The 70303-nt window shown below is 48.8% G+C and overlaps 2 protein-coding genes, 3 non-coding genes and 1 pseudogene across 5 annotated transcripts in view; 5 read left to right on the forward strand and 1 right to left on the reverse strand.

The window, feature by feature from the left end:
- Selenow (selenoprotein W) overlaps positions 1-2300 on the forward strand; it is a 5501-nt gene extending 3201 nt beyond the window's left edge. Inside the window, exon 6 of the mRNA XM_004673150.2 lies at positions 1918-2300. The gene's annotated coding sequence lies outside the window, so the exon portion shown is untranslated. The remainder of the gene's footprint in view (positions 1-1917) is intronic.
- An 11893-nt stretch (positions 2301-14193) lies between these two features.
- LOC123454883 lies at positions 14194-14300 on the forward strand. Its single transcript, XR_006633539.1, has one exon. It is a non-coding gene; the product is annotated as a U6 spliceosomal RNA (small nuclear RNA).
- Positions 14301-25842: 11542 nt separating this feature from the next.
- Positions 25843-25914, forward strand: Trnae-uuc. The gene has a single exon. It is a non-coding gene; the product is annotated as a tRNA-Glu (tRNA).
- A 1047-nt stretch (positions 25915-26961) lies between these two features.
- On the forward strand, positions 26962-27033 carry Trnae-uuc. Its single transcript has one exon. It is a non-coding gene; the product is annotated as a tRNA-Glu (tRNA).
- A 15195-nt stretch (positions 27034-42228) lies between these two features.
- LOC123454945 lies at positions 42229-42346 on the reverse strand (annotated as a pseudogene).
- A 6156-nt stretch (positions 42347-48502) lies between these two features.
- Positions 48503-53039, forward strand: Crx (cone-rod homeobox). Its single transcript, XM_012952294.2, has 3 exons — positions 48503-48602; positions 50208-50359; positions 52401-53039. The coding sequence occupies exons 1-3, from the start codon at positions 48503-48505 to the stop codon at positions 53037-53039; spliced, it is 891 nt and encodes a 296-aa protein (XP_012807748.1).
- Positions 53040-70303: the final 17264 nt, after the last annotated feature.

Genomic DNA, 70303 nt, shown 5'->3' on the forward strand with positions numbered 1-70303 from the left:
TGCCTTGTTTTGAGACAGAATTCCTGAGCGCAGCACCTCCAGTGCATGACTACTTGCCATCAAACTTGAGCCTGTCCATACTGGCTGTAGGGACGATAGAGCCAAGGACACTCCAGCTAGAAATACCTTGGGGTCTGGAGAGATGGCTTAGTGGTTAAGGTGCTTGCCTGTGAGCCTAAGGACCCAGGTTTGATTCTCCCCATCCAGTGTTAGCCAGACCCACAAAGATGAGGCAAGCGCAAGGTCACACATGCCCACTAGGTGACACAAGCATCTGGAGTTCAGTTCCAGTAGCTGAGGTCCTGAGGCATTAATTCTCTGTATCTAAAAAATAATTAAAAAATTTAATAATAATAATAATAATAAAGAAATACTTTGGAACTCCCTCAAGTAAACAGTTTCTAGAAGCCTAGGCTGATTCTAGAAATGATCACCAGCCCCTGAGATACCCTAGAGCACATCTTCCCCAGTAAGGAAGGTCCAGTGTAAGCACCCCTGCCAGTGCCCAGCATACCCTAAATGTGGCTTTCCCTTCCTGGGCCAAGACTTGAGCTTGGCACACAGGAAGTGGTGACTTGCTGAGCTCAGAGCCAGGGATCAATTCCCGGTATGCTACTTTCAAGAGTACATAAGTGCTTCCCTATTCACATCATATTTTCTTTTTTTGTTTTTTGCTGTTGGGTTTTTTTTTTTTTTAATTTTAATTTTTTATTTCAAGGTAATGTCTTAACTCTAGTCCAGATTGACCTGAAATTCACTATGTAGTCCAGACTGGCTTCGAACTCACAGGGATCCTACTTGGCCTCGCGAGTGCTGAGATTAAAGGCATGCATCACCACCCTTGGCTGGTTTCTTTTTTCTTTTTTTTTTTTTTTTTTTTGAGAGAGAGAATAGAGAATGCGTACACTAGAACCTCTCAGCCGCTGCAAACAAACTCCAGATGTATGCGTAAAATTGTGCATCTGGCTTTGTATGGGTATGGGGGATCTAACCTGGGTCGTTAGGCTTTGCAAGCAAGTGCTGCTGAGTCATCTCTCCGGCCTACTTTTGGTTTTCAGTACTGGGGATTGAACTGTCTAGCCAAGTGCCCTACCTCTACCTCTACCTCTCCCACTGAGCTACATCTCCAGGCCATAGCTGTGTGGTGAGCTCCATGCCAGCCTGGCCTACAGAGCTACCCTGTTCACAACAGAAAAAGAGCTGGGTGTGGTGGCCTATGCCTCTAATCCCAGCATTTGGGAGGCAAAGGTAGAAGGTTTGCCATGAGTTGGGGCCACCCTGAGACTCCATAGTGAATTCCAGGTTAGATCTGGGCTGGAGCAAGACCCTACCTCGAAAAACAAAACAAAACAAAAAGCCTCCAAGGCTTTCGAGATAGCTCAGTTAACCTGGAATTCACTGTGCTAGGGTGGCCTCGAACAAAGATCCTGCTAATAATAGTAGTAGTAGTAATAAATAAGTAAAAACACACAGACCAAAAAGGAAAGCTTTTGTTTGAATTGTTTTCCAGAATCCCCCCTTTTCCCTTTTTTAAAAAAACATTTTATTTATTTATTTGAGGGAGAGAAGGGTGGGGGGAGAGAATGGGCATACCAGGGCCTCCAGCCACTGCAAACGAACTTCAGATGTATATATGTGCCCCTTGTATATCTGGCTTAGGTGGGTCCTGGAGAATTGAACTGGAACCCTTTGGCTTTGCAGACAAACGCCTTAACTGCTAAGCCGTCTCTGCAGCCGCCTTTTGTTTGTTTTGAAACAAGGTCTTATGTATTTAATATGAAGCTGCATCTGGCCTTGAACTGTGATCTCTCCCTGCCTCCATTTCTGGAGTGTCTGGTCTCATCCTCCCTTTAACATGCCCCCTCCGCCCTCTGCTGCTGCAAGCTGACGACCGCTCATCTGCTCTTCTCTCCTCAGTCCCCAGACCTTCCTTGGCCGGCCCCCGCTTGGCAGCCGCTTCATGACAGGAAAGATCGAAATGTCTACCAGACCCGTGGTCTTTCCTCGATGTTCCTGTGGCCACTGAGTGGGAGCAGAGATCGCGCCCATGGTCTTCGCCTCTGCATGGTGTGGGTGTCTATCCAGAATCCATCTTTGCATACCACCCCACCCTTCTGCCCCTCCTGCCCTCTGCCCCTCCCCACCTCTCCCTGAGTGCCCCATGTCTCTCTCATCTACCCTCCTGCCTCCGTTTTCCTTCTCCAGTGGAAACGGCAAGAGATCAGCACAGTGGAACCTTCACAGCAACATTAGAAGTGTTTGACAGTTAAATAAAGTTGGGCAGCATGAGTTTGACAGAATGAGCCTGTGGAGTTTTTTTTTTTATGGGGGGGGTTATTTTATTTAAAGTTACTTATTTACTGGGCTAGAGAAATAGCTTAGCAGTTAAGGCACTTGCTTGTAAAACCTATGGACCCGAGGTTCAATTCTCCAGGACCCATATAAGGCAGATGCACTAGGTGGCACATGTGTCTTGCAGTTTGTTTACAGTGGCTGGAGGCCTTGGCACACCCATTCTCTCTCTCTCTCCAGTGAATAAATAATAAAATATTGCAAGCAGAGAGAGAGAAAGAATGGGTGCACCAGGTCCTCTAGTCACCGCAAAGGAACTCCAGCTGCATATGGTCACTGAGTGCATCTGCCTTTATGTGGGTACTGGAGAACTGAATCTGGGTCCTTAGGCTTTGCAGTCAAGTGCCTTAACAACCGGACCATCTCTCCAGCCCTGTGGAGTTTGTTATGCTTGAGACACTTTTGTGTAGCCTAGGCTGGCCTGGAAGTCACTGTGTAGCTGAGGGTGACTTGCAGAGCTGGCCCTGGGATTATGGTGTGCCGTGCACCATCATGGCCAGGTCAGCATTACTGCGTGGTGCACACGCCTTTAATCCCAGCACTTGGGAGGCAGAGGTAGGAGAAGCACTGAGTTCGAGACCACCTTCAACTACAGGGTGGAGTTTAAGGTCAGCTTGGGCTAGAGTGAGACACTACCTCCAAAAAAATGTAAAACTCATCACTGTTTATAACTTTTTTTTGTAGTCTTGTGATAAGGTACGTGTGTGTAGTGTGCGTGTGTGTGCAAATGTGTGCACCTGTATATGCGTGTGGAGGCCAGAGGAGAATGTTTAGTATATATACTACAAGGAAACATGGGGTGGGTGGTGGGTGAGCAAGGAAGAGTGTCACTGGCCTGGGAGCTGCTGTTTTGGACAGACTGATCAGTGAGCCCCACCACAGGCTGCTGTTACCGGCAAGTGGGGCCACATGCAGTTGTCCCCCCCCCCAAGTACTGTCTCATTCTAGCCCAGGCTGATGTGGAATTCACTTTGTAGCTTCAGGCTGGCCTTGAACTCACAGTGATCCTCCTGCCTCTGCATTCTCAGTGTGCCAGCGTGCTCAGCTACTTACATCTTAAAATTTTTTTTTAATAATTTTTTTAAAATTATTTATTTATTTGAGAGCGACAGACACAGAGAGAAAGACAGATAGAGGGAGAGAGAGAGAATGGGCGCGCCAGGGCTTCCAGCCTCTGCAAACGAACTCCAGACATGTGCGCCCCCTTGTGCATCTGGCTAACGTGGGACCTGGGGAACCGAGCCTCGAACCGGGGTCCTTAGGCTTCACAGGCAAGCGCTTAACCGCTAAGCCATCTCTCCAGCCCTTAAAATCTTTTTTTTTTTTTTAATTAATTTATTAGAGAGAGGCAGGGAAAGAGAGAGAATGGGAGCTCCAGGGCCTCTAGGCACTGCAAATGAACTCCAGACACATGCACCACCTTGTGTATCTGGCTTACGTAGGTCCTGGGGAATTGAGCCTGGGTCCTTTGGCTTTGCAGGCAAGGGCCTTAACCGCAAAGCCATTTCTCCAGCCCATACGTTCAGCTTTTTTGTGGATGCTGGGAAATCGAACTGCCGGTCATTGTGCTTGTATGGAAAGGACTCTTAACTGCTGAGCCATTTCCCCAACCCTCTCTGGTATTTTACTGATGGGTATATGCTACCAGGATTATTTTGCTCATTGGTTGTTACTGGACTTTGTTTTGAACAAGTTTTTAGCTCTCGTGGCAAATGCCAAAGAGGTAAATTACTGGGTCTACAGTATCTTATAAACCATGGCAAAAGTCAAGAGAGGACCATTTTGGACAATGTAGTTCCTTCTGAATTAAGAAACTAACTTTTAATTGAGGAACTTAGTCTCTCTGCTCAGGAAGGGGGGAGGACTACTAGAAATTTATGGCGGAAATTTTATTTTTATGTTGGAAAGAACCTTGATCCCATTTATTCAGACCTTCAAGAAAAGCCAAGTGGAGCACGGTGTCACAGTAATTCCAGCACTCGGGAGGCCGAGGTAGGAGGAGTGCTGTGAGTTTGAGGCCAGCCTGACTTCATGGTGACTTCAGGTCAGTCTAGGCTAGAATGAGACCCTACCTCCAAAAGAGAAAAGAAACAGCTGAGCGTGGTGGTGCACGCCTTTGATCCCAGTTCTGAGGGCAGTGGGTGGGGGGGCAGAGATAGGAGGATCACTGAGAGTTTGATGCCACCCTAAGACTACATAGTGAATTCCAGATCAGCCTGAGCTAGAAGAATGAGACCCTACCTCAAAAAAAAGCCAATCATGGTGCACGGGTTGCAGTTCCAGTGGAGGCAGGAGACCAGTTCAAGGTCATCCTCTACAACATGAGACCCTCTCTCAAAACTAGTAGCCAGCTCTGGAGAGATGGCTCAGAGGTTAAAGGAGCTTGCTTGCAAAGCCTGATGGCCCTGGTTCAACTCCTCAATTTCCATGTAAAGCCAGATGCACAAAGTGGCACGTGTCGAATTCATGTTTACTGAGAGGCCCTGGCTCTCTCACTCTGTCTCATTAAATAACTATAAAACCTTTAAAAGGGCTGGAGAGATTGCTTAGTAGTTAAGGAAGGCGTTGCCTGCAAAGCCTAGGAATCCAGGTTTGGTTCCCCAGTACCTACATAAAGCAAGATGCACATGGTGGAGCATGCAGGTAGAGTTTGCAGTGGCTAGATGCCCTGGCTTGCCCATTCTCTCCCTCTCATAAATAATTAATGGAAATAAAATATTATAAAAATAAATACAATAAAAAGGGGCTGGAGAGATGACTCAGTGGTTACTGTGCTTGCCTGCAAAGTCTAAGGACTCCAGTTCAATTCCTCAGTACCCACATAAGCCAGATGTACAAGATGGTGCATGCATTTGGAGTTTGTTTACATTGGCTAAAGGCCTTGGCACACCAATTCTGTCTCAATAAGTAAAATAAAATTAAAACCAATTTCTTCTTTCTTTTTTTGTTTTTTCAAGGTAGCCCAGGCTGACCTGGAATTCACTTGGTAGTCTCGGGCCTTGAACTCATGGTCATTACCTCTGCCTCCCAGGTGCTGGGATTAAAGGTGTGCAAGGTGTGCACCACCATACCAGCAAAACAAATTTAAAAAGCCAGAATCAAAAAAAAAAAAAAAAAGTCAGTATCCCAGCACTTGGGTAGGTATAGGCAGGACGATCACCTTGAGTTTGAGGCCACCCTGAAACTACACAGTGAATTCCAGGTCACACCACACCACACCCATCACTCTTATTAGCATTAATTATGCATCAGTTTTACCAGCTGGGCCTGGTGGCACACACCTTTAATCCCAGCACTCAGGAGGCATGCACAACCTTGCGCTTCCCTCACCTTTGCGCATCTGGCTTATGTGGTGGATACTCACAGCAAAGCGTCTTAGCCACTATGCCATCTCCCCAACTCCAGTCTTGTTTTTTGAGGCAGGGTTTCACTCTAACCCAGGCTGACCTGGAATTCATATGTAGTCTCAGGGTGGCCTCGAACTCACGGCCATCCTCCTACCACTGCCTCCCGAGTGCTGTTATTAAATGCGTGCCCCACCACGCCTGCCTGCTGAGTCTCTTTGGCTTGTCTCTTGGCCCACCCCAGCGTCAGGATAGAGCGCTTGGGTCTTCAGTTTCACAGGAGATTCCTGTGTCCTCTCCCTCCCCAGTGCCCTGTCACTGGCCGGCACCCACCAAATCTCATTCTCCCCTGCTCTGCTGATGAGACCTGCCTGGACTCTTAAAAGGATTGAGTTTGCTAAGCTGTACCAGGACAGAATTTAAAATAATAAGCAGCAGCAGCTTTGGGGAGAGACCTCTAGCCATGAGGGGGCAGCAGAGAATGTAGAGATTGTCAGGGAGGTGTGGAAACAGAAGCCTTGACTGGTGCCTGGGAGGGTTAATTGGGCACTGCGCACGTATCTAAAAGTAACGTTTGATAAAGTATGAATTAAGATGTAGGTATTTCTGGCCGGGCGTGGTGGCGCACTCCTTTAATCCCATACTTGGGAGGCAGAGGTAGGAGGATCGCAGTGAGTTCGAGGCCACCCTGAGACTACATAGTGAATTCCAAGTGAGCCTGAACTAGACAGTGAGACCCTACCTCGAAAAACAAAACAAAACAAGACAAACAAACAAACAAACAAAAATTAAGCCAGGGCTGGAGATATGGCTAGCGGTTAAGGTGCTTGTTTGTGAAGCCTAAGGAGCCGGGTTTGATTCTCCAGGTCCCAGTAAGCCAGATGCACGAGGTAGCGCATACGTCTGGAGTTTGTTTTCAGCGGCTGAAGCCCCTGGCGCGCCTATTCTCTTTCTCTCAAATGAATAAAATAAATTAAAAAAAATATTTAAAACAAAAATAAAAAAAGGCAACAGCGGGCGCGTGGTGGAATGCACCTTTAATCCCAACACTGGGGAGACAGTAGTTGCTGTGAGTTCAAGGCCAGCCTGAGACTACATAGTGAATTCCAGGTCAGCGAACCTCGAAAAACAAAACAAAAGAATAATCAAGGCAAGAAGAAACTGGCCAAGGGCAGCACTGTGCAAATTAACAGCGATACGCCACCTTGTGGTGACACGTGGGAACTGCCTCCTAGGTCATCCTCAAACCGCCTATGTTCATGGGTGATGTTGGGGTGCTGGCGGCTCTCCATGGATCTCCAGGGATGGGTTGTGGTTGTGGAGATGCGGTGTGCAACGCCATTTTCCATTTTGTCTTGGTGACACTGCAGTCCTCAAGGAAGAGAGAGAATATTTCTTTGCAATGAGAGAGTGAATATGGGCACGCCAAGACCTCTTGCCACCACCAACTCCAGACCCAGGAACCGCTTTGTGCATCTGGCTTCACGCGGGTGCTGGGGAATCGAACCCAGGCTGTCAGGCTCGGCGGGCAAGTGCCTTTAACCGCTGAGCCATCTTTCCAGCCCAGGAAAATGTATTTAGACTCTTCAGATGCTCTCTTTTCAGAACCCTTTTGTTTTGTCGGTCACCTGTCTGGTGCCACCTCTTGCTGATGGTAGCACTTAAGACAAGCCCTCGTTTCTGGAGATTTGATGATAGGATAGGATACAGAAAGGAAATGGACACGTAGGACCCAGGCAGCGTCAGGCTTTGGTGGGGCAGATGGGACAGCTTGCTCAAGGCCATGTGCAAAATGAGGGACTTTTTCCTCAATATTTCTTGGTTTTCTGAGGCCTCCTCTTCCTGGTAGGCTCTTCTGGTCTTCCTCACTCTTCACCCCAGGAAGAATGATCAGATCAATCCCTCCGCGACCTCACCTCTCACTTGTGATTAACAAGTGACTTCTCACTCTCACTTGCCTGCAAAAGCCTAAGGACCCGGGTGTGATTGCCCAGTACCACATAAAGCCAGATGCACAAGGTGGTGCATGCGTCTGGAGTTCCTTGCGGTGCCTAGAGGCCCTAGAGCATCCATTGTCTCCCTCTCTCCCTTTCTTCCCCCCTCACTTCCCCACAGTGAAACACGTCGCGGATTAGAGCCTCATATAGCCCAGACACCTGGCCTCCAACAACATCGTCGCGGAGTAGAGCCTCATGGACTCTCAAGGTTGCCTCAAACTCAGGGACTGCCACCACGCCTGCCCATCACTTCTCTTTTTTTTTTTTTGTTCTTTTTTATTTATTTATTTGAGAGCGACAGACACAGAGAGAAAGACAGATAGAGGGAGAGAGAGAGAGAGAATGGGCGCGCCAGGGCTTCCAGCCACTGCAAACGAACTCCAGACGCGTGCGCCCCCTTGTGCATCTGGCTAACGTGGGACCTGGGGAACCGAGCCTCGAACCGGGGTCCTTAGGCTTCACAGGCGAGCGCTTAACCGCTAAGCCACCTCTCCAGCCCTCACTTCTCTTTTTATTAGCATATATTAATTATGCATGAGTTTTACCAGCCAGGCACGGTGGAGCATGCCTCCAATCCCAGCACTCAGGAGGCAGAGGAAGAAGTATTGAATCTAGCCTGGGACTACAGAATGTGCTCCAGGTCACCGGTGACATGCTACCTCGGAATCCTCCCTCCCAAATAAAATAGTACAATATCTATGTGAAGTCAGTGGTTCACACCACTGCTCCCACTTCCCACCCCCAGTTGCTCCGTGCTCGCTCCCTCTGCCTTGGATGGGTGACACAGATGTTCTGTTTGGGGCTGATCACTCAACAGTTCTCAGCACCATGTTGATTTTTTTTTTTCCCAGTAATTGCTGCCCTCTGCATTTTGACAAGCACATCATGTCCCTATATCCAAACAGCAGTAGCTTCTCCACTAGGGCCTGAGACCTTCAGCCAGTTTTTTTTTTTTTTTTAAAGCATCTGGCTAACGTGGGTCCTGGGGAATCGAGCCTCGAACCGGGGTCCTTGGGCTTCACAGGCAAGCGCTTAACTGCTAAGCCATCTCTCCAGCCCTCCCCCAAAGGATTTTATCCTCAGATGCAGATATGTAAGGGGAAGACCTGACTGGTCTATGGTTGCGGGTCTGACCCTAAGACTATCCAGCCTGGGTAGTGTGCGAGACTGTGGGAGCCGCAGGAGCGCCGTAGGCCCTGTGGATGAAAGGTGATCAGACTGGAGCCCCAGTTCTGCCAAGGTAGGCAGGGTGGCATCCTCTGATTCTCTCTGGGCTCTTGACTCTAACCTGCCTTAAAAAAAATTCCCTCTTGTCTCCTTCACCATCATTTCAAGATTATTTTTCAGGCAGTACTGGTCTACATCCTAAATTGTATCATTCCTTCCTTGTTTATTCTAACTCCTGTAGGCAAGAACCTTTGGTCTTCAGCTGTTTGTTTATTCTGAATTCCAAAGTTCATGGAAAAATGAAGGAAAACATGATTCGCTTTTGTCAGGGCAGGGTGTCACTGTAGCCCAGGCTGACCTGGAACTCACTCTGTAGCCACAGGCTGGTCTTGAACCCTTTCCGTGGCTGGGACTAAAAGCCTGCACCATTGCTGCATCACAGATTCCTCCTCATTGAAATGCTCTCCTGGAGAGAGGAAGGAAGCTGTGTGGCTCAGGAAGTCACGTCTTGGAGATCTGAAGCTTAAAGGTCACGCAGCCACGCCCTAAGGATATTAATTAGAAACTGACACATTCCTTCTCAGGAGCGGGGAGGAAGGAAATTTCGGAAACCCAGGAGGTCAACAAGTCTGGGAAAGGGCTGTAGGACCCACCCTGAGGCTGAATGAAGGGAAAACAACTGTTTGGGAATAAGACACACCTATTGAGCTGCCTGCAAGTTTCGTGAGGCACCATCTGGGGAGAAGATGCATGTTCACATGGCCAAGGCTTCCTGCGACGGCCACCATGCCTGCCTTGATTACTGACTGTAGTCTTTTCAGAATATTAGATTGGAGCCTCAGCACTTTGCTTGATGTAATCCTAGTTACTTGAAAGTCTGAGGCAGGGAGCTGAAACCTGCATTGATTAGGTAATTAAAGGGCAGTGGGGGTAACTTCAAGTGAGACACATCTCAAAATTAAAAGGTTAAAGGCTCTTGCTCACGTGGGATTCCCCAGTGCCCAGGAAAAGCTAGATCCACAAAGTGATTTAGTGGCAAGAGGGTCTGTAATTCTCTTTCAATTTTTTTTTTTTTGTTTGTTTTTGTTTTTTAGGCAGGGTCTCACTCTAACCCAGGCTGACCTGGAAGTCACTTTGTAGTCTCAGGGTGGCCTCGAACTCACGGCCATCCACCTATCTCCGCCTCACGAGTGCTGGGATTGAAGACGTGCCCCACCACGCCTGCCTGCTGAGTCTCTTTGGCTTGACTCTTGGCCCACCCCAGGGTCAGGTAGATAAGCACTTGGGTTTCAGTTTCACAGGAGATTCCTGTGTCCTCTTCCTCCCCAGTGCCCTGTCCAGGCACCCACCAGATCTCATTCTCTCCTGCTCTGCTGAGACCTGCCTGGCCTCTTAAAAGGACTGAGTTTGCTAAGCTGTACCAGGACAGAATTTAAAATAATAACAAGCAGCAGCAGCTTTGGGGAGAGAAGACCTCCATAGCCATGAGGGGGCAGCAGAGAACCTAGAGATTGTCAGGGAGGTGTGGAAACCGAAGCCTTGACTGGTGCCTGGGAAGGTTAACTGGACACTGCGCACGTACCTAAAAGATAACTTTTTTTTTTTCCTCAAAAAAAAAAAATTTTTTTTTTTTTGGTTTTTCGAGGTAGGTTCTCACTCTAGCCCAGGCTGACCTGGAATTCACTATGGAGTCTCAGGGTGGCCTCGAACTCACAGCAATCCTCCTACCTCTGCCTCCCGAGTGCTGGGATTAAAGGCGTGCGCCACCACGCCCAGCTCCCTCAAGTTTTATTAACATGTTCCATGATTATAAAAAAATTCCATGGTAATACCCTCCCCCACTTTCCCCTTTGAAATTCCATTCTCCATCATATCCCCTCCCCATCTCAATCAGTCTCTCTTTTATTTTGATGTCATGCTCTAAAAGATAACATTTGATAAAGTATGAATTAAGATGTAGGTATTTCAGGGGCTGGAGAGATGGCTTACTGGTTAAGTGCTTGCCTGTGAAGCCTAAGGACCCCGGTTCGAGGCTCAGTTCCCCAAGACCCAGGTTAACCAGATGCACAGGGGGGAACACACATCTGGAGTTCGTTTACAGTGGCTGGAAGCCCTGGCGTGCCCATTCTTTCTCTCTCTCTCTCTGTCTCTCGATCTCCCCTTGTCTCTGTTTTTCTCAAGTAAATAAATAATAACAAACAAAAAAATTTAAAAAGAAAAGATGTAGGTATTTCCAGGCGTGGTGGTGCACGCCTTTAATCCCAGCACTTGGGAGGCAGATGTAGGAGGATCGTTGTGAGTTCAAGGCCGCCTTGAGACTACCTAGTGAATTCCAGATTAGTCTGGGCTAGAACAAGACCCTTCCTCAAAAAAAAAATAAAAATAAAAAAATAAAAAGTGTATCTACAGGTTGAACGTGGTGGTGCATGTGTTTGATCCCAGCACTGGGGAAGCTGAGGTAGGTAGATCACTGTGAAGAAAAAAAAAATGCATGTGCCAGCCAGTGTTTGGGAAAACGTTCAACCTGCGCTTGCACCCACTGTACCACCCCCGTGCCCACCTTTCTGAGGACCCTTCAGAGTGAGGAAGCTCGGTAACAGTTAAGAAGAGAGCCAGAGATCACATACTGCTCATGGCTGCTTATTAAGGAGCCCAGACTGTGTGAAGGTCACTGCCAAGGCCTTGGGGAAAGTTCTGTTCCTATCTGTGGCTGTCTCTCTGGACCACTTAAACTCTTCTGACCTGAGATCCTGCACACTCTGCCCTAGCCAGTTTCTAAGAGGATCGCGCCAGGTGGCAAGAGTCGGACTAGGAGAGGGCCTGCTACCCAGCCACCCCGACAAGGCGCTACCAGGGCAGGAGAGAAGAGGAGCATGGGATAAAATGGCCTAATAGCCGGGCGTGGTGGCGCACGCCTTTAATCCCACACTCAGGAGGCAGAGGTGGGAGGATCGCCGTGAGTTCAGGGACAGCCTGAGACTATATAGGTCAGCCTGGACTAGAGCAAGAGCCTACCTTGAAAAGACAAAACCAACCAACCAAACAAAATGCTCCTGTGGCACTCAAGGGCCTTTCTCCCTGTCCCTCAAGTCTGTGTGTCTACTTGGAAAGGTTGTCCGTTCTGTCCTGACAGTCTCTGCCCCTCCCATCACAGCCTGTCACGTGCCTCTCCAAAATCCCCACTAATTCTCCCTGTTTTGCTGAGGCCAGTGGGGCCTAAGAGGATTGGAGCATTTGCTAAATTAGACCACAACAGGCTCAGAAAGCCAGCTGTGAGGCGAGCCAGGAAGGATGGCAGGCAAGGGAAAATCAGGGTAGAGGACCATGTGGGGACACTAGACTCCAGAACACCCAACGCCAAGTGAGCGAGGCAGATCAGCCCTTGGGAGGCTACGGTGGGCGGAGTGGCATAGGTTCTAGCCTAGGTTGACCTACGTACACCCATCTCAAGGATGTGAAACAGGGCTGGGGAGACGGCTCGGCAGTTAAAGGTGCTTGCTTGCAGAGCCTGATGGACCAGGTTAAAGTCCCCAGCACTCACGTAAGAGTAAGGGCATGTGGCACAAGCATGTTTGCAGAGGCAAGAGACCCTGGCACAGCATTTCATGCACACATGCACAAACACGTTTGAAAAAAAAAAAAAAACCCAGTTAAAGGCACTTGCTTGGGAAGGCTGTTGGCCCAGATTCAATCTCCCAGCTCTCCCAGCTATCATTTTCAGGTGCATTTTCAGGTGCAAGAGGCCCTAGCATGTCCACAAACACATCTGAAATAAAAATTTGGAATATCAGAGCTGGGCGTGGTGGCACATGTCTTTAATCCCAGCACTTGGGAGGTAGAGGTAAGAGGATGGATGTGAGTTCAAGGCCACCCTGGGACTACAGGTAAATTCCAGGTCAGCCTGAGCTAGAGTGAGACTCTGCCTTGAAAAACAAAACAAAACAAACAAACAAAAAAAGCGTAAAAATTTGAATTATCGGGCCTGGAGACATGGCTTAGCATTAAGGCGCTTGCTTGCCTGCAAAGACAAAGGACCCAGGTTTGATTCTCCAGTACCAATGTAAACCAGATGCACATGGTGGTGCATGCGTCTGCAGTTTGTTTCCAGTGGCTAGAAGCCCTGGTCCACCCATTCCTCTCCCAAATACAATATTTTAAAAATACTAAAATATCAGCCGGGCGTGGTGGCACACGCCTTTAATCCCAGCACTCGGGAGGCAGAGGTAGGAGAATTGCCATGAGTTCAAGGCCACCCTGAGATGACAGAGTTAATTCCAGGTCAGCCTGGACCAGAGTGAGACCCTACCTCGAAAAGCCAAAAAAAAAAAAAATAAATAAATAAATTAAAATATCACTGGGAGTGGTTGTGAGTGACTTTAATCCTTGTACCAGAAAGGCAGAGGTAGGAAGATCCTGAGTTTGAGGCTACCTTGAGACTACAGTGAATTCCAGGTTAGCCTGGGCTAGAATGAGACCCTACCTCGAAAGACACAAAACAAAAAAAAAAAAAGAAAGAAAAAAGAAAATTAAAGCTGGGCATGGTGGCACAAGCCTTTAATCCCAGCACTTGGGAGGCAGAGGTAGGAGGATCACCATGAATTTGAGGCCAGCCTGAGACTACATAGTGAAATCCAGGTCCGCCTGAGCTATGAAACCCTGCTTTAAAAAACCAAAACAAGTTAAACCGGGCGTGGTGGTGCACGCCTTTAATCCCAGCACTCGGGAGGCAGAGGTAGGAGGATTGCCTGAGTTCAAGGCCACCCTGAGACTCCATAGTGAATTCCAGGTCAGCCTGGGCTAGAGTGAGACCTTACTTCGAAAAACCAAAAAACAAACAAACAAACAAAACAAGGGCTGGAGAGATGGCTTAGCGGTTAAGTGCTTGCCTGTGAAGCCTAAGGACCCCGGTTCAAGGCTCAGTTCCCCAGGTCCCACGTTAGCCAGATGCACAAGGGGGCGCACGCATCTGGAGTTCGTTTGCAGTGGCTGGAGGCCCTGGCGCACCCATCCTCTCTCTCTCTCTCCCTGCCTCTTTCTCACTCTCTGTCACTCTCAAATAAATAAATAAAAATGAACCAAAAAAAAAAAAAAACCAAATAAATAAATAAAATAACCTTGGTGCTGTGAAGGACCTTTTTTCTTCTTTTCACGATTTTTATTAACATTTTCCATGATTATAGAAAATATCCCATGGTAATACCCTCCCTCCCCAAAGGACCATTTTAAAGTTAGCACTTTAAAATGGAAACAGGAGAATCAGAATTCAGTTATCTTCAGCTGCATAGGGACCTCCTTGATCTTGGGAAAGAAACTTTTTTCAAGAAATACTTTTGGTGCTTGCTTTGGTAGCACATATTCTAAAATTGGAAGGACACAGAGAAGATTAGCATGGCCCCTGCGCAAGGATGACACACAAATTCATGAAGCGAACATTTTTTCAGTTTTTCGAGGTAGGGTCTCACTCTAGCTCAGGCTGACCTGGAATTCACTATGTAGTCTCAGGGTGGCCTTGAACTCTCAGCAATCCACCTACCTCTGCTTCCTGAGTGCTGGGATTAAAGGCGTGTGCCACCCTGCCCGGCTTTTTTTTTTTTTTTTTTAGGTAGGGTTTTGTTCTAGCCTAGGCTGACCTGGAATTCACTCTGTAGTCTCAGAGTGGGCTCAAATTCTTGGCAATCCTCGTGCCTCTACCTTGCAAGTGCTGAGATTTAAGGCATGCACCACTGCGCCTGGCTCTGTATTAAAAGAAAAAAGGGTGGGGGCTGGATAGATGGTTTAGTGGTTAAATCACTTGCCTGCTGTCAAGGTGCTTGTCTGCGAAGCCTAAGGACTCGTGTTCAACTCTCTAGGTCCCACATAAGCCTGACACGCAAGGTTGCACATGTGCACAGGGTGGTACCCACTCTGGAGTTGAGCTGCAGTGGCTGGAGGCCCTGATACGCCAATATATATATATATTTTGCATTTTGAACAACCCAAATTTTATTTTAAAAATCAGTGACAGCTTCTGGAAGCTTCTTTCAGGAACCCTTAGCTAAGCCACACAAACACAATCAGGCCTATACAAGTACAGAACATCTAAACACATGCTTCAGAAGGGAAGTGAAGCTGCTGATACGCCAATATTAATTCTTTCATTAAAAAAATGGCACAAGACACACACCTTTAATCCCAGCATTCAGGAGGCAGAGGTAGGAAGAGTGCTGTGAGTTCGAGGCCACCCTGAGAATACAGAGTGAATTCCAGGTCAACCTGGACTAGAATGAGATCCTACCTTAAAAAAACCGAAAGAAAAAAAATGTGCAAAATAAAAAAAAAAAAAATAGAAGAGAGACTAATTGAGAGGGAGGAGGATGTGATGGAGAGTGGAGCTGCAAAGGGGAATGTGAGACGGAGGGAAATTATCATGGTTTATTGTCTATAGTTATGGAAGTTTTCAATTAGAAAATCTTTAGGTATGCCTTTAATCCTAGCACTTGGGAGACAGATGTAGGATTGCTATGAGTTCAAGGCCACACTGAAAATACATGACTTCCAGGTCAGCCTGGGCTAGAGCAAGATCCTACCTCAAAACAGAGGGGCTGGTTTATCAGTTAAATGTTTGCCTGCGAAGCCAAAGGATCCTGGCTCAACTCTCCAGAACACACGTAAACCAGATGTGCAAGGGACACATGCATCTGGAGATCGTTTGCAGTGGCTATTTGCCCTGGCATGCCCATTCTGTCTCTCTTCTGTCTGCTTCCAAATTAATTTTTTTTTAATTAAAAAAAAAAAAAGAGGGGGCTGGAGAGATGGCTTAGCAGTTAAGCGCTTGCCTGTGAAGCCTAAGGACCCAGGTTCGAGGCTCGGTTCCCCAGGTCCCACGTTAGCCAGATGCACAAGGGGGCACATGCATCTGGAGTTCGTTTGCAGAGGCTGGAAGCCCTGGCGCGCCCATTCTCTCTCTCTCCCTCTATCTGTCTTTCTCTCTGTGTCTGTCGCTCTCAAATAAATAAATAAAAAAAATAAAAAAGAGAGCTGGAGAGATAGCTTAGTGGTCAAGGCGTTTGCCTGCAAAGCCTATGGACCCAGGCTCAATTCTCCTCCCTCAAATAAAATGTTTAATCCCAGCACTCGGGAGGCAGAGGTAGTAGGATTGCCATGAATTTGAGGCCACCCTGAGGTTACACAGTGAATTCCAAGTCAGCCTGAGCTACAGTGAAACCCTACCTCAAAAAAAAAAACAAAAATAAACTCGGCGTGGTGGTGCACGCCTTTAATCCCAGCACTCGGGAGGCAGAGATAGGATCTCAGAGAGTTCGAGGCCACCCTGAGAGTACAGAGTGAGACCCTACCTCGAAAAACAAAACAACAAAAAAAGCCATAATGAAGAAAAGGCTGCATGTATGTAGAGGCGCATGTCTTTAATCCCAGCACTTGGACGGTATAGTAGGAAGATTGCCATATTGTCGGAGGCCATCCTGAAAGTACATTGTGAATTCAGGGCGGCCTAGATAGAATGAGACCCCCACCTCATCACCACCAATTAAAAAAAAAGTGAGAGAGGGGACTGGAAAGATGACTTGGTGGTTGAGGCGCTTGCCGGGGAAGCCAAGGCACCCGGGTTTGTTCGCTTGCAGTGGCTAGAGGCCCTGCGCACCCACTGTCTCTGCGCTTGGGAATAAATTAAACCAGAAGGACGAAAGGGTGGGCCAGGGCTCACCCAGTGCACACTTCACTGGGTGCATCAAACCCAGCTGCTCAGCACTCAGCCCCGAGCAAAGAATTGACATTCTTAAGTCTCTTCCAAAGACCACACTGGCAATTCCACACATACTAGACCTATTGGGTGTGGCCTCTCAGCGCCTAAAGGTGCCTACAAAACTGATGCCCTGGCACCCGTCACAGGCCAGACTCCAGCATCGTATGCAAACGGCAATTTTAGAGGCGGCAGGCCTCTAAATCTTTAATCCCAGCACTTGTTAGCTGAGGCAGGACCACCGTGAGCTCGAGGCCACCCTGAGACTGTAAGAGTGAGATCCCACCTCCAAAAAAGAACTTGCTGTCACTGGCGCACACCTATGATCCCAGTGCTGAGACCGACCAGCCTGGGTCCCTCAAAACAAAAACAAGCCGCTTTTAACTTTATTAAACAATTTTATTGTCGATTCACCACTGACACACCAAAATAAATTAAAAACAAAAAAGGCCAGCCGGCCAACCCGTGAGACACTTCGGGGAATCAGAACCACCACCAGAACCCCACCACCCCGCCGTGGTGCTTGCTTTCCAGGCCCCGGCTGGCCGGGGGGGTGGGCATCAGATGACCCAGGATCACCGACCAGCGCAGACGCCGCGCGCCCCGGGCCGCGGTCAGAGGGTCCCCGGGGCCCCCAGCGCGTCCTCGCCGCCGTGCTCGGGCGCCGCGGACGACACCGAGAGCCGCTGGAAGGCCTCGAGCGCGGGCGGCAGCTCGGCGGCCGCGGGCTCGGGCTCGGGCGGGCCCTCGCCGAAGCCCCACTGGGCGCAGAAGGGGCAGCGCGGCTCCTCGGGGCTCGGCTCCCCGGGCCGCAGGTCGCGGGCTCTCCTCCGCTGCGCCCGGTACTGGTAGGTGACGACCGAGAGGCGGGGCTGGTAGGCGCCGGGCCGGCGCTGCGAGCGGGGCCGCCACGGGGAGCCGCGCGCCAGCGGCGACAGCAGCACCTGCACGGCGCGGCGCTTGTCGAACCAGGCCTGCGGAGCGGAGGACAGCGCCGGGTCAGGGGCGCGGGGCACCGGGCACGGGGGGGCTCGGGCCGAGTTGCCTTAAACGCACTTTACAGATCAGGCCTCCCTCGGCCTCGAGCTGACCTCTGGGAGCGCGGGGAGGGGACTAAGAGGTGTGGCCGCCACACCCAAGCCAGGGTATTTTTCTTTATTTTGCAAACAGATCCTCCCCCAGGGCCAGACTGGCTTCAGTGTCCTTAAATAACTGAGGATGACCTTGAACTCCTGATCCTCCCAGTTCCAGCCCCTCCCACTTAAAAAGTCAGGTCGCAAGCACGTGCCACCAACGGGGTAGCAGGGCCAGGCTGGCTGGCTGGACTTAACGGGGATGGATCGAGGGCCGGGCACCCTGCCTTCGGGGCTCAGGTGGCGAGCTCGGGGCGGGGCGGGGCGGGGGCGGCTCGGGGCAGGGCGGGGGGCGGGGCGGGGCGGGGGGACGGACCGCGACGAGGTCGGCGCTCAGGTTCACCCGGGTCCCCAGCGCGGCGCAAGTGCTCGGGTCGGGGTAGGCGTCCATCTTAAAATGCTTTTCCAGCTCGACGTGCTGCTCCCAGCTGTAGTCCTGGACGTGGGGGCCCAGCGTGTACTTTTCTGCAAGGAGGGGAAGCAGACCACATTAAGCCTTGCAGCCGCCCCCAGGCCTCAACTCGGCTCCCTGCCCCCGAGGCGCAACGGTCTTGGGCATGGCTGCAGGGCCTAAGAATCAGGCTTGCACCCCAAATCCAAAACCTCGCCCTTCGCTGTACCTCTGTTGAGACCTAAGTGTCCACATGTTTGAAATAGGCATCATCAGGGAAAAAAGCAAGCAAGCAAGCAATCACACCACCCAGGAGGCCAAAGGTAGGATCACTTGCAAGTTCTAGGCCAGCCCGGGACGACAGAGTGAATTCTAGGTCGGCCTACCTCAAGCAAACACCCCCAAAATGTCCGAAAGCCCCCAAACCGAGCACTACTGCAGGACACCCAGGGTAGGAAGGCGGGCCAGGGTCTCAGGGTCCAGACCCGGGCCAGGGACCGAAGGGACCCTGACCTTTGCCGGGGCCCAGCGCCCATGAGGTTCCGTGTGCAATCTCTTCGCCCCTCGTAGCAGGGACAACTGTCCTGAACCAGGGGCAGCCTCCCCTGCAGACCCAGATGCGACCCCCCAAGCCAACCACAGGGTCCCATGCATGCCCACCCACCGCCTTGCACCTGCGGCCCGGCCCAACTCACTGAGGACTTGCTCCACAGACTCCATCTTGCTGCGGCTCCACTCGACGGCGACGGCGAGCTCAGTTCGGGGACCTGGGCTTAAATCCCCTGCGGACCCTCCCTCCCGCCCACCTTGCGGCCCCACCCCAGCCCCGCCCCCAGCCTCTGCAGCCGGGCCTTTGCTACATAGTGTTTTTTTCCCCTTCATGTTTTCTGGAGGTTCTTTTCGTGGGGGTGGGGGTGCTGTCTGGAGTAGTTTAGAGTGACCTTGAAGTCAAAGTGAACCTGAGACTTGAACTCCTAAACATCTTGCCTCAGTTTCCCAAGCGCTGGGAGCGTGCACCACCATGCCCGGTTTGGGTTACTTACTGGACGGGCTACTGAGTCCTGGGTTTCTGCTGGGGGCCTGGACACTAACACTCATGGGCCTCCTGGACAGTTTCAGGCCGGCTCAAACTCACAGCGATCCTCCTACCTCTACCTCCTGAGTGCTGGGATTAAAGGTGTGCGCCACCACGCCCGACAGAACCTTGTGCATCTGGCTACATGGGTCCTGGAGAATTAGACCCGGGTTCTTTGGTTTTGCAGGCAAGCACCTTAACTGCTAAGCCATCCCTTCCAGCCCTGAACTTTGCTTTTTGCTTTTTTCTTTTGTAAGGACACATCATGTGTTGGTACCATCTTTTCCCTCCTTCTTGCCCTTTCTCCACAGGGGGCGATCTTCCGTGGGGTTACTGGTATTGCCCATGGCTGAACTTCTTTTTTAAGACATGCTATCCTGAAGTCCAGGCCATCTTCATGCTCCGTATGTAGCAGAGGAAGACCTTGAACTTCTGTTCCTCCTTCTCCCTCCATTTCTCCAATGCAAGGATTAATTTTTCTCTCTTTTACTTTTTTAACTTTTTAATATTTATATATTTACTGGAAGCAGGGTTTCACTCTAGTCCACTCACTATGTAGTCTTAGGGTGGCCTCGAACTCATGGTGATCCTCTTAACCTCTGCCTCTCAAGTGCTGGGATTAAAGGCCTGGGCCACTATGCTGGGCTCTCTTTCTTTTCTTTGAAGATAGGATCTCACTCTGTACTCGACTGGCCTCAAACTCTTAATATCCTGATTCAATCTCTGGAGTGCTTGGATTACAAACAGGTTTGGGTCTCCAAACTATAGAGCTGAATTTTTTGTTGCTGTTTGCTCAAGGCTGTTTTTTTTAACCTCTGCTTCTCCAGTGCTGGGATTAAAGGTGTGCGTCACCACGCCCAGATTTTTCTTTACTTACCTACCTGTTTATTTATTTTAGGTGGGGTCTCTAACTCAGGGCTTCAACTCACAGTGGTCCTCCTACCTCAGCCTTTTTTTTGTTTTGGTTTTTGAAGGTAGGGTCTTACTTTAGCCCAGGCTGACGTAGAATTCACTATGTAATTTCAGGGTTTCCTCAAACTCACAATGATCCTGCCTCCCAAATGCTGGGATTAAAGGCGTGTACCACCACCCATGGCATTGAATATAGCCCTCCCTGGTTATGGGCTCTTACATTACTGCCACCTGTACAACAATGCTCCCTGAGCTTCGGAGGATGAGATTGATAGAGATGTCTCACTTAGTGCTTAAACGCTCCAAAGCCACTCTTCTTTTTTTTTTTTTTTTTCTGAGGTAGGGTCTTGCTGTAGCCCAGGCTGACCTGGAATTTACTATGTAGTCTTAGGATGGCTTTGAACTCATGGCGATCCTTCCTACCTCTGCCTCCCGGGTGCTGGGATTAAAGGTGTGTGCCACCACGCCCCGCTGTTTTTGTTTTTGAGACAGTGTCCTGTAGACCAGTCTGTCCTCAAACTCGTGATCCTTTGGCCTCAGCTTCCTGAGTAGCGGGGATGACTGGCCTGGGCCACACCTGGCTTGTTTGGAAGACTGGGTTTGGGTCTCCCAGGACGTGAGCTTCTAGACAGTGCAAACCAACTCCAGACGCATGCATCACCTTGTGCGTCTGGTTAACGTGGGACCTGCAGAATTGAACCTGGGTCCTTAGGCTTAGTGGGCAAGTGTCTTAACTGTTAAGCCATATTTGCAAGGAATGGGCACACCATGGCTTCCTGCCACTCCAGACATAAGTAGCACTTTGGGTACTGAACCCAGATAATCTGGTTTTGCAACAAACAAGTGCCTTTAAGCTCTGAGCCTTACTTATCCCCAGTCCTTTTTTGTTTGGTTTTCGAGGTAGGGTCTCGCTCTAGCCCATACATGCCAGGAACATTCACTAAGTAGTCTGAGACTGACCTTGAACTTACAGTGATCCAACTACCTCTGACTCCCAGTGAACCCAAAAGATTTTTTATTTACATTTATTTATTTAGGTTTTTCGAGGTAGGGTTTCACTCTGGCCCAGGCTGACCTGGAAGACCTGGAATTCATTATGGAGTCTCAGGGTGGCCTCAAACTCATGGTGATCCTCCTCCCTCTGCCTCCTGAGTGCTGGGATTAAAGGCGTGTGCTACCATTCCCAGTAGATTTTTTATTTTTTAATTATCTTTGACAGGGAAAAAATCCAATCAAGCCAGGTGTGGTGGTACACGCCTTTAGTCTCAGCACTTGGCAGGCTGACGCTGGAGAATCACTGTGAATTTAGTGCCAGCCTATGGCAACCAAGTGAGTTCCATGTCAGCCTGGGCTGGAGTGAGACCCTGCGCCCCCCCAAATTATATGGAAACCTACTTTTTTGTACAATGGAACACTCAGGAGCCATGGATTGTTACTAGAAAATTCTTGGTGCCAGGGATGGGATACCTTCCAGTGAGTTGTTGACCAGGGAGTTGTCTGATGTCCCCAAAACATTATTGGCCATTCCTGAGGCCCTTGGTTTCCCACCAGGAATAGATGGTAAGACCCTATTGCTGAAGACTCCACATACGTGGGCTGAAAGGTCACTGAGAAATCCTGCTGGAGCTGAGCTGAAAACCTCCTCCATGTAGACCAGCTGACAGAAAGCTGGAAGAAGCCATTCTGCATGCAGTTCAATGGGAGAGAGAAAAATAACCAGTGAAGATACTCAACAGTGGACAGTGCAAGCCTTATATTTGGCCCGCCAGGCCAAATGAGCTAACCAGTGCAATAGTGGCACATCTGTCATGGTGGCTGTTGCCCTCTAATTGGACTGGAGGCCCGCTCCATGGGAGGGAATACATCCCTGATACTGAAAATCTACAGTAGGGGTGGTCATGAGCCCTAGGGGTGTAATGTCTGCTGCTGTCTGGCTACATGTATATACTATGCTCACCAAACTGCCCTGTAAGCACGTCTCTTCATGTTCATACCCTTATGTTAATGTTACTCTCATTTTTTTGTTAGAGAACTTTCTCTTTTCAGATGGCAGTGACCTGGGATGACTCAGATGGCACCATGGTGCTGAGAAGAAGTGACAGGAGTGCTCAGCACTGCAATATCTATCACACCTTCCAAGGCTCAGGGTCCATTGTGGAAGAGGTGGCAGAAAGAATGTAAGAGCCAAAGGGAGGGTAGGACTCTTTACAATGTGCTCCCCCAGACACAAAATGGCCTGGATATCCATGACTTCACAGTGCCTGACACTACCTACACAAGACCATCATGATAGGAGGAGAAAGCCAGGCGTGGTGGCGCATGCCTTTAATCCCAGCACTCAGGAGGCAGAGGCAGGAGGATCGCTGTGAGTTCAAGGCCACCCTGAGACTTTGTAGTTCATTCCAGGTCAGCCTGGACTACAGTGAGACCCTACCTCGAAAAACCAAAAACAACAACAACAAAAAAAGATAAAAGAAAGACTTATTGAGATGGGGAGGGGATATGATGGAGAATGGAGTTTTAAAGGGGAAGTGGGGGGAGGGGAGGCATTAGCATGGGATATTGTTTATAATCATGGAAGTTGTTAATAAAGAAAATTGAGGGGGTTGGGATGGTATTACCATGGGACATGCATACTTTTAAATTTTTTTTTGGTTTATTTTTATTTATTTATTTGAGAGTGACAGACAGAGAAAGAGGCAGAGAGAAAGAATGGGTGCGCCAGGGCTTCCAGCCACCGCAGATGAATTCCAGATGCGCACACCCCCTTGTGCATCTGGCCAACGTGCGTCCTGGGGAATTGAGCCTCGAACCGGGGTTCTTAGGCTTCACAGGCAAGCGCTTAACCGCTAAGCCATCTCTCCAGCCCACCATGGGACATATTTTATAATCATGGAAGATGTTAATAAAAATTGAGAAAAAAGAATTGAAAAGAGAAAACAATTGCCATGACCAGGTGTGTTGGCACATGCCATGAATCCCAGCAGAGGTAGGAGGACACTGTGGGACTATGGTGTGAGATCCAGATCAGCCTAAGCTACAGGGAGACCCTACCTGGAAAAACCAGAAAGAAAACAAAAGTCCAAGTCAGGCGAGGTGGAGCACACCTTTAATCCCAGCACTGGGGAGACAGGGGTAGGAGGATTGCCACCCTGAGACTGCATAGTGAATTCCAGGTCAGCCTGAACTAGAATGAGACCCTACCCTGAAAAACCAGGAAAAAGAAAAAAAAAGTCCACCCAGGAAACCCCAGGCTGGACACCATCGTTGTGCTCCTGGGAGACATCAGCTGAAGGAAAAGCATCTAGTTCCCAGCCCTCCAGCCCTGGGCCTGTGAACCCACAGGCACGCCCACGCCCATCAAATGGCCAGGTGGGAATATTGAACAGATGGCTCAGTGGTTAAGGCACTTGCCTGCAAAGCCAAAGGACCTAGGTTCGATTCTCCAGGACCCACGTTAGCCAGATGCACAAGGAGGCACACGCACCTGGAGTCTGTTTGCAGTGGCTGGGTGCTGTGGTGTACCCATTCTCTCTATATATATTGTCTCTCTCTCTCACTCACTCAAAAGAAAGTCAGCTCCTATCCAGCAGGTAGGGAGCTGGTGCATTCAGGGGCACAAGTCAGCAGGATGTGACCTAGGGGTCCTGCAGGGTCCAGCGGGCACCGATACCCCATGGACTTGCAAAAGAACCCAACTCATAAGCCCTGGGGTACAATGTTATCTCTTCCTTGTACCTCAGTGTTCTTCCAAATAACAAGGGTTCCGAGAAGGTGTCCTGGGATAAGAAGGACCTGGAGAAGTCAGTGTGTAGTGAGACCTCCGAGGCACTGGGCAGGACAGCTCACAGCTAGCCGGGGCTGCAGCTGGGCCTGGGCCTGTGGAGGTGGTGGGGTGTAGCTGGCCTGTGGCGGAGTGTACCTAGGGTTTGTTGGGGCTCATAGAGGACAGAGCGGAGCATGGTGTCCTTCCTCTATCACCTGTCCACCTTGAGTAGTGTCTCTCTCTCAACTTGAAGCCACCACTCTGGGGAACCCCAGTACTTTTCCAGTCCCTGCTCCCCACAAGCCTGGGGTTATAGGTAAGCATGGCCACACTCAGCTGTTTGGGAGGATTGAGGTGTGTTCGAGGCCAGCCTGGGACTAGAGTGAGTTCCAGGTCAGCCTGGGCTAGAGTAAGACCCTACATTGAAAAACAAAACAAAAGGGACAGAAAGAGACTTTATCCTGACAGCCCGAGTGGTCTAGAGACTGAGAGTTCAAATCTCCCCACCCCACGTAAAACTGCCGGGCGTGGCCACAGCACCTGTAACTCCAGTCCCAGAGGAGGGCTGAGACTGAGAATCTTCTGAGACCCCCCAAGCCCAGGAATCAGGATAAAGAGACTCAGGCTCTAAACCAGATCCGTGTCACCCACCCTGGGCTCTGCAGGTGAGGGACCCCGTGACAGGACAGTGTCTGGAGCACCACAAAGGCGTATACACTTGCATATACTGCATCTATCACACCACACACCGCAGCAAAAAGAAAAAAAAGCTTTTTGGAGTTGGGGGATAGTGTCACATGCTTTTAATCCTGGTACTCTGGAGGCAAAGGTAGGAGGATCATGTGAGTTCAAGGCCACCCTGAGACCACATAGTGAATTTCAGGTAAGCCTGTTTTTTTTGTTTTTTTTTTTTTTTAAGTTTTGTTATTTATTTATTTATTTTTTAAAGAGAAATTTGCAGTTTTAAATGCCTACATTTATTTTTTATTTTTTCGGTTTATTTTTATTTATTTATTTGAGAATTACAGACAGAGAAAGAGGCAGAGAGAGAGAGAGAGAGAGAGAGAGAGAGAGAGAGGGGGGGGGGGAGAATGGGCATGCCAGGGTTTCCAGCCACTGCAGACGAATTCCAGATGCGTGCGCCCCCTTGTGCATCTGGCTAACGTGGGTCCTGGGGAATCAAGCCTCGAACCAGGATCCTTAGGCTTCACAGGCAAGTGCTTAACCACTAAGCCATCTCTCCAGCCCTTGTTATTTATTTTTAAAAACTTATTTAGTTGAGAGTGACAGAGAGAGAAAGGGGGCGGGGAGAGAATGGACATGCCAGGGCCTCCAGCCACTACAAAAGAACTCCATATGCATACCCCACCTGGCTTACATGGATCCTGGGGAAACCGGGATCCTTAGGCTTCACAAGCGAGCGATTAACCGCTAACCCATTTCTCCAGCCCCAAGTCTGGAGACCATACCTCCAGGAAAAAAAAAAAAAAGAAAAAAGAAAAAAAAAAAAAAACCAATAATTCCCAGCACTCAGAAGTAGAAGTAGAAGGAGGATCGCCTTGAGTTCGAGGCCAGCCTGAGACTACAGAGTGAATTCCAGGTCAGCCTGAGCTAGAGACCCTACCTTGGAAAACCAAAAAAAAAAAAAAAAAGCCAAAGATTAAAAACAACAACAAAAACCTTCCTTTCAAAGCCCAAAGCCCAGCAAGGTGGCTCATGCTTGTAATCCCACTACTTGGGAGAGCAAGGCTGGCCAGCAAAAACAGGGCTGGAGGGATGTTCAGTGGTTACAGGCTTTTGCATGTAAAGGCAGACGTATAAAGTGGTGCAGGGGCCAGAGAGGTTGTTAGAGGTTGTTTAGTTGTTAAGGCAGAGGCTCAAGGTTGGGGTGGGGCTGGACATGGAGAAGCAGAGCAGAGTCTCAGGACCCAGCCACAGGGGGAAACTTCTCAGTAAGAAGAGGCATCTCCCATATGGTCTAGCGGTTAGGATTCCTGGTTTTCACCCAGGCGGCCCGGGTTCGACTCCCGGTATGGGAATGAGTTACTTTTCTGTTTACCATGCATCTGTAGTTCCTTAGCAGTTCTGTTTGGCTCTCTTCTTGCCAATAAATGAAAGTTAACTGGGCGTAGTTGCACATGCCTTTAGAGGTAGGAGGATTGCCATGAGTACGAGGCCACCCTGAGACTACCGAGTCAGCCTGTGCTACAGCGAGAACCTACCTTGAAAAACAAAAAAAGGAAAGAAAGATCGTAATACAGGCAAAGACACAGAGAACCACGGTATCTGCAGAGGTTAGATCCAGTTTGGTAAAGCTCTTCCAGTTTTGTAGTATTTGGGGCTGAACCTAGGGCCTTGCTCATTCTAGGCAGGTCAGTGTCACTGAGCCAGGCCCCAGCTCTCTCTCTCTTTTTGGTTTTTCGAGGTAGAGTCTCACTCTAGCCCAGGCTGACCTGTAATTCACTATGTAGTCTCAGGGTGGCCTCGAACTCACAGCGATCCTCCTACTTCTGCCTCCTGAGTGCTGGGATTAAAGGTGTGTGCCACCATGCTGGGCTGCCAGCTCTCTTTTTACTTTTAGTTGCCCAGTCAAGACTTGAATTTGTGCCCCTCCAGCCTCCACATTAGCTGGAATTACAGGCCTAGTGGTGAAGGAACTTTCCAGGAAGTGAAGCATCACATCTCAGCTTCCTGGGTAGCTCCTGGCCACATTTTCTTTTTTTCTTCCCCAGGAAATCAATATGTAGTCTTAGGCTGGCTTCAAACTCTTAGGGATACTCCTACCTCAGCCTCCCAAGTGCTGGGATTAAAGGTGTACACCACCATGTTTTCAAGGATATTTTATATGTTATGAGCAAACGTTTTCATGGTGCTGCCAGAGTTTGCTGAGTCCTCCAACCCACAAAACGGATCTAATTCTCTTCTGCTCGGCCAGGTGGCTCTGACCTGGAGTGTAGGTTCTGCAGAGAAGTGGGCCCACAAGGGGGCGACAGAGGACGGAGGCTGAGGCATAGGGTGGGGCGGGGAGACCAATAGACGCTCAGGCCCTGGCCACACTGAGAAACTGCGAAGCCACCACAGACACCTCCCATATGGTCTAGCGGTTAGGATTCCTGGTTTTCACCCAGGCGGCCCGGGTTCGACTCCCGGTATGGGAAGCAGTTGTCTTTTCTGTTTGTGGCTATATATTTGCACCTGATCCCATCTGAAGATGAAAGAAAGCATTAGGAAAGTGGCATTTTTTTCCCCCCCTCGGTAGGTTCTCACTCTAACCCAGACTGACCTGGAGCTCACTCTGTAGTCCAAGGCTGGCCACGAACTCATGGTGATGGAGCCGCACTTTTTTTTTTTTTTTTTTTTGGTGGGGGTTGAGGGAGGTTCTTTGGTTAGTGAGACAAGGGTCTCATGTAGTCTAGACTAGCCTTGAACTTGCAGCAATCCTCCTGCCTCTGCCTTCTAAAGGCTGAGTGCCACCACTCTTGCTGCCCCCCCCCCCCACAAGTATTGTAGCCCAGGATGACTTTGAACTCCTGATATTCCTGCCTCAACCTCAGAAATCCTGGGATTGCCGACATTCGCCACCCAATTCTGGCTTGTTTGTTTGTTTGTTTATTTGTTTATTTATTTCTTCTTTTCATTTGAGGTAGGGTCTCCCTTTATCTCAGGTTGACCTGGAATTCACTGTATAGTCTCACACTGGCCTCCAACTCAGCAATCCTCCCTCTCTTTTTTTCTTTCTTCTTCTTTTTTATTTTCATTTTTTGATTTCTCGAGGTAGGGTTTTACTGTGGCCCAGGCTGACCTGGGATTCACTATGTAGTCTCAGGGTGGCCTCAAACTCACGGCGATCCTCCTACCTCTGCCTCCCGAGTGCTGGGATTAAAGGTGTGTGCCATCACGTCCACTTTTTTTATTTTTAATATCTTATTTTTATTTATGTATTTGAGAGAAACAGAGAGAGAGAGAGAGACTGGGTGTGGTGGCATACACCTTTAATCCCAGCACTCGGGAGGCAGAGGTAAGAGGATCGTCAAGAGTTCGAGGCCACCCTGAGACTACCTAGTGAATTCCAGGTCAACCTGAGCTAGAGTGAGATCCTATTTTGAAAAGCAAAAATAAATAAATAAAATAAAAATAAAAAAAATTAATTTATCTGTTTGGAAGATGAGAGAGAGAATGGGCATGCCAGAACCTCCAGCCAGTGCAAAGGAACTCCAGATGCATGTGCCACATTGTGCATCTGGCTTTTATGTGGGTACTGGGGAATTGAACCCAGGTCATTAGGCTTTGCAGGCAATTGTGTTAACCACTGAGCCATCTTTCCAGGCCTGTTTTAAAACAATTTTTAATTTATTTGAGGAGGGCAGGAGAGAGAGAGAATAGGTACACCAGGGCCTGAAGCCACTGCAAATGAACTCCAGATGCATGTGCCACCTTTTGCACCTGGGGAATTGAACCTGGGTTCTTTGTCTTAGCAGGCAAGCACCTTAACCACTGAGCCATCTTTCCAGCCCCAGCTTTCTTTCTTTTCTCCTTTTTTTTTTTTTGACTTAGTATCTCTTTCTAGCCCAAACTGACCTTGCTCAGGCTGGCCTCAAACTCACGGTGATCTTCCTACCTCTGCCTCCTGAGTGCTGGGATTAAAGGCGTGTGTCGCCACACCTGGCAACTGTGTGTGTGTGTGTGTGTGTGTGTGTGTGTGTGTGTGTGTATTTTTTTGTTTTTGAAGTAGGGTCTCCCTCTAGCCCAGGCTGACCTGGAATTCATTAAATAGTCTCAGGGTTGCTTTGAACTCATGGTGATCCTCCAGCCCTGGTTAAAAAATATATATATTTATGTGCCTGGCGTGGTGATGCACGCCTTTAATCCCAGCACTTGGGAGGCAGAGGTAGGAGGATTGCCGTGAGTTCGAGGCCACCCTGAGACTCCGTAGTGAATTCCAGGTCAGCCTGGGCTAGAGGGAGACCCTACTTCGAAAAAACAAAAACAAACAAACAAACAAACAAACAAACAATATATATATATATATATATATATATATATATATATATATATATATATATATATATGGTTATGGGAGAGACCCAGATAGAGAGATAATGGGTGTGACAGAGCCTCTAGCCACTGTAGACAAACTCCGGACACATGCACTGTCTGGTGCAACTAAATTTATGTGGGTACTGGGGAACTGAACCTTAAAGAAATATCTATGAAGGGGAAGAGATAGAGAGAGGGGCCGTATACCAGAATGAACTAAAGAAACATGCACCATTTTGTGCAACTGGCTTTACATGGATACTAGGGAATTGAACCCAGGCCATCAGACTTGTCAAGCAAGCATCTTTAACCCCTGAGCCATCTCCCCAGTCCTCAAGACTGACTATTTTCTATCCTTTTTATTCTTTTTAAATTGTATTTTATTTATTTATTTATTTGAGAAAGAGACGGAGGGAGAGAGAGAGAGAGAGAGAGAGAGAGATTGATTGAGAGAGAGAGAGAGAATGAGCGCACCAAGGTTGTCAGCTGCTGTAAATGAACTCCAGAAACATGCGCCACCTTGTGCATCTGGCTTACATAGGTACTGGGGAATCGAACCTGGGTCCTTTGTCTTTGCAGGCAAATGCCTTAACCACTAAACACATCCCTCCAGCCTTGTTGTTTTACTTTTGTGGAAAGGTCTGGCTCTAGCCCAGGCTGACCTGGATGGAATTCACTAAGTAGTCTCAGGCTGGCCTCAAACTCACAGCAATCCTCCTACCTCTGGCTTCCAAATGCTGGGATTAAAGGGGTGCACCACTGTACCCAGTTTATATTTATTTATTTATTTATTTTGAAAGAGAAAGAATGAGCAAGAGAGAAAGAGAGAGAAAGAGAGAGAGAGAGAGAGAGAGAGAGAGAGACAGACAGACAATTGGTGCACTAGGACCTCCAGCCACTGCAAGTGAACTCTAGGGGGTGCACCCCCTTGGGCGCATGTGTGACCTTGTGGGCTTGGGTCAATCTTGTGCATTTGGCTTATGTGGGACCTGGAGAGTTGGAAATAGCTGCTTTGGCTTTGCAGGCAAGAGCCTTAACTGCTAAGCCATCTCTCTAGCCACCTCCCCCTTTTTTAAGGTAGGGTCTCACTCTAGTCCAGGCTGACCTGGAGTTCACTATGTAGTCCAAGGGTGCCCTCAAACTCAGGCAATCCTCCAAACTCTGCTCCCCCCCCCCAAGTGCTGGGATTAAAGGTATGTGCCTCTACACTGGGCTCAGATTTCTCATCTCTATTTATTTTACTTTTAAAAAAGATTTTTTTAGCCTGGCATGGTGGTGCACACCTTTAATTACAGCACTCAGGAGGCAGAGGTAGCCATGAGTTCCAGGCTACCCTGAGACTCCATAGTGAGTTTCAGGTCAGTCTAGGCTAGAGTGAAACCCTACCTCTAAGCCACCCTCCCCCCCAAAAGTTTTTTAATTTAAAAAACATTATTTATTTATTGGAGAGAGAGAGAGGCAGAAAGAAAGAGAGAGAATAGGCATGTCAGGGCCTCCATTTGCTGCAAACAAACTCCAGATGCCTGCGCCACCTTGTTTATCTGGCTTATGTGGGTCCTGGGGGATTGAACCTAATCCTTTGGCTTTGCAGGCAAATGCCTTAACCACTAAGCCATCTCTCCAGCCCTATTTAGCTTAATTTTTAAAAAAATTTATTTTCTTCTTCTTCTCCTCCTCCTCCTTTCTTTCCTCCTCCTTCTCCTCCTCCTCCTCCTCTTCTTCTTCTTCCTCCTCCTCCTCCTCTTCTTTTTTTGGCTTTCTCCAGGTAGGGTCTCACTCTAGTCCAGGCTGACCTGGAATTCACTATGTAGTCTCAGGATGGCCTCAAACTCAGGGCATTCCTCCTACCTGTGTTTCCCAAGTGCTGAGATTAAATGTGCGTGCCATCATGCCCAAAGTAGAGTCTTGCTGTAACCCAGAGTGACCTAGAATTTACTCTGGTCCCAGGCTGGCCTCAAACTCACAGCGATCCTCATTCTACTGCTATGATTAAAGGTATATGCCAACAAAACCAGCTGGGTTTTTTTTTTTTTTTTTTGGTTTTGGAGGTAGGGTCTCACTCTAGCCCAGGCTGACCTAGAATTCACTATGTACTCTCAGGGTGACCTTGAACACATGGCTGTCCTCCTACCTCTGTCTCCCAAGTGCTGGGATTAAAGGTGTGTGGCACCACATTTGGCTATGTTTTGTTACTTTTTTCTTTTAAATGTTTTTTGTTTTAACTATTAAAAAAAACATTTCAGGGCCGGAGGGATGGCTTAGTGGTTAAGGCACTTGCCTGCAAAGCCAAAGGACCCAGGTTCGATTCTCCAGGACCTGTATAAGCCAGACACACAAGGGATGCACGTGTCTGGAGTTCATGTGCAGTGGCTGGAGGCCGTGGTGTGCCCATTCTCATTCTCTCTGTCTTTCTCTCTCTTTCTCTGTCAAATAAATAAAAAATAAAATATTAAACAAAAATTTTATTTTAGAAAGACACACACACACACACACACACACAGAGAGAGAGAGAGAGAGAGAGAGAGAGAATGAGAATGAGAATGGGCACCCCAGGGCTTTTAGCCACTCCAAACTAACTCCAGACATATGTGCCCCCTTGTACATTTGGTTTACTTGGGTCCTGGGGAATTGAGCCTAGGCTCTCTGGCTTTGCAAGCAAGCGCCTTAACTTCTAAGCCATTTCTCCAGCCCTGTTATTTTTTTGAGGTAGGGTCTTGCTCTAGCCCATGCTGACCTAGAATTCATTATGTAGTCCTAGCGTGGCCTCGAACTCACAGCAATCCTCCTACCTCTGCCTCCTGAGTGCTGGGATTAAAGGTGTGTGCCACCACGCCTGGCCTTTTGTTATTTTTTAAAAATGTATTTATTTATTTGTGAACAGAAAGAGAGAGAGAGAGAGAGAGAGAAAAGAGACAGAGAGAATGGGCATGCCAGGGCCTCTAGCCACTGCAAGTGAGCTGCAGATACATATGCCATTTTGTTCTAGCTTCACATGAGTACTGGGGATTGTTAGGCTTTGCAGGCAAGTGCCTTAACTGCTGAGCAATCTCTCCAGCCCTTCTTATTAATCTTTTTTTTTTAATATGTATATTTTTTAATTTGAGAGAGAGAGAACAGGTGCGTGAGGGCCTCCAGCCACTGCAGAAGAACTACAGACACGTGCGCCACCTTGTGCATCTGGCTAACGTGGGTCCTGGGGAGTTGAACCTGGGTCCTTTGGCTTGCCTGCAAACCTAAGGACTCATGTCCAATTCTCTAGGTCCCACATAAGCCAGATGCACAAGGTGACGCAAGCACACAAGGTTGCACATGTACACAAGCTGGTGCATGCATCTGGAGTTCTTGTGCAATGGTTGGGTGCCCTGGCACGCCAATTATCTCTCTCTCACTCATAAAAATGCAAAAATATTTTATTTATTTATTTACGAGAGAGAGAAAAAGGCAGATAAAGGGAATGGGCACACTATGGCCTCCAGCCACTGTAAATGAACTCCAGACACATGTGCCACTTTGTGCATCTGGCTTTATGTGGGTACTGGGGAATAATAGAACCCCAGTCATTAACCTTTGCAGACAAGTGCCTTAACTACTGGGCCATCTCTCCGTCCACCCCCCCCGCCCCATTTCTTTTTTCTTTTTCTTTTCTTTTCTTTCTTTCTTTCTTTCTTTTTTTTTTTCAAGGTAGCATTTTACTCTAGCTCAAGCTGACCTGGAATTATACTATGTAATCTCAGGGTGGCCTCGAACTCATGGTGATCCTCCTACCTCTGCCTCCTGAGTGCTGGGATTAAAAGCTTGTGTCGGGGCTGGAGAGATGGCTTAGCGGTTAAGCACTTGCCTGTGAAGCCTAAGGATCCCGGTTCGAGGCTTGATTCCCCAGAACCCACGTTAGCCAGATGCACAAGGGGGCACACGCATCTGGAGTTCGTTTGCAGTGGCTGGAGGCCTGGGGCGCCCATTGTCTCTCTATCTTTCTCTCTATGTCTTCAAATAAATAAGAAAAAAAAAAAAAAAAAAGGCTTGTGTCACCACACTGGGCTTTTTCTTTTCTTTTCTTTCTTTTTTTTTTTTTTTAGGTAGGGTCTCACACTAGCCCAGGCTGACCTAGAATTCACTCTGGTCTCAGGCTGGTCTTGACTCACAGTGATCCTCCTACTTTTGCCTTCGAATGCTGGGATTAAAGACATGTGCCCAGCTTAAAAAAAAAATTGCTGCCGGGCGTGGTGGCGCACGCCTTTAATCCCAGCACTCGGGAGGCAGAGGTAGGAAGATTGCTGTGAGTTCAAGGCCAGCCTGAGACTACAGAGTTAATTCCAGGTCAGCCTGGACCAGAGTGAGACCCTACCTCGAAACCCCCCCCCCAAAAAAATTAAAAATAGTTTGTTTATCTGCAAGGATGGGGGGGTAGAGGGATGTGGGGAGCCATAGAGCAAAAGCCTCTCCATCTGCCTGGGCCTGCTTGGTCAGCAGACTGCTTACAGAATCCTATCTTTTGCAAAAGGCCAGTTTATGGTCAGGCTTCTGGGCACTAGGCAACCAAAAGTGCCTCTATCTTGAGTAATGACTCCATTTTGTGATAAGTTGTCTGTTCTGGAAAGTCACAAAGCCTGCAGCTGTTTGTTACAGTCATTAATCTTGTGGCCTTGGGCCTATGATCTTATCCTGTCAAAACAGAATTGTAGCAATACCTAAACTACTGACAAGCTCCCCTGTTCTGCTGAATAAAAGGTGCTCTGATAAAAATAAAAACTGCAGCTTGATCAGACTCCTGTCTTGCTGTCCGTTCCTTGTGTCTCTTGTCCCTTCCATTTCAGGTTCTCTAGGGTCCGTGCTCCCGTTGAAGCCCGGCTGGCCGGGGCAGAGGGAGAGTGATAGAGAATGGGAAAGGGCATGCCAATGTCCAGTGCCACCACTATCAGTGAACTCCAGACGCATGTGCCACTTTGTGCATCTGGCTTTATGTGGGTTCTGGGAATTTAACCCAGGCTGTCAGGTTTCCCAAGCCTTTCACCATTGATTTTTGAGCAACTAGTTGTAGATCCGAAAGGAGCTTGTCTTGGTAGATCCAACTCAAAAGATTCAGCTTGAGCCCGGAGTGGTGGCTTATACCTATAACCCCAGCTTTAAGGCGTCTGCCTGCCAGGCTCGATTCCCCAGAACTCAAGCAAAGCCAGACGCACAAGGTGGCACATGCATCTAGAGTTCGTTTGCAGTGGCCGGAGGCCCTGGCGCACCTATTTTCTCTCCCTCGCTGTCACTTTTTCTCAAATAAATAAAAATCATTCTAAACAACAACAACAAAAAAGCGGTGCAGCGCGCAATGGTGGTGCACACCTTCAATGCCAGCACTCCGGAAGCAGAGGCAGGATGATCGCTGTGTGCTAGACTCTGGGACTTCATGGTGAATTCCAGCTTTCCCTGGGCCAGAGTGAGACCCAACCTGGCAAACACACGCACACGCACATAAAAGTAAAACAATGTAAAAAGGCGGGGGAGCTGGGAGGATGGCTTCGCAGTCAAAGGCATCTGCTTGCAAGCTTACCAAGCCAAGCTTGATTCCCCAGCACCCACCCAGTCTCCAAGTGATGTCACTTTCTGTACTCCTAACAGGACCACAGAAATACAGAGATGGGAAGCTGGGCCAGGAGAAACTGAGAGAAAAATGAGAGACCATGTCTCTCTCTCCCTCTCTCTCTCTTTTTTTTTTTTTTTTTTGAGTGGGTCTCACTCTAGCCCAGGCTGGCCTGGAATTCATTATGTAGTCTCAGGCAGGTTTCGAACTCACAGCGATCCTCCCACCCTTTCTGCCTGGGTGCTGGGATTTAAAGGCACAGGCCACCACCACAGCTGGCTCAAGAGACCGTGTCTCAAAGAAGGTTGGAGGGGATAAAACACCTTGAGGTTGTCTTTAGACCTCCATATGTGTGCTGCAGCAGGTGCCCTTATGGAAAACACACACACACACACACACACCTTTGAAGATGCAGCTCAGCAGTAGAGCTGGTCTAGAACCCACCAGTGAGGGGCTGGGGAAATGGCTCAGCTATCCTGTTTGCCTAGCGGTGGCGGTGGTGATGGTTGGGGGGTGGTGGTGGCACATGCCTTTAATCCCAGCAGAGGTAGGAGGATCACTGACAGTTCAAGGCCACCCTGAGGTTACATAGTGAATTCTGGGTCAGCCTGGGCTAGAGTGAAAGTCTACCTCCAACACCTCCTCCACCCCCCCCAAAAAATAAAGAAAAAGGCTGGAGAGATGGCTTAATGGTTAAGGCATTTGCCTAAGAAGCCTAAGGACCCGGGTTCAATTCCGCAGTACCCACATAAGCCACATGCACAAGGTAGCCCATGTATCTGCAGTTTGTTTTCGGTGGCTTAGAAGCCCTGGTGTGCCCAATATCTCTGTCTATCTATCTTCCTCTCTGTCTGAAAGAAGGAAAGAAAAAAGAAAAGAAAAGCCAAGTGTGGGTGAGATCCTACCTCGAAAAACTAAAAAAAAATAAAGATTAAAAAAATCAACCACTGAGCCTCAGGCCCTCTGATACAAAACCACCTGCGCACGCCGACTTCCTGCAGGGACTTTGCAACCCCAGAACCACCCAGCTGGAGAAACCCGGGGTTGGCAGCCTAGAGCTGCAGGTATTTCTGTCCCCGAGTGCCCCCCTCCCGGGCAGCCCCCATCCCCATCCCCAGCTGCGGAGGGCGGAGCCTCGGGGCGGGTGGCGGCTCTCCACGCTAATGCCCGGGCCTGGACCGCGTCGTTAATCGCTGCCAGCCGGGGGCTCGGTGGAGGTGGGGGTTGCGGTGGCACGCAGTGACCCGGCACCGACGGGGATTAGGGGGCGCGTGGGCCGGGCGCGCACTTGCCAGGGCGTCCCCGAAAGTGGAGCAGACCTGCGTGCCGGGCGGGGGGGGGGGGGGGCAAGGAACAGCCACAGGGACGGAGAGGGAAGAAAATCCCGGAGGCTACGACGGGACAATGGAAGACACAGAATTTAGGAGGTACCAAGAGTGGGGGTGGGGGTGGGGGAGACTGAGGAGAGAGGATGCCGGAGCCGGAGGAAGAGGATGGAGCCGCCGTGGGACACAGGCTCCCGAATCACAGGACAGACAGGAGGATGGCAAGGCCTGGGAGCCTTCCTGCCTGGGTCCATTTGCAGCGCCAAGAATCCTTTGCATGTGAGCAAGCCCCTCTTGCACACACATATACAATAAGTAAGTAAGTAAGTAAGTAAGTAAGTAAGTAAAAAAATAAATAAACAAACCCATAAATTTGCCTGGCATGGTGGTCCACACCTTAGTCCCAGCACTCAAGAGGCACAGGTAGGAGCATTGCTCTGAGTTTGAGGCCAGCCTGGGCTACAGAGTGAGTTCTAGGTCAGCCTGGGCTACAGAGACCAGGGCTAAGGGAGAGAGATTCAGAGATATACAGAGACACAGAGTCAGAGGTATGCAGAGGCAGAGTTCAGTGAGAGATAAGAGTCGCAGAGACACAGAGGACGATCAAGAGACGCACAGAGAGAATTACATAGAGACAGAGATAGGAAAAAAGAGACAGAAAGACAGTGAGAGAGAGCACACAAGGCGTTCATAGAAGGAGCTGGAAAAAATGAGGGCAGGGTACACAGGCTGGTAGGGAGACGTGGCATTGCCCAAGTTCCAGAGGGAAGGAACTGAGGCACAGGGACCCAAAACAAAGAAGGCGGCCAGGCATGGTGGTACATGCCTTTAGTCCCAGCACTTGGGAGGCAGAGGTAGGCGGATGGCTGTGTATGTTCAAGGCCACCCTGAGACTACATAGCAGTATTCCAGGTCAGTCTGGCTAGGGCCAGACCTTACCTTGGAAAAACAAAAACAAAAACAAAAACAAGCCAGGTATGGTGGCATACAGCTTTAATCCCAGCACTTGGGAGGCAGAGGAAGAAGGATCACCATGAGTTCAAGGCCACCCTGAGAACACAGAGTGAATTCCAAGTCGGCTTGGGCTATACTGAGACCTCATAAAACAAAACAAAACAAAACCAAAAAAGGAAACTGAGGCAGAAAAGAGAGTACCATGAGGCAGTACAGGACTGAAGTAGTTCACGGACGGTCAGGGTGCGAACCCCATCTTGGTCTGGTGACATCGTCTTGTCATCCCAGCTACTTAGGACGCCAAGACAGGAAGATTGCAAGCCCAAGGCCTGCCTGGGCTACAGAGTGAACATGACCCAAAAGAAGGATCCAGACAGCTCCGTGACCTTCCTTTCACCAACAATCTCTTAGGAACAGGACAACCAATCTCCTTGCTCTTTGAAGCGCTCTTGGGGAATCAATGCCCAAACTGGAGGACCATCAGTCAGACCTCAGAAAGGACTTCCTTGAGCAGGGAAGAGCTCCCTGGTGGCTAACATGAGCTGGTATCTCCCTCCTTTCTTCATCAGCCCTAATTGTCAAGATGCCCTGGGGGAGGAGAGGAGGGGATTAAACAGACGGTGCCCCTCACCCTCCCAGCCAATGTCACCTCCTGTTGCCTAGTCAGTCCCCCCCTCCTCCGCCCCCATTTGGCTGGGATTACCCTTCAAGATCCAGGCCACAGTAGATGACATCACTCCCAGCCTGGGCTTAAAATCTCCCCATGTGAGGAGACCCATTTTTCTTCAGCCTCTGCTGTCTGGTGACGCCACCATCCTTCAGGACCTGGGCCACCAGGCGAGTCCCTGCCTCTCCTTCCTGAAGGTGAGTGTGTGGAAGAGGCAGACGGAGAAAGGAAAAGAGGAAGGGCTTGTATTTTATCCTCGACCATGTTTTCGGGGCCTGACAAGGAGATGTGGAGTCTGTGGCGTTTTCTGAATAATCAGTGTAGACCTTCCACCCTTTGTTGTGGGGACCTGGCCCAAGTTGGGTGGTAGCAGGAGAAACGGAGGTTAGATCTGTTGGGGACAGGTTAGTGTCCCATGCGTCCGAGTTAGCTGCTTAGCACACATTTCCAATGCATTTTTTGGGTGGTGTTGTTGCTGTTTTGTTTTGTTGATACAGTTTCCTACACCCCTGGCTGGCCTCAAACTTACTATATAGCTGAGTTTGAACCTCTGATAGTGTCTCCTTCCACCTCCTAAGAGCTGGGGTGACAGGTTACAGGTGTGTGTCACCACCCTTGACTTGTATTATCTTTACAACTTGTATCATTATCTGAAATTTTCCTTTTTCAAGGTAGGGTCTTGCTCCAGTCCAGGCTGACCTGGAAGAAGTCACTTTCTGGTCTCAGGCTGGCTTTGAACTCACAGCGATCCTCTTACCTCTGCCTTCCGAGTGCTGAGATTAAAGTGTGCACCACCACGCCCGGCTGAAGTTTTGTTTACCCATGCATTGATCATGGCCCTTCGTGAACCTTGGTTTCTTCTTAGGCCCTGGCATTTGCCTGGGATTTTGCTAAATATTTGTTGAATAGATTGATGAATGAGTGACGGAATGGAAATCAAAGCTGGATGTGGTGGCGTACACCAATAATCACAGCATTTGGGCATCTGGGTGGCGGAGACGGGAGGATCTTGAGTTCTAGCCTGGAATAGAGGGCTAGAGTGAGACCCTGCCTCAACCAACCAAACAAACAAACAAAAAAAAAAAAAGAGAGAGACCCAAACAAGGAGAGAAAAGTGACAAGTTCTTTCACTGAGGGACTAAGGCTAGATTACAGGGTCTCCACAAAAGGGGGTGAGAATGGGATAACTTGGGGATACAATGCTGCGGAATCAGTTCCTTGGGGACCTCACTGTACTCAGACCCTGACTTTTCCATATCCCATCTTGGGCAGTGGAAACATGTACCTAGCTCCTTGGCTCTCCAGGAACAAGAAGCCAATGGAGGTGACAGAGTGGCCAGAGGGGTTGGCCAAAGAGCAATTAAAAATTTTTTTTTGTTTATTTTTATTTATTTATTTGAGAGTGACAGAGAGGAGGAGGAGGAGGAGGGGGGGGGAGAGAGGGAGAGAATGGGTGCACCAGGACCTCCAGCCACTGCAAATGAACTCCAGACGCGTGCGCCCCCTTGTGCATCTGGCTAACGTGGGACCTGGGGAACCGAGCCTCGAACCGGGGTCCTTAGGCTTCACAGGCGAGCGCTTAACCGCTAAGCCATCTCTCCAGCCCCGAAGAGCAATTTCATTCCCGGCCTGCATCACTGGGCTTGAACCCAAGCGCTCCACTACTGAGTCACACTACCTTTCACCCCTTTCTGTTTTGCGACAGGGTCTCACTAAGTCGCCCAGGCTGGCCTTGAGCTCAGGACCTTCTGCCTCAGCCTCCCTAGTAGCGTAGCTGGCAGGATTGCAGGCCTGGTGTCCCTGGAGATCTGTACAAAGTTCTTTGCTGGGTATCTACTCAGTGGACAATTTCTGCAAATTGTCTCGAGCTTAAACTTTCCACTTTTCCATTCTCAGAGGTTCAGAGTAAAAAAAAAAAAAAATATATATATATATATGTATATGTATATGTATATATATATATGTATATGTATATATATATATATAATTTTTTTTTCCAAAGTAAGGTCTCACTGTAGCCTAGGCTAACCTGGGTTTGAGACAGGGTTTCATAATTCTCAGGCTGGCCTTGCACTTGCGATGTAGTTGAGGATGATGACCTTGAATTTATGATCCTCCTCCTGCTTCTACCTCCCAAGAGCTGGGATTACAGGTGTGAGCCCCCATACCAGGCCAGAATAAATATTGTTTCCTCCTTGGGGAAATGATGGAGGAGGGAGGGAACCCCAGACAGGGAGCTGCTAGAACTGGGCCTTCAGGGCTGACATCATGGGTTCCCAGTGATGGCCTGCGTGTGACCAGATCACACAGCACTTGAGCCTGAGGGCTTGAGCAGGGCTGGGGAGGAGCGCAGGGGTGAGAGCGCTTGCTGCACAGGTTCGATCCCCAGCACCCGTGCAAAACGCTGGGCGTGGCCGTGCGCGCTTGCAACCCCAGTGCTGAAGCGGGCAGGGAGAGGAGGACTGTGGGAGCTCCCTGGTCAGTCAGTATCTCTGACAAAACAGGGTTTTGTGAGAGACTACATCAGGGAAAATGAGGAGAGAGGTGCAGAGGAAGACATCCAGTGTTTTTCTTTGGCCTCTGCTCTGCACGTGCATGAGGTGTGCACATCTGTGCATGCACGTGTACTTGTGCCACACATACACACACCCAGAAGAGAGTTGAGTATGATCACCATGCTGGCTCTACCTTCCAGGGCTGGGCAACGGATGTCAGGACACCCTACCTTCATCGAGAAGGCCGTGTATCACCCTTCTTCATTGATGTGTTTCAAATGCCTCACCCCCCAAGTCAGCAGCTTCCAACAACACACACAGCTGAGTGTGGTGGTGCATTCCTGTAGTCCCAATCCTTGGAAGGCTGAGACAGGAGGATCGCCACTAGTTTAAAGCCAGCCTGGGCTACATAGTGAGTTCCAGGCCAACAGTGTGATCCTCTGTATCAAAACGCCAAAATAGGGGGCTGGAGAGATGGCTTAGCAGTTAAGGCACTTGCCTATGAAGCCTAAGAACTCAGGTTTGACTCCCCAGACCCAAATGAGCCAGATGCACAAGGTGGGCCATGCATCTGGAGTTCTCTTGCAGTGGCTAGAGGCCCTGGCGCACACATTCTTTCTTTCTCTCTCTCCCATATATAAATAAATGTTAGAAAAAAACCAAAAATAAGAAATGAAAATTACACACTTGGGAGCCAGAGGTAGGACTATTGTCATGAGTTCAAGGCCAGCTTAGGACTACGGAGTGATTTCCAGGTCAGCGTGGGCTAAAGTGAGACCCTACCTCAAGAAAACCAAAAATCAAATAAAAATAAAATAAGCCAGGCGTGGTAGCACACACTTTAATCCGAGTACCCTATGTTGAAATAATATAAATTAATAAATTAATAAACTGACAAGGCTGGGAAGATGGTTCAGCCATTAAAGGTGCTTGCTTACAAAGCCTGTTGGCCCCAGGGTTCAATTCCCAAGCTGCCCACATAAGACAGACTGAAAAAGTGATACAACTTGGGCAGAGGAGATGGCTTAGCAGTTAAGGCACTTGCCTGTGAAGCCAAGATACCCAGGTTTCATTCCCCAGGACCCACATAAGCCAAACGCACAAGGTGGCACATGAGTCTGGAGTTCATTTCCAGTGGCTGAAGGCCCTGGTGTGCCCATTCTGTCTCTCTCTGCCTCTTTCTCTCTTTCTTAAATAAACAAAATTAAAATTAAAAAGTGGCAAAAAACCCCAGAAAAACAAAAAAACAAAAAGCAAAGAAGCAACAACAAAAAGCCGGGCGTGGTGGCACACGCCTTTAATCCCAGAACATGGGAGGCAGAGGTAGGATTGCTGTGAGTTCGAGGCCGCCCTGAGACTACAGAGTGAATTCCAGGTTAGTTGGGGCTAGAGTGAGACCCTGCCTCAAAAAAACAAAAACATGGGCTAGAGAGATGGCTTAGCGGTTAAGCGCTTGCCTGTGAAGCCTAAGGACCCCGGTTCGAGGCTCGGTTCCCCAGGTCCCACGTTAGCCAGATGCACAAGGGGGCGCACGCGTCTGGAGTTCGTTTGCAGAGGCTGGAAGCCCTGGTGCGCGCCCATTCTCTCTCTCTCCCTCTATCTGTCTTTCTTTCTGTGTCTGTCGCTCTCAAATAAAAAAATAATTAATTAAAAAAAAAAACAAAAAACAAAAAAAACCAAACAAACAAAGTGGCACAACCAGCTGTTATTTATTTGCAGGGAGTCCAGAGACTCTGGCATGCCTATCCCCACCCGCCCCCAGCTAATAAAAACAAATCAATAAAACACAATTGGTATACTGAAAGAAAAGAAAATACAGAATGAATACAGAACCCAGCTTTACCATGAACAGCTGCCCTCCCAGGTGATGATGAGAAAGCCACAGTGGGACAAGGAAGAGATTGGAGGCTTTTTAAAAAAATTGACTGTGGTGAGATTTAGTGAGTGAGCGTGGCCGGTGAGGTTGAGCAGGGGAGCTCAGGAGTGCAGGGCGCGCCCCTTGTCCAGGGGAACCACAGGGGGGACACACCTGACCCCCGGATGTCCGGGGTAGGTCACTCCCCAGCCACTGTATCTTCATGTTTGCGCTTGGTGAAGCCCCTACCGATTTCGGACGTGGATCTTGTGGCAGCCAGGAAACTGGACCCTGGCTGGGCACGGGGCCTCCTTGTTCTGCCGCTTGGTGCAGATGGGCATGAGGACCTGGCCACTGTGCCCTAGGGCTTCCCAGACGCACGGCGCATGCCTGTCTGGGGGCTAGGTTGGGAGCAACTCGAGATTAGAAGAGTGCACATCCCTCAGACAACTGTCCCCAAGGTCCCTCAGGGCACCCGAAACAAACAACCGGTTATGCCCACGACCAAGGAGGCTGCTGCTGTAGCCAGTGCACACCGGCCACCTATTGTTTTTAATTTGATTTAATTTATTTGAGAGAAAGAGAGAAAGAGCCATAGAGAGAAAGAGAGAGACAGAAAGAGTTTGGGTGCACCAGGGCCTCCAGCCACTGCAAACGAACTCCAGATGCATGCACTACTTTATGCATCTGGCTTATGTGGGTCCTGGGGAGCCAAACAGAAGTCTTTTGGCTTTGCAGGCAAATGCCTTAACTGCTAAGCCATCCCTCCAGCCCTCGGCCACCTATTTTTAATATTCATTTCCTTATTTATTGGAGGTCCCAGGGCACAGCAGTCTCTAAGCTCAGGGTCAGGATAGTTAAGGGAAACGGGTTAGTAAATAAACATACAACTCTGGCTGTCAGTACTGTTTCCTGCCGCACCCGGCGGCTCAGGCCTGGGTCTCAGCTACATGGGAGGCCTTGGGAGTAGGATCTCAAGTTCAAGGCCAACCTGTAAGGAAATGTAACCTCAAAGTAAATAAATAGATAAATAAATATAAAAAAAACCAAACCTGAGAATCAAGAATAAAATCAACCATCGGGAAGTGGTGAACGACAAACAAACAAACAAACAAACAAAGAAGTAAAATAGGGCTCAGCAGTAGAGCCTAGAAGCCATCACTGAGGTGCTGGGGGCGGGGCTCAGTACTAGAGGGCTTGTCTACTATGTGGGGCGCCCCGGGTTCCCAATGCACCTCACCACGGAAAAGGAAAGCTGTGACCTGAGAAATAGTAGGGGGCGGGGGGCGGGAGAGGGAGAGAGATCCGGTTTAGAAGGTTTTATCTTGGAAATGTGTTAGGTTTGAAGGGGTTTTGCAAACTAGCCGGATTGGGCTGAAAACTATCTTTCTGTCTCCTAAATGTTGCAGTTAGATGGATGCTTCTGTGTCCCAGCCCAATCTTGTTTGTCTCTCTCCATGTCTTTGCTACCATTTTCCCTTTCTCTGTATTATTTATCTATTTATTTTGTCTTTTCGAGGTAGGGTCTCTCTCTAGCTCAGGCTGCCCTGAACGCACACTGTAGTTTCAGCCTGGCCTTGAATTCACAGCGATCCTCAGTGCAGCCCTGTGCCTGGCCCGCTTTCCCCTTTCTCTGTCTCGTCTCTCTTTGGCTCTGTCTCCACTCTGGAGTTTACTGTCCCTAACTTTCTTTTCTCCTCCCTTCTCCCAGCATCTGTGCCTCCATACCCTCCCCTTCCTTGCTTTCCTTCCCCTGTTCTTTCTTTTCTGTTTCTCTTTCTTCCTTCCTTCCTTTCTCTCTCTCTCTCTTTATATATATATACACACACATATATACAACAGAGAGATGGAGAGAGAAAGAGAGAATGGGTACACCAGGGCCTCTAGCCACTGCAAATGCACTCCAGATCCATGGGCCACCATGTGCATCTGGCTTTTGTGGGTCCTGGAGAATTGAACCTGTGTCCTTAAGCTTTGTAGGCATGTGCCTTAACAGCTCAGCCATCTCTCCAGCCCTCTTTTTTAAAAAAAAATTTTTTTTTTTAGAGGTAGTATCTCACTCTAGCCCAGGCTGACCTGGAATTCACTATGGAGTCTCAGGATGGCATCAAACTCATGGCAATCCACCTACCTCTGCCTCTCGAGTGCTGGGATTAAAGGTGTGTGCCACCACCCTGGCCATTTGTAAGTATTTCCTGCGCTGCCTGTGTGGCTCTGGTGGGTTTCCAGGGCTCCGCTGGCTCCCCTACTGGGCTGGGTTACAGGCACAAGTGCCCACGCCCAGCTGTTCTACACAGGATCTGGAGATTTGAACTCGTCATTCTCAGGAAATCAGCTTCCTCAGGTCCCCTCAGGCCCTCACGTTCCTGCTGAAAGCCAGCCATCTTTCCAGTCCCCTCTTCTGTCACTGCCGAGCGCTGGACACCAGGTCTTGCGCACGATAGACTTATTACTACTGAGGCACTTGCCTGATCCCTCGCTGGTGAATTCTAGGCAAATGCTGAGCTATATACCCAGCTCTTAGTTTTGTGAGATGGGGAGTCTTTCTGTCTAGCCTGTGTGTTGGATTTACAGATATGCACTACTGTGCCTGGCTTCCTGGTGGAAAATTTTAAAAAAGGTTTATTTATTTAAGAGAGAGAGAGAAAGACAGGCAGGTAGACAGAGAGAGAATAGACACAACATGGCCTCCAGCCACTGCAAATGAACACAGCTGCACGTGCCATCTTGTGCCTCTGGCTCCTTAGGTTTTGCAGGCAGGCTCCTTGACTGCTGAGCCATCTCTCCAGCTCCTTGTGGAACGTTTCAGTGCCTGTAGTCAGGTGCATAATGACAGGACAAGCTCTGAGAAAGATATTGTTGGGTGATTTTGTTTTGTTTTGTTTTCTTCTTTCCCTTTTTTTCCGACCTCACCACCATGCTTGGTGATTTTTTTTTTTTTTTTTTTTTTTTGAGATAGGGTCTCGCTCCAGCCCAGGCTGACCTGGAACTCACTCTGTAGTCTCAGGGTGGCCTTGAACTCACGGCGATCCTCCTACATTTGCCTCCTGAGTGCTGGGATTAAAGGCGTGCGCCATACAACACCTGGCTTGTTTTTCAAATATCATAAAATGTAGTTCCACAAATCTGGGTGATGAGGCTAATTCCCATCCAGGTTGTATAGTATACCTTGGTGTTTAGGTCTGTTTGTATTTTTATGAATTTTTGGGGAAGCAAAGCAAAAAAGCCAAAGTCAAAAGAAATTCTCCATTTATTTAAAAAAAATATTTTATTAGTCAGCGTGGTGGAGCATCCCTTTAATCCCAGCACTCAGGAGGCAGAAGTAGGAGGATCGCTGTGACTTCGAGGCCACCCTGAGACTATATAGTAAATTCCAGGTCAGCCTGAGCTGGAATGAGACTCTACCTCAAAAAACAAAAACAAACAAACAAACAAACAAAAAAAACAAGAAAAAAATATTACTTATTAGAGAGAGAGAGAAAGAATGGGTGTGCCAGGGCCTCTAGCCACTGCAAACGAACCCCAGATGCATATGCCACCATGTGCATCTGGTTTACATGGATTCTGGGGAATTGAACCTGGGTCCTTGGGCTTCACAGGCAAGTGCCTCAACCACTGAGCCATCTCTCCAGCCCACCCCCCTGTTATTATTTCCTTTTTCCTTTTTTTTTGATCTTTTGAGATAGGGTCTCACTCTAGTCCAGGCTGACCTGGAACTCACTATGTAGTTTCAGGGTGACCTCAAACTCACAGTGATCCACCTACCCCTGCCTCCCAACTGCTGGGATTAAAGGCTTGCGCCACCTCGACCAGCTTTTTCCTATTCTTTTTGAGGTAGGATCTCGCTCTAGCCCAGGCTGACCTGGAATTCACTATGTAGTCTCAGGCTGGTGTCAAACTCACTGCCATTCTCCTACCTCTGCCTCCCGAGAACTGGGATTAAAGGCATAAGCCACCACGCCTGGTCCCCTGTACTTATTTCTAAAATTAAAAACAAACCACGCCAGCCAGCCTGGGAAGGGGGAGGGGAAACCAAGAAGATCTCTCTCACACAGACAGGTTAAAAAAAAGAGTAAGGGCTATTTTGGTCTTATTTAATTTAATTTAATTAATTTATTTTTGGTTTTTCAAGGTAGGGTCTCACTCTAGTTCAGGCTGACCTGAAGTTCACTATGTAGTCTGAGGGTGGCCTTGAACTCACGGCGATCCTTCTACCTCTGCCTTCTGAGTGCTGGGATTAATGGTGTGTGCTACCATGCCCGGTTTATTTTATTTTAGTTTTTTTTTTTTAATTGTTTTGAGACAGAATCTCATGTAACACACTTCAAACTTTCAATGTAGCTAGAGATCTTGACCTTCTGATCTTCTAGCCTCCATCTGAATGCTCTGACTATAAGTGTGGGCCACCGTACTTAGGTTTGGTCTGTCACTGACTGAAACCTGGCTGTACAGGGCAGGTAGAAACCAGAATATAACATAAGTAGGCCTGGGAGATGGCTCAGTGGTTAAAAGTACTGGCTTACAAAGTCTGACAGCCTGGGTCTGACTCCCCAGTACCCACATAAAGCCAGACGCACAAAGCAGCACCTATGTCTGGAGTCCAGTTGCAGGTAGGAGGTCCAGGTGCACCCATGTTTTCTTTCTCTCAAGTAAGTATGGAAAAAGAAGAGATCACATAAACACCCCTGCCTTGGGCCTGGGGAGATGTCTCAGTGGGCCAAGTGCTTGCTACACAAGCATGAGGCTCTGAGTTTGGATCCCCAACACCCATGTAGAGGCCAGGTGTGGGGTGCATCCTTGAGATCTCAGTGCTGGGGAAGTGGGGACAGAGGGCGTCCCTGGGTCTCAATGGCTAACCAGCCAAATTGGTGAGTTCCAGGTTCAGTGTGAGAACTTGTCTAAAAAAAACAATAACTAAAGCTGGACGCCTTCAATCCCAGCAGAGGTAGGAGGACTGCTGTGAGTTCAAGGTCAGTCTGAGACTACATAATGAATTCCAGGTCAGCCTGGGCCACAGCAAGACTTTACCTCGAACTTCCTCCTATCCCCCCAAAAAGGCAAATAAAGGTGTGGAGGGCTGGAGAGATGGCTTAGTGGTTAAAGGCACTTGCTTGCAAAGCCTAACAGACTGAGTTCAATTCCTCAGTAGCCACATAAAGCCAGATGCACAAAGTGGCACATGTGTCTGGAGTTTGTCTGCAGTGGCAAGAGGTCCTGAGGTGCCCATTCTTCTTCCCCTCCGCTTGCAAATGAATAAATATTCTAAAATAAATAAATAGACATTAAAAAAAATAAGGCGGAGGGGCTGGAGAGATGGCTCAGCAGTTAAAGGCACTTGTTTGCAAAGCCAGTTTGCCCAAATTTGATTCTCCAGAACCCATGTAAATTCACATACACAAAGTGATGCGTGTGTCTGGTGTTCGTTTTTTAAAGTGTTTTATTGTTTGATTTATTTGACACACACACACAGAGAATGTGTAGGCCAGGGCCTCTAGCATTTGCAAACAAACTCCAGACATGTGCTACCTTGTGCATCTGGCTTCATGTGGGTATTGGGACAAGCCCCTTATCTGCTAAGCTATCTCCCCAGCACTCCCTTTTTGTTGAGGTAGGGTCTCTTTCTAGCCCAGGCTGACCTGGAATTCACCATGTAGTGTCAGGCTGGCTTTGAACTCACAGAGATTCTCCTATCTCTGCCTCCTGATCCAGTTCTGTGATTATAGGCGTGTGCCACCATGCCTGGCTGATTTCTGTGTGTGTGTGTGTGTGTGTGTGTGTGTGTGTGTGTGTGTGCGTGTGCGGTGGTGTAAGCATGTGTATGTGTCCATGTGACACCCTGTGTGCTCACCTGTGGTGGCCGAGGGGAAAGTCAGGTGTCCATCACACTTGTGCTGTTTTTCATGGTCAGGAAGGAGCCTCTTACGGATCCCACAGCTTCCCTTTCCTTTCTTCTTCTCCTTCTTCCCCTTCCTTCTTTCTTCTTTCTTCTTCTTCTCCTCCTCCTCCTCCTCTTCTTCTTCTTCTTTTTCTTTTTTATTTCTTCAAGCCCCATTCTCTCTTCCTCATGAGACTGGGATTACAGGTGTGGTGGCCACGCCCAGTTGGTTATGTGGTTTGTGAGGATCAAAGTGTAATTAAAAAAATTTAAAGGGAGTTGGGTGTGGTGGCGCATGCCTTTAATCCAGGCATTTGGTAGGCAGAGTAGGAGGATCGCCATGAGTTTGAGGCCACCTGAGATGACATAGTGAATTCCACGTCAGCCTGAGCTACAGTGAGACCCTACCTCGGAAAACAAAGGAAAACAAAATTAAAGGGAAGTTGGGCATGGTGGCACACACCTTTGATTCCAGCACTGTGGAGACAGAGGTAGGAGGGCCACCTTAAATTCGAGGCTAGCCTGAGACTACATAGTGAATCCTAGGTCAGCCTGGGCTAGAGCAAGACCTTAACTTGAAAAACACCATCACCAAGAAGCCAAAACAATTAATCCCAGTACTGGGGAGGTAGAGGCAGAAAATTTGGAGTTCAAGGCCAGCCTGGACTACATAGGGATCTTGAGGCCAGCCTGGGCTACAGCAAACTATGCCTCGTCCAAACAAAGCAAAGGCAATGGTGACTGAAATAAGCACACACGTGTGTGACAAGGCAGTCCCCCGCCCAGGCTAGCTGCTCATTTCCCGTCTCTTGCAGGTGCCCTGGCCTGGGCCCCAGCACCCCAGATCATGATGGCATATATGAACCCCGGGCCTCACTATCCGGTCAACGCCTTGGCCCTGAGTGGCCCCAGTGTGGACTTGATGCACCCAGCTGTCCCCTACCCAAGTGAGTGGAACTTCTTCCTGCCTGCCCGCTCTTGCCTGTCTCTTAGTGACCTCTGGGGTCCCTTGCCCTTGGGAGGAAGGCGCTTTTGAAGGGCCACAGGGCCATGCACTAGCTTCAAGTTCACTTCCAGGGAACTGTGCATTTGCAGGACTTCTATTGGTCTCTGAGGGACGCAGGGGAGAGTACAAACATTAGATTTCTTCTCTATGGAGCGAGGGAGGAAAAAGCAGTCTGAAAGGAGAAAAAAGAAAAACTTTCATCTGTAGGCAAACCTTGCTTCCCTTCCTCCCTTCCCCTCTCTCCTTCCTTCCACCGTTTCTTTTTTGTTATTTATTTATTTATTTGGTTTTTCAAGGTATGGTCTTGTTCTAGCTCAGGCTGATCAGGAATTCACTATGTAGTCTCAGGGTGGCCTCGAACTCACAGCGATCCTCCTACCTCTGCCTCCCGAGTGCTGGGATTAAAGGCGCATGCCACCATGCCTAGCTTACTTTTTTAAAAATTTTATTTATTTTCAAGGAGAGAGAGGGAGGAGAGAGGGAGATAAGGGTGAACTAGGGCCTCTAGCCACTGCAAACGAACTCCAGATGCATGGGCCACTTTATGCATATGGCTTTAGATGGGGTTACTGGGGACTCAAACCTGGTCATTAGGCTTTGCAGGCAAGTGCCTTAACCACTGAGCCATCTCTCCTGCCCCACACTTGGCATTTTCACTGGGTTCTGGGGATCCAGTTCAGGTCCTCATGCTCCCAAGGCAAACACTGTAACAACCGAGCCATCCCCCAGTCCCACATAGGGTTATTTCTAAGAGAAGCGAGCACTCTGTTTTCTTTTCCCCTTCTCTTTTTCCTTCCTCCTTTCCTTCCTTCCCTTCCTTTCCATTCGGCAGTATTGGAATAGAACCCAGGTCCTTGCACATGACAGGCAAACAGTCTACCACTGAGCTATGTCCCCAACCATCCTCTCTCTTTCTGTTTTTGGAGACAGGGTCCCATGTAGCCCAGGCTAGCCCTGAACTCACTGTGTAATCGAGGGTAACTCAGAACTCCCCACCTTTTGTTTCCACCTCTCAGAGTGGGGATTATAGGCGACATGTCATCACGCCCAGAGAAAAGTCTTATCTGGAAGAAAAACATTCTTTCTTTTAATAAACGTTATTTATTTATTTGCAAGCAGAGAGAGATAGAAGAGAGACAGAGAGAGAATGGGCAAACCAGGGCCACCAGCCACTGCAAACGAACTCCAGATGCATGCGCCCCTTGTGCATCTGGCTTACGTGGGTCCTGGGGAATTGAACCTGGGTCCTTTGGCTTTGCAGGCAAATGACTTAACCAGTAAGCCATCTCTGCCGCCTGAAAAGCATTTTTTCTCATAGGGCTAAAGTTAACTTCCCTCAGGAGGGACAGGATCTGAAAGTGGATGGCCAATCCCAGGGGTACAAAACAAATTCTGGAAGGCCAGGGAATAGATCTCCCCCCAGGCCCCCGCACATTTGTTTAGCAGATGGGACAAAAAGGGCTTCTTGGAGGGTGTTCCACGGACCTCAGGGCCTGTCATGGACAGATCTAGACACTGAGGGTCCTTCCCTCTCGCCCCCACGCAGGCGCCCCTAGAAAGCAGCGGCGCGAGCGGACCACCTTCACCCGGAGCCAGCTGGAGGAGCTGGAGGCTCTGTTTGCCAAGACCCAGTACCCAGATGTGTATGCCCGCGAGGACGTGGCTCTCAAGATCAACTTGCCCGAGTCCAGGGTCCAGGTGGGTGTCGCCCTTCCCTTGACCCGGGACGTGCAGAGTCATAGGGTGATGGCCCAACTGTGCCTTCACCACGCTCACCTCCTAACTCTCACTTCCCCCTGCCTTGCACCCATGTCCTTTGCGATGTCTCCTTTCCTTTTATTTTATCTTCTTCGACGTAGGGTCTCCCTCTAGCCCAGGCTGACTTGGAATTCATTTTGTACTCTCAGGCTGGCCTCGAACTCCCAATGACCCTCCTACCTCAGTCTCTTGAGTGTGGGGATTAAAGGTGTGCGCCATCACGCCCGGCTATTTCCTTTCTTTCCCCCTGAGGTAGGGTCTCACTCTAGCCCAGGCTAACCTGGAATTCACTATGGAGTCTCAGGATGGCCTCGAACTCACAGTGATCCTCCTACCTCTGCCTCCCCAGTGCTAGGATTAAAGGTGTGTGCCACCACGCCTGGCCCTATTTCCTTTTAAAAAAAAATTAAATATTAAAACAAATACTTTTGCAAGGCATGAGACTATATAGTGGTTCCAGGTCAGCCTGGGCTAGAGTGAGACCCTACCTCAAAAACCCTCCCCCCCACAAAAAACCCCAAAATCATTTATTTATTTAGTTACTTGAGAGAGAGAGAGATAGAGAGAGAAGGGGGGAGAGAACGCAAGAGAGAGAAAGAAAGAGAGAGAGAGAGAGAGAAAAGAGTGTGGGCATGCCAGGACCTCTTGCTGTTACAAATGAACTGCAGACACATGTGCCACATTGTGCATGTGGCTCTCTTTACATGGGTACTGGGGAATGGAACCCTGGCCATCAGGCTTCACAGCAAAGTGCCTTTAACCACTGAGCCATCTCCCCAGCCCCAATGTTTCCTTTTATTTGCAGTACTGGGGACTGAATCCAGGCTTCACACTTACTAGGCAAGTGATCTACCACTGAGATATAAGCTCTCTTAAATTTCTTTTGCTTGCGTGCATGCGTGTGTGATGTGGTGTGTGTGGTGTGTGCGGTGTGTGCAAGTGCCCCAGACACTGTCCTGTCACGGGGTCCCTCACCTGCAGAGGCCAGGGTGGGTGACACGGATCTGGTTTAGAGCCTGAGTCTCTTTTTACTGATTCCTGAGCTTGGGGGTCTCAGAAGATTCTCAGTCTCGGCCCTCCTCTGGGACTGGAGTTACAGGTGCTGTGGCCACGCCCCGCAGTTTTACGTGGGGTGGGGAGATTTGAACTCTCAGTCTCTAGACCACTCAGGCTGTCAGGATAAAGTCTCTTTCTGTCCCTTTTGTTTTGATTTTTCAATGTCTTATTGTAGCCCAGGCTGACCTGGAAGTCATTGCCATGCTCCCACCTCTGCCTCCCAAGTACTGGGATTAAAGGCTTGTGATATCACACCTGGTTAGGTTTAGTTAAAAAAAAATAAATTTATTTGAATGTGGTGTGTGTGTGTGTGTGTGTGTGTGTGTGTGTGTGTGTGCATGTATGGGTGACAAGAGCTTCTTGCTGCTGCAAATGAATGCCAGATGCATGTGCCAATTTTTCTGTCCGGCTTTACATGGGTACTGGGGAATTGAACCCAGGCCAGCTGCTTTGCAAAGAAACATGTTCATCTGTTGAAGCATCTCCCCAGCCCCTGTTGACATGTATGTATAATGTAGCAGTGCACATGTGTGAGCAGGTGGACGGGTGAGTGCCTGCACATTTGTGCATGGTTGTATGTAAATTTATATTAGCATGCTGCATGTATGTGTGATCAAGCCGATGGGTGAGTGTATAGGTTGATGTATGTATATGTACTTGTGTGTATCTATATGTATGTATGATAAACGTGATCATACTACATGTGTGGTTAGCTGGGGAGACGAGCCTGTTTGTATCAAGGTATGTAAATACACATCCGTGGTCCAGTGGCTGGGGAGGTGGGCGCTTGCATGCCCACGTGTGTAACTGGATGGATACAGGGAATCATGGACAGAGAAATGCCCTGCCTCTCCATGCAAAGTGGACATGTGTGGGGGTGGGGTGCCTCTCCCTGGGTACTCACCCACCGTCCGTCTCCCCCCAGGTGTGGTTCAAGAACCGCAGGGCTAAATGCCGGCAGCAGAGACAGCAGCAGAAGCAACAGCAGCAGCCCCCTGGGGGCCAGGCCAAGGCTCGCCCTGCCAAGAAGAAGGCCGGCTCGTCCCCTCGGCCCTCCACAGATGTCTGTCCAGATCCTTTGGGCATCTCAGATTCCTATAGCCCCCCTCTTCCAGGCCCTTCAGGCTCCCCCACCACTGCAGTGGCCACTGTGTCCATCTGGAGTCCGGCCTCGGAGTCCCCTTTGCCGGAGGCCCAGAGGGCAGGGCTAGGGACCTCGCTGCCCTCAGCCCCCTACGCCATGACCTACGCCCCAGCCTCTGCCTTCTGCTCTTCTCCCTCTGCCTATGGGTCTCCAAGCTCTTATTTCAGTGGGCTGGACCCCTACCTCTCCCCCATGGTGCCCCAGCTGGGGGGTCCGGCTCTCAGCCCCCTGTCGGGTCCCTCTGTGGGCCCCTCTCTGGCCCAGTCTCCCACCTCTCTGTCAGGCCAGAGCTATAGCGCCTTTAGCCCCGTGGACAGTTTAGAGTTCAAGGACCCCACAGGCACCTGGAAATTCACCTACAATCCCATGGACCCTCTGGACTACAAAGATCAGAGTGCCTGGAAGTTCCAGATCTTGTAAAAGGGACTCACCATTGCCCCCTCTTGCCTCGGCACCTCTGTGGTCTCACTCGGCTTCCTCCAGCTTAGATTCCTGGACAGTAACCCCGAACAGGCGGCAGCCGGTAGCGGCCCGCCCGGGGCTGTGGTCTGGTGGGGAGCCCGACTCAGTGCCCCTCGTGATCGGGGCAGTGCAGCAGCGCTCAGGAGCAGTCCTTCTCTCAGGCTGCGACAGGAGCCCTGCATGCTTAGTTCCAGACTGCAGGGCAGGTGCTGCCGTGCCCTGGACAGAAAGGACACTGTCTTGCAGTTGTCCTGGGTAATCCTTAGCGCAGAGTCGCCTTGCCCCAGACTGGGTGTGGAGGTCATGCTTGTAATCCCAGCGCTCAGGAGGCCGAGGCAGGAAGATTGCTGCAAATCTGAGACCAACCTGGGCGATAGGGTGAGATGCCCCCTAAAAGATTCACTTGGGCTGGGCGTGGTGGCGCACGCCTTTAATCCCAGCGCTTGGGCAGCGGAGGTAGGAGGATCGCACTGAGTTCGAGGCCGCCCTGAGACTACATAGTGTATTCCAGGTCAGCCTGGACTAGAGTGAGACCCCACCTCGAAAAACAAAAACAACAACAACAACAAAATTTCACTTGGAAATTTTACACAGTTCATGAGAGTCAGGTTTCCATGGTAGGATAGGGAACTCTTTGATTTACGTGTATATATACTTTTCTCCTGGGCTGTTCTGGGGATGGCGCTCAGGCCTGCACGCGTCAGGCAATACTCTACCGCGGGTACATCCTCAGACTTCGGGCTTTTCTTCCTTCCCTCCCTCTTTTCTTCCTTTCCCTTCTGTTCTTCCTTCCATCTCTCCCGTTTCCAGTCTTTCCCCGCCCATCCTTCCTCCTCCTTTTGCAGTAGAGTCTCACATGGTAAATCAGGGCTTGCTATATATAACCCAGGCTGCACTCCAGCTAGAGACCCTCCTGCCTTTACTTCCTGAGCGCAGTCATTACATCATCGCCTCAGGCACTTGGGGGGCTGGGGCCCAGGGTGAAAAATAAAGAACTGCATTTGGAGCTTTGGGGATGGGCGTGTGTAGTAGGTGAACGGATGAGAATATACCCTTCTACCTACTTTTTCTTTGTTGTTTGTTCTGTTGTTATTGTTTGATTTTTTTTTTTTTTTCTTCAAGGCAGGGTCTCTTTGTAGCCCAGACTGACCTGGAATTCACTATAGAATCCCAGGCTGGCCTTGAACTCACAGTGATCCTCCTACCTCTGCCTTCTGAAAGTTGAGATTAAAGGCGTGCGCCACCACGTCCCGCCTGTTTTACTGTTTTTCTCAGGGTGAATTTCACCTCCACGCTGGTGGAATTGGGGGAGTTGCACAGGGTTCCCTGACCGTACTTGTCTTTCTAGGAAACACTTGCATTGGGAATGGTGGAGGAAGCCCTGCATTTACTGCGCCTTCCCTTGTGTTTCCATTGCTGGGACGCTAAGGCAGGAGGATTACTGTAGGCTCTAGATCAGCCAGGGCTACCAGTGCAAGGCGAGTCTGGACTGCCCAGGGAGATAGATGCTGTCTCTGGAGCCTCTGTTTCTCAGACTCTTGTGTTTTTATTTGTGATTGTGAGATTGGGAACTTGAACTTGGCTTCAGAAGTTGTTTTTTTTTTTTTTTTTTGTTGTTTTGAGGTAGGGTCTCACTCTAGCCCAGGCTGACCTGGAATTCACTATGGAGTTTCAGGGTGGCCTCGAACTCACGGCGATCCTCCTACCTCTGCCTCCTGAGTGCTGGGATTAAAGGTGTGCCCCACCACATATGGCTCTTTCTTTTTTTTTTTTTCCCTTGTTGTTTTTGACACATACAGCTCTTTATTTTCTCCCTCCCTCCCTCTCTCTCTTTTTGACATAGTTATCAAGTAGTTTAGACTGGCTTTGAACTTGTAGTATAGCTGAAGATGACTGTGAATTTCTGATCCTACTATTTCCATCTCCTGAGTGCTGGAATTACAGGTGTGTGCCACCAATCTGGGCTGGGAGGCTGTGTCTCTTATTAAAAAAAAAAAGCTCAGTGGAAGCGGGGGTGGCATGGTGTTGCACTCGGGAGGCAGCGGTAGGGTGATTGCTGTGAGTTCGAGGCCAACCTGGGACTACAGAGTGAGTTTAAGTCCGCCTGGGCTAGTGTGAGATCCTACCTCAGGAAAGAAAAAAAAATATATCAAAGGAACGTGTCATGGAGATTGTGGAAGGGCCTGAAGGATAGATGGAATGTTCTGGAGGCTGAGGACTGCTAGTCATGGATTCAAGAGACCCCTGTATAAGTTGGATAGGAAGCTCCGAGCTCCTATTCCTGGCTTAACATCTGGGGATAAGGCCTTCACCAGGGCAGGGATGATGTCAGACATGCTGCTTCCTAAGCCCTTTGTGGTGGGAAGTGCCTGTAGTCCCAGTACCAGTGAGGTAGGAAGGTCTGGAGTTCAAGGTCAGCCTCTGCTAAGTAGTGAGCTGGAAGCCAGCCTGGTGTACATGAGACCCTGTCTCAACTGCCCTTCCCTCCCCAAATTCTACTCCCTCCCCCACATCTCCCTCTCTCCTTCCCTCCCTCCTGCCCTCCTCTCTTTAATAAGCTACAAGGCTAGCTAGGCAGATGGGAGGGAAGAAGAGGCCAGCACGTCCCGCATTCGGTGGCAGCTTCCCCGTTGTCCCATCTCCCGCATTAGTGTGGCAGGTCTCCCTCCCCTGGCTACCCAGAGTGAAACCAATTAAAAATGTTTGACCCCATTTGAAGTCTGGCTGGTGATTTGTTGGTCTCCGTGCTGTTTTCTGGAGGGGAAGACTTGGATAGGAAGAAATAAATCGTGCCCCGTCTCTTCTGTCTCAGGGGCTGGGGCTCATCTGTGTGTCTTCTTTGGGCAATGCTTTTCCTTGTGTCACCGTGGAGCCAATTAAGAAGGAACATGGGCCGATCGTGTGGCGCACGCCTTTAATCGCAGCACTCCAGAGGCAGAGGTAGGAGGAGCGCCGTGAGTTCCAGGCCACCCTGAGACTACAGAGCGAATTCCAGGTCAGCCTGGGCTAGAGACCCTACCATGGAAGAAAATAAAAACAGTGGGGGCGGGGACTAGAGATATGACTCAGTGGTTGAAGGCCAGGCTTGCAAAGGCCAATGTTGGATGCCTCAGGACCCACATAAGCCGGATGCACGAGGTGGAGCTCGCGTCTGGAGTTCCTTTGCAGTGGCTGGAGGGCCCGGTGCACCCATTCTTTGTCTATCTGCTTCTTTCTTTCTTTTTTTATTTTATTTTATTATTATTATTATTTTTAATTTTTTTTGTTTTTATTTATTTATTTGAGAGCGACAGACACAGAGAGAAAGACAGATAGAGGGGGAGAGAGAGAATGGGCGCGCCAGGGCTTCCAGCCTCTGCAAACGAACTCCAGACGCGTGCGCCCCCTTGTGCATCTGGCTAACGTGGGACTTGGGGAACCGAGCCTCGAACCGGGGTCCTTAGGCTTCACAGGCAAGCACTTAACCGCTAAGCCATCTCTCCAGCCCTATTTTATTATTTTTTAAAAATATTTTTTTGTTCAGACACAGAGAGAAAGACAGGTAGAGGGAGAGAGAGAGAATGGGTGCGCCAGGGCTTCCAGCCTCTGCAAACGAACTCCAGACGCGTGCGCCCCCTTGTGCATCTGGCTAACGTGGAACCTGGGGAACCGAGCCTCGAACTGGGGTCCTTAGGCTTCACAGGCAAGCGCTTAACCGCTAAGCCATCTCTCTAGCCCTATCTGCTTCTTTCTCTCTCTCATACTTTCTCAAATAATAAATGAATAAATATTAAGAAAAAACAACAACCCTCAAAGTAGTGCAGTGGCAAGCGGCCCTGGCGCGCGTGCCTCCCCTTCCCTCTCTCCTGGGTGTCTCCTTTCTGCCGGGGACTTTCTGGGTGCCACCCTTTCTTCCTCCATCTGCGCTCCCCCTTGTTGGTTTCTGTCCTCCTGATTTTCCTCGGCCCCCCACTGCCGGCTGTCTCCCGCGTCCTGAGCAGGACCGATTTAGCAAATGCCCCAATCCTCTTAGCACAACGGTCCAGCTCAGCAGAACCGCAGGGAATTAGTGGGGATTTAGTTCGGACTCAGGCCTGAGGGGAGGTCGCTCTGGGGATGGCTTCCTTTGAATAAAAGACGACCCTCCTGAGCCCAGCGCCAGCCTTATTGCACTGTAAGGAGACACTCGGGACTACCTATTTCACCACCTTTATTTTCATCATTACCGTTTTATTCAAGGATTTTTATTTATATTTATTTATTTGGTGGTTTTTCGAGGTAAGGTCTCGCTTTTGGCCCAGACGGACCTGGCATTCACTATGTAGTCTCAGAGTGGCCTTGAACTCATGGCAATTCTATCTCACCCTCCCGAGTGCTGGGATTAAAGATGTGTGCTACCATGCCTGACTTTTGTTTATTTATTTTATTTTTATTTATTTATTTGTGACAGAGAAATAGTCGGGTAGAGAGAGAGAGAGAGAGAGAGAGAGAGCGACAGAGAATGGGCATGCCAGGGCCTCCAGCCACTGCAAATGAACTCCAGACGCATGCGCCCCTTGTGCATCTGGTTTACATGGGGCCTGGGGAATTGAACCTGGGTCCTTTGGCTTTGTAGGCAAGTGCCTTAACCACTAAGCCATCTCTCCAGCTCTTTTAGCTTATTTGTTTATTTATTTGAGATAGGGTCTTGCTCTAGACCAGGCTGACGTGGAATTCACCATGTAGTCTCAGGCTGGCTTTGAACTCACTGCTATCCTACCTCTGACTCCTGAGTGCTGAGATTAAAGGAGTGCGCCACCACGCACTGACTTTGTTACTTTTTTGAGACAGGGTCTCCTGTAGTTCAGGCTGGCTTCTCACTGTGTAGCCAAGGTTGCTGATTCTCCTCCTGTCTCCACCTCCTGGGTGCTGTGTTTATAGTCTTGAGCCTCCAAAATCTGTTTTTTTTTTTTTTTTTTAAATGATCCCCGGGGATTAATCCCAGAGCTTCATGCATGCAGAGAGAGACAGAGAGACATAGACAGAAGAGAGACAGACAGACAGCAAGGCTGTGCCAGGGCCTCTGGTTATTGCAAATGAATTCCAGATGCATGCGCTCCCTTGTGCATCTGACTTTACGTGGGTGCTGGGGAACTGAACACAACACAGGGCATTAGGCTTCATAGGCAAGCACCTCAACCACTGAGCTGTCTCTCCAGCCCTTCTTTGGTTTTGTTTGCGATGGAGTCTCACTATGTCACACAGGTTCGCCTCCACCTTGCAGCCACCCCCCTTCCTCATCCTGAAACCGCTAGGATTACAGGTGCACGTGACCCGTCTTTCGGGCAAGTGTTTTCTCTGTTCCAGGCACGGGTAGCCATGCTTGGCTTGCGCTGCCCAGTTCACCAGGATGCGGGAGCTTTAAGGCTCAGAGAGGTCAAGTAACTCTCCTCTAGAGTTCTAGCCCATCAGCGGCATCTCAGGTACAAGACGAAGAAACGACTGGAGCCGGGCATGGCGGCATGAGCCTTTAATCCCAGCACTGGGGAGGCAGAGGCAGGAGGATCGCTGTGAGTTCAAGGCCAGCCTAAGACTACATAGTGAACTCCAGGTCAGCCTGGGCTAGAGTGAGATCCTACCTTGAAAAACCAAAAATAAATAAATAGAAACAATTTGGGAGACAGAAGTTTGTCCTGGGCCATACTGAAAGGGAGGGAGTCTCCTTTGCAGATGGCTTCCATGGTGCATGTATTTAGCACCCACAAAGGACAGAGGAGAGAGACAAAGAGAAATAGAGCCGTGACCAGGATGTTGCCCACAAGGCAGAGAGCTTGCCTAGCATGTTTGAAGCTCTGGGTTTAATCCCCAACCTGAATACTGTAGAGGTGAAGGCAGGATAATCAGAAGTTCAAGGTCATCCTTGGCTACATAGAGAGTTGAAGGAGAGCCTGGACTACACACCCCATCTCAAAAAAGAAAACATGTAGCCAGGTGTGGTGGCGCACGCCTTTAATCCCAGCATTTGGGAGGCAGAGGTAGGAGGATCCCCTTGAGTTCAAGGCCACCCTGAGTGTGAGACCCTACCTGAGAAGGAAACAAAACAAAAGAAACAATTTTATTTTACTGTATATTATATTACTTTATCCTTTACTCCATTAAATCATACTAGTTTTAGTTTTTTCCTCTATGCAGTCAGGTTTTTTTTTTTTTTTTTTGTTTTTTCGAGGTAGGGTCTCACTCTAGCCCAGGCTGATCTGGAATTCACTATGGAGTCTCAGGGTGGCCTCGAACTCACAGCGATCCTCCTACCTCTGCCTCCCAAGTGCTGGGATTAAAGGCGTGCGCCACCACGCCCGGCTTGTTTTTTTTTTAACGTAGGGTCTCGCTCTACCCAGGAGTTCACTGTGTAGTCTCGGGTGGCCTTGAAATCATCCATGCGGCATCACGCCCGGCTCACTTAGGTTTTAAATATTATTGAGGGCTCGTGACATGGCAGGCACAGCAGCATCGATATATCATTTCCATTCTATATTTTTGACTTTAATTTTCTGAGAGAGAGAAAGGCAGAGAGACAGAGAGAATGGCCATGCCAGGGCCTCTAACTAGCTCCAGACACATGTGCCATTTTGTGCATCCGGCTTTATGTGGGTACTGGGGAGTTGAACCCAGGTTGTTAGGATCTGAAGGTAAGTGCCTTGACTGATGAGCCATCTCCCCAGCACTATATATATATATACATTTTTTTTTTTTTTTTTTTGGTTTTTCAAGGTCAGGTCTTGTTCTAGCCCAGGCTGACCTGGAACTCACTATGTAGTCTCAGGTTGGCCTTGAAATCACACTGATCCTCCTACCTCTGCCTCCCAAGTGCTGTGATTAAAGGCATGCACCACCATGCCTGGTGCCTATATAATTTTTTTTTCAAATTTTTATTAACAATTTCCATGATTATAAAAAATATCCCATGGTAATACCCTCCCTCCCCTCACTTTTTCCTTTGAAACTCCATTCTCCATCATATCCCCTCCCCCTCTCAATCAGTCTCTCTTTGAATTTGATGTCATGGTCTTTTCCTCCTGTTATGATGGTCTTGTGTAGGTAGTGTCAGGCACTGTGAGGTCATGGAGATCCAGGCCATTTTGTGTCTGGGGGGAGCACGTTGTAAGGAGTCCTACCCTTCCTTTGGCTCTTACATTCTTTCTGCCACCTCTTCCGCAATGGACCCTGAGCCTTGGAAGGTGTGATAGAGATATTGCAGCACTGAGCACTCCTGTCACTTCTTTCCAGCACCATGATGCCTTCTGAGTTGTCCTAACCCCTATATATATTTTAATTGTATTTATTTATTTATTTGTGTGTATGGGTGTGTCAGGGTCTCTTGATGCTGCAAATGAATGCTAGATGCATGTACCCATTTTGTCTCAGGAAGCTTTCCCTGCAGAGACAGGAACATGCATCTTCATCTCAAATAGGGCTCAGATGGCCAACCAAAGTATGATTGCACTAATACCAGTTCTGTGAACCAATGAATTCATTGGCGGGGGGGGGGGTCACTTACAGATCATGGGTTGCGATTTTTATAGGGATGTGGAGTCCCCAAAGCAGCCACTTTGAAGGGGGCATCCTAGGTCAAAACCACCTCTCCGTTGCTCCTCCATGTAAGCCTCGGGTCAGGGCTTACAGAGCCTCAGGCCCTCAGAGCAGCTGGGCCACCAATAAGTCTGAGCCCACCCTGGATGATGGCTTCCTGTGGCCGCTTCTAGAGGCTCCGGGGTACGAGACCCCAGGCAGCACAGCAGTGAGGCTCACGGTGTTGGGATTACCCCACGATTCTCCTTCCTAAGCCTCCGAGTGAGGGCTTACTTACAGAGCATGGAGACTCCAGAGACACCTCCTCAAGGGAGCTCATTGTTCCTCGATCGTTTACCCTCTGTACACACTGTGGCCCCCTGAGGTCACAAAACCTCGCGCATTTATTGTTTACAGCTGGCACGGGGGGCACCTGAGTATCAGGTGGAAGTCTGATGACCCTCCTTGTCACAGGCCTTCGCTCTGGAATTGACCCAGCTGCTTTTTGAAAGATTTTATTTTGGGCTGGAGAGATGGCTTGGTGGTTAAAGTCCTTGCCTGCGAAGCCTAAAGACCCAGCTTTGATTCCCAAGTACCCACATAAGCCAGATGCACAAGGTGGTGCACGCACCTGGAGTTCATTTGCAGTGGCTGGAGGCCCTGGTGAGTCCATTCTCTTTCTCTATCTGCTTCGTTCTTTCTCTCTCACAAATGAGTACTTTTTAAATGTATTTTTCTCTCTCAACTATTTAAATTAAATATTAAAAAATTTTATTTATGTATTTGCAGGTAGAGAAAGGCTTTACGTGGGTACTGGGGAATTCAGGTTGTTAGGCATTGCAGACAAGTGCCTTGAGTGCTAAGCCATCTCCACCCCTCTCTATTCCCCCCCCCCCCCCCCGAGGTAGGATCTCACTCTAGCTCAGGCTGACTTGGAATTCACTATGTAGTCTCAGGGTGGCCTCGAACTCACGGTGATCCTCCTACCTCTGCCTCCTGAGTGCCGGGATTAAAGGTGTGCGCCATCACACCCGGCTAAAAACAAAATAAAATAAAATATTTTTTAAGGGTTAGAGAGGGCCAGCTGGCTAAAAATAAAATAAAATAAAATATTTTTTAAGGGTTGGAGAGGGCCAGGTGTGGTGGTGCACACCTTTAATCCCGGCACTCGGGAGGCAGGGGTAGGAGGATCACCGTGAGTTCAAGGCCACCCTGAGACTATGTAGTGAATTCCAGGTCAGCCTGAGCTAGAGTGAGACATTGCCTCAAACAAACAAAAACAAAACAAAAATATTTTATTTTTATTTATGAAAGACAGAGAGATAATGGATATGCTAGGGCCCCTAGCCACTGTGAAGGAACTCAGAAACATGCACCACCATGTGCATTTGGCTTATGTGGGTACTGGGGAATCAAACCTGGGTCCTTAGGCTTCACAGGCAATTGCCTTAACCACTAAGCCATTCTCTATCCAAATCCAGCTGCTTTTGATAAAGCTGGCAATAGCTTACACCTTTCAATGCAGAGGAAATTTGCCCTACAATACCTTTGTATCTGGCTTTACATGGGTGCCAGGGAATTTAACTTTGGCCAGCAAGTTTTGCAAACAAGTACCTTTAAACCATTCAGCCATTTCCCCAGTGCCCATAAATTTCTTTCTTTCTTTCTTATTTCTTTTATTTCTTTTTTATTTTTCGAGCTGGGTCTCACTCTAGTCCAGGCTGACCTGGAATTCACTATATAGTCTCAGGGTGGCCTCAAACTCACAGTGATCTTCCTACCTCTGCCTCCCGAGTGCTGGGATTGAAGGCATGCACCACCATGTCTAGCAATTTTATTTATTAATAAACAGAGAGAGGGGTGGAGAAAGAGTGAGAGAATGAAGATGAGAGAGGGAGGGAATGGGCATGCCAGGGCAAACGAAGTCCAGATGCCTGCGCCACTAGGTCCATCTGGCATTATGTAGGTACTGCGGGGGGCGGGTGGGGAGGAGTCAAACCTGGGCCTTCAGACTTCGTAAATGAGAACATTTGACTGCTGAACCATGTCTCCAGGCCATAAATTTCTTTCTAAAATTTTTTTTTAATTTTTATTTGACAGAGGAAGAGGGAGAGAGAGAGAGAGATGGAGGGGAATGAGCGAGACAGGGCCTCCAGCCACTGCAAATGAACTCCAGACATGTGCGACCCCTTGTGCATCTGGCTAACATGGGTCCTGGGGAATTGAACCTGGGTCCTTTGGCTTTGCAGGCTAATGCCTTAACTGCTAAGCCATCTCTCCAGCCCTAGAGAGAATGGACATGCCAGGGCCTCCAGCCACAGCAAGCGAACTCCAGACGTATGCGCCATCTTGTGCATCTAGCTTACGTGGGTCCTGGAGAATTGAACTGGGGTCTTTAGGCTTCACAGGCAAACGCCTTAACAGCTAAGCTATTTCCCCAGCCCCCACCATAACTTTCTTTTGAGATGGATTCTCCCACTGCACCCAGAGTTGCCATTTTCCATCAGACAGGCTGTGGCGGTTTGAATCAGATGTCCTATATAAACTCATGTGTTTTGGGTGCTTGGTCTCCAGCTGGTGGCAATTGGGGAGGTGGAGCCTTGCTGGGGGTGGTGTGTCCCTGGGGGTGGCCTTGAGGTTTATTAGTCACCAGCTTGCCAGTGACAGCTCAGCTCACTCTCTTGCTGCCGTTTTTCACCGCTGTGGCTGAAGTGATGTCCAGTCTTTGCTCATGCCATGCTTTCCCCTGCTTCCCCTTGAAAATGTAAGTCAAAATAAAACCTTTCCTTCTCTCAGCTGTTTTGGGTGGGCTCTGTCCAGGCAACAAGAAGGTAACTACAAGCTAGGTGTGGTGGCGCACACCTTTAATCCTAGGGAGGCAGAGGTGAGAGGATTGCCATGAGTTCAAGGCCACCCTGAGACTACAGAGTGAATTCCAGATCAGCCTGAGCAAGAGTAAGACCCTACCTTGAGACCCCCCCCCCCCACAAAAAAGATAACTGCAACACTTGCTGACCAGTGTGCCCCAGCGACTCTCCTAGCCTTCTTTATGTGGGTGCTGGTGATGAAACCCAGGCCATCTCAGGCTCTCATACTTGTGTGAAAAGAGCTCTTATTCATTGCACCAAACCTGGCTATCTATATCTATATATCTATATATCTATATCTATATCTATATCTATATCTATATCATCTATATCTATATATCTTTTTTGTTTATATATATACATATACATATACATATATATATTTATGCAAATATATATAAAATCTTTTTTTTCTTTGTTTGTTTTTCAAGGTAGGGTCTTACTCTGGCCCAGGCTGACCTGGAATTTACTATGGAGTCTCAGGGTGGCCTCGAACTCACGGCGATCCTCCTACCTCTGCCTCCCCAGTGCTGGGATTAAAGGACAGGTGCTTTAGGTTTTTCTTTTCTTCTTAAATTTTCACTTATTTTTTATTTTTATTTTTTGATTTTATTTTATTTGAGGTAGGGTCTCACTCTAGTCCAGGCTGACCTGGAATTCACTCTGTAGTTTCAGACTGACCTCAAATTCAGTGATCCTTCTACCTCAGCCTCCCAAGTGCTGGGAGTAAAGGCGTGTGCCACCATGGTCGGCTTGTTGTTTATTTTTAAAACATATTTATTTTATGTGTGTGAGACAGAATATGGATGGAGGGGCTTCACGTAGGTGCTGGGGAATCGAACCCAGGGTGTTAGATCAGTGGCTAAAGGTGCTTACTTGTAAAACCTATTTCTCCAGCCCTTGTAATTTTGTTAAAAACATTTATTTCTTTGAGAGAGAGAAGAGAGAGAGGAGAGCAGAGCACACGCACATGAGGGCCTCTTACCCCTGCAAATGAATTCCAGACTTAGGTGCTCCTTTGTGCATCTGGATTTATGTGGGTGTTGGGGATTTGAATCCAAGGCTATCAGCCTATGTAAGCAAGTGCCTTTAACCTCTGAGCCATCTCACAGCTGGCCTTGTTCTCTCACTTGAGACAGGTCTCCCTAAGTAGTCCAGATTGCTATTTCATGTAGCTGAGTGCAGAGATTACCGGTGTGTACCACCCACACAGGGCTTATTTTATGTAGTGCGTGTGTGCGTGCATGCGTGTGTGTGTGTGTGTGTGTGTGTGTGTGTGTGTCTTGCCCCTGTAAATGGACACTAGTCAGTTGTGCCACTGTTTGCATTAAAAAAACATTTTAGCCGAGCGTGGTGGCGTGTACCTTTAATCCCAGCACTGGGGATGCAGAGGTAGGAGGATCATCATGAGTTCGAGGCCACACTGAGACTCTATAGTGAATTTCAGGTCAGCCTGGGCCAGAGTGAGACCCTACCTCAAAAAAACAACAACAGCAAAAAAATTTAAAGGCTGGAGAGATGACTCAGCTATTAGGTCCTTCCCTGTAAAACTCAACAACCTAAGTTCAATTCTTTTTTTTTTTTTTTTTTAAATTTTATTTATTTATTTGAGAGCGACAGACACAGAGAGAAAGACAGGTAGAGGGAGAGAGAGCGAATGGGCGCACCAGGGCTTCCAGCCTCTGCAAACGAACTCCAGACGCGTGCGCCCCCTTGTGCATCTGGCTAACGTGGGACCTGGGGAACCGAGCCTCGAACCGGGGTCCATAGGCTTCACAGGCAAGTGCTTAACCGCTACGCCATCTCTCCAGCCCCCAAGTTCAATTCTCTAGTATCCACATAAAGCCAGATGCACACAGATGCATCTCGAGTTCGTTTGCAGTGGCTGGAGTGTCCATTGTCTGTCTCTTTCTTTCTTTGCCTATATCTCTTGGCTTAATAAATAAATACAAATATTTTGGCAGGCACGGTAGCACACACCTTTAATCTTGGCACTCGGGAGGCAGAGGTAGGAGGATCACCATGAGTGTGAGGCCACCCTGAGACTACATAGTGAATTCCAGGTCAGCGTGGGCTACAGTGAGACCCTATCTCTAACAAACAAACAAAAAAAAAGATCTGGACTTCCGGTCAAGATGGCGACCGCCTAGCTGCACTACAAACAACAAAGGGAAAAAAAGATAGATGCAGATCCTAAGAAGAGAGCTGCCCCAACATACCTCAAAAGGGGCCCAACTGAAACTAAGGACAACTGGCGAAATAAGCAACGGTGATGTTTTCCTGTGAACCGGATACCAGCACAAAGGGGAAGGAGATCAACGCAGAGAAAAATCAACTCCTACCAAATCAGAGAGCCAGAGCCTCCGAGGCCCCCAACACCTCAGCACTGAAGCAGACCAAAAATGAACCCAACATGGCTCAGGGAAATCTTGCGGAAGAGGGGGCGGAAAGAATGTCAGAGTCACATGTTGGGTCATGATTTGCAGAGACATTTATCATACTAATAACTGGGGGCTATCTCCACAATGCACGACCCATTTTCATTAACAAGGAGGGTCTAATGGGAAGGGGTAGATCACAGATGAGCCTAAATAATGGTACCAAACTGCCTGTATTCACTGAAATGAAAACTAATAAATTAAATTAAAAAAAAATTCATAAAGCAAAAAAAAAAAAAAAAGATCTGTATATCTATATAATAGTGTGTGTGTGTGTGTGTGTGTGTGTATGTGTGTGTATGTGTACAGGTTGCACTCTTGATCCCTTCCCCCCTGCTTCCATTACCCTGGAGGCTTTCCTCAGGGGGTCATGGAATTCACTCTGGGGGGCCCTGACATCCTCAGTAGTCCCTGTGGGATAGGTGGGGGAGGGAGAGGGAGGGACTTGCCTGAGGGTATTTCTACACTTTCTGTGGCTCTTACAATTTTTCTAGATCTTTCTGCCCCACTTCCACTCAGTTCCCTGAGACACAGTAGGTCTTGTTTTCTTTTCACACAGGGTCTCATTGCCAACTTGCCCAGGCCAGCCTTGAACTTGCAATCCTCCTGCCCTCAGCCTCCAAAGTAGCTGAGATGACTGGGCTGTGCCTTCAGGCTCCAGATGGCCATGTCTGGGGGAGTCATTTTCCAGGCTCTCTGCAGGCCCTCTGAGTCAGGAGCTCCTCCAGGTGATTGCCACGTGCTTGGGCCATGGGAGGTGGTAGGGAGGCCAGTTTGATCTTTCATCTCCACAGGGTGGAGACCAGGCAGGGTCACCTGTGCCATAGCTCTGGGACAAACCCCAGAGCTGACCTCCAGAGGAAAGGTGTGTGAATGCTCTCCATTATACTAGAGGGGAAACTGAGCCCCAGGGGAAGGCCTTTGCCCAAGGTCAGGCATTGGCAAAGGATAATGATCTCCAGGGAGTCTCAACCCTGAGTGCTGGGATTAAAAGCATGTGCCACCATGCATAGTGATTTTTTTTTCTTTTTCTTTTTCTTTTTCTTTTTCTTTTTTTTTTAAGGTAGGCCCAGGCTGACCTGGAATTTACTATGTATTCTCAGGGTGGATTTGAACTCATGGTGATCCTTCTACCTCTGCCTCCCTAGTGCTGGATTAAAGGTTCAAGCCTGGTGAATTTTTGACATTTTTATTTATTTGAGAGAGGGGAGATAAGAATGGACTCATCAGAGTCTCTTGCCACTGCAGCCCAACTCCAGATACATGTGTCACTTTGTGCATCTGGCTTTACGTGGGTGCTGGGGAATTAACCTGGGCCGCCAGGCTCGCGCACAAGCACCGTGACCACTGAGCCATCCCTCTAGCCCTGCTGATTTATTTTTTTAATTATTAAATGATTATATTTATTGAGGGGGGTACAGAAGCAAGGTAGGGAACCCACATGGATGGAGATCCCATGTGGAGGGCCTGGGAAAACTGGAAATAAAAGAGGAAAGAAAGTTCAAGGAGCTGCAGCTGGTGAGGAGCTGGAAGGGTAAAAGAACGTACGTGGAGAGAAAGGGTTAAAGAGTCACCCACAGCTGGGCGAGCTCAAGTGCTCCTCACTTATTTACTTTTCGAGGTAGGGTCTCACTCTAGCTCAGGCTGACCTGGAATTCACTATGTGGCCTCTGATTTATTTATTTTTATTGGTATATATTCGTTGTGCACAGTGATTGGTTTCATAAAGACATTTATTTATTTATTTATTTATTTATTTATTTTTGGTGGTGGTACTGGGTATTGAACACATGCAAGAAAATTTTTTTTTTTTAGAGTATGTTTTTAAGATGGGTGTGGTGGTACATGCCTTTAATCTTAGCACTGGGAGGCAGAGGTAGGAGGATCACTGTGAGTTCGAGGCCACGCTCAGATTACCTAGTGACTTCCAGGTGAGCCTGGACTAGAGTGAAACTCTACCTTCAAAAAAAAGTTTTTCATTTTTATTTATTTGAGAGAAAGAGAATGGGCATGTCAGGACCTCCAGCTGCTGCAAACAAATTCCAGATGCTTGCACTACCTTGTGCATCTGTCTTACATATGTCCTGGGAAAGTGAACCTGGGTCCTTTTGGCTTTGCAAGCAAGGGTCTTAACTGCTAAACCATCTCTCCAGCCCAAGGTAGACACACTTACCACTGAGCTACATTGACATTCCCATTGGTATTTCATCTCTGTGAGCCAGGTGCGGTGGCTCACGCCTTTAAGACCCTACCTCAAAAACCAAACCAAACCAAACCAAACAAAAACAAACAAAAAAAACAAACCCTCTTAGGTAAAAGAGCGGGGTGGTGGTGCACACCTTTAAGCCCCTACTTCAAAAAACCAAACCAAAACAAAACAAAAAATCTTTTAGGTTAAAGAGCTGGGCGTGGTGGTGCAAGCCTTTAATCCCAGCACTGGGGAGGCAGAGGTAGGAGGCCACTCAGAGTACATAGTGATTTCCAGGTCAGGCTGAGCTAGAGACCCCACCAAGAAACCAAAAAAATTTAGGAGCCGGGTGTGGTGGTACCCACCTTTAATCCCAGCACTCTGGAGACAGAGATAGGGGGATTGCTGTGAGTTCAAGGCCAGCCTGAGACTCCATAGTGAATTCCAGGTCAGCCTGGGCCAGAGGGGACAAACAAATAAAGTTGGGGATGGCTCAATTGGCAATCCTCCACTTCTCACTCCAGCTATTGTCTGATGAGAGGATTTTTAAAAATTTATTTGTGGGCTGGAGAGATGGTTTAGCGGTTAAGCGCTTGCCTGTGAAGCCTAAGGACCCCAGTTCGAGGCTCGGTTCCCCGGGTCCCACATTAGCCAGATGCACAAGGGGGCGCACGCATCTGGAGTTCGTTTGCAGAGGCTGGAAGCCCTAGCGCGCCCATTCTCTCTCCCTCTGTCTTTCTCTCTGTGTCTGTCACTCTCAAATAAATAAATAAAAATTAAAAAAATATATAAAAATTTATTTGTGAGAGAAAGAGGTACACACACACACACACACACACACACACACACACACACACAAAGAGAGCGCACCAGGGTCTCTAGCCACTGCAAACAAACTCCAGATGCATGTGCCACCTATGCATCTGGCTTATGTGGGGACTGGGGAATAGAACCTGGGTCATTGTGCTTTGCAAGCCAGTGCCTTAACTGCTAAGCCATCACTCCAGCCCTTATGAGAGAATTAAAAAAATATATTTATGGGCTGGAGAGGTGGCTTAGCTGTTAAGGTGCTGGCCTGCAAAACCAAATGACCCAGGTTTGATTCCCCAGGACCCATGAAAGCACAAGGTGGCAGTCTGGAATTTGTTTGCAGTGGCTAGAGACCTTGGCATGCCCATTCTCTCTCCTTCTCTCTGCCTCATTCCCTCCTTCAAATAAAATAAAATAAAACAAATATTGATTTGCAAGGAGGGAAAGGAAAGATAGAGAGACAAAGAGAAAGAAAATGGGTGCACCATAGTCTCTTGCTTCCAGACTCGAACTCCAGATATATCTGCCACTTTGGGGCCTCTGGCTTTACATTTATGTGGGCATGGGGAGTTGTACCTGGACCAGTAGGCTTTTCAAGCAAATCCTTTAACCACTGAGCGATCTCCCTAGTTTGAGAGGATTTTTTTTTTTTTTTGGCTGTTATTTTTGCCTTTTTTTTTTTTTTTTGGGACAGTCTCATGTAGCTCAGGTTGGCCTCCAACTTCCTAGATAGCTGAAGATGACCTTGAAGAGTGTGTGTGTGTGTGTGTGTGTGTGTGAGAGAGAGAGAGAGAGAGAGAGAGAGAGATAGAGATAGAGAGAGAGAGAAGTTAGGGAACTTGGCTGGAGAGATGGCTTGGTGGGGTGGTTAAAGGTGTTTCTTTGTAAGCCTGCCAGTCTGGGTTCAATCCCCTAGTACCCAAGTGAAGACAGATGAACAAAGTGGAGCATGCATCTGGAGTTTGTATGCAGGGGCAAGAGGCTGGTGCCTTCTCTTGCTCTCTCTTCCCCTTATAAATAAAAATAACAAGCCAGGCATGGTGGCGCACACTAATCCCAGCACTGGAAAGGCAGAGATAAGAGGATCGCTGTGAGTTCGAGGCCACCCTGACATTACATAGTGAATTCCAGGTCAGCCTGGGTCAGAGTGAGACCCTGCCTTGAAAAACCAGAACAGATAAATAAAAGATAAATAAAAAATATAGAGAATTAGGTAGAGGTATTATCGGCTTGGTTTCATTATTGTTTAGGCTCAGTCAAAGTGGGGAGGCCCAAGAAATGAGAAAGGAAGGGGACAGACAACAGCCAGAGCAGTAAGGACACACAGGGCAGTTATCAACTTACAGTTTTATTTTATCTTATTTATTTGAGAGAGAGAAGGAGGGAGGGAGAGAG

This window comes from Jaculus jaculus, chromosome 14 (genome assembly GCF_020740685.1).
Source record: "Jaculus jaculus isolate mJacJac1 chromosome 14, mJacJac1.mat.Y.cur, whole genome shotgun sequence".
Classification (NCBI taxonomy): domain Eukaryota; kingdom Metazoa; phylum Chordata; class Mammalia; order Rodentia; family Dipodidae; genus Jaculus; species Jaculus jaculus.

What these genes read in the sequence shown, in the direction of transcription:
- Crx (XM_012952294.2), top strand. Translation starts at nt 48,503, where the DNA reads ATGATGGCATATATGAACCCCGGGCCTCACTATCCGGTCAACGCCTTG. An exon ending in CCCAGCTGTCCCCTACCCAA is followed by an intron (nt 48,603 to 50,207) that starts GTGAGTGGAACT and finishes GCCCCCACGCAG; the next exon opens with GCGCCCCTAGAAAGCAGCGG. An exon ending in TGCCCGAGTCCAGGGTCCAG is followed by an intron (nt 50,360 to 52,400) that starts GTGGGTGTCGCC and finishes GTCTCCCCCCAG; the next exon opens with GTGTGGTTCAAGAACCGCAG.